Source organism: Hemicordylus capensis, chromosome 5 (assembly GCF_027244095.1).
Source record: "Hemicordylus capensis ecotype Gifberg chromosome 5, rHemCap1.1.pri, whole genome shotgun sequence".
Classification (NCBI taxonomy): Eukaryota; Metazoa; Chordata; class Lepidosauria; order Squamata; family Cordylidae; genus Hemicordylus; species Hemicordylus capensis.
In genome coordinates, this window is record NC_069661.1 from 79,677,339 (window position 1) to 79,749,427 (window position 72,089).

At 42.7% G+C, this 72,089-nt stretch overlaps 1 long non-coding RNA gene across 1 annotated transcript; it reads left to right on the forward strand.

Annotated features, from left to right (window-relative positions):
* The first annotated feature begins 12,684 nt into the window (after nt 1-12,684).
* LOC128326818 (uncharacterized) lies at nt 12,685-23,720 on the forward strand. Its single transcript, XR_008308293.1, has 2 exons — nt 12,685-14,598; nt 23,430-23,720. It is a non-coding gene; the product is annotated as an uncharacterized LOC128326818 (long non-coding RNA).
* Nucleotides 23,721-72,089: the final 48,369 nt, after the last annotated feature.

A 72,089-nucleotide genomic window follows, 5' to 3' on the forward strand; every position in this document is an offset into this window, starting at 1 on the left:
ACTACAATGCTGTACATTACCTTCTTATAATAGTCATAGAAGCAAGAGTCTCTGATCTCTGGCTGGTTGATAGCTACCTGTGTTGGATGGCAACCTGCTGTGGAGAGGCCATCGTTCAGTGGTGGAGCACCTGCTTTGCATTCAGAAGTGCCCGAGCTCAATCCCTGGTCTCAACAGTCAGGGCTAGGAAAGACTTCTGTCTGCAGAGCACTTGTAACTAAACCTGCTTGCTATCCTTACTCTGTATATAGAAAGAAGCAATGGAAATCCTTAATTTACATTTCCATTCCTAAATAGGGAAAGGGGGATGATTTATCAGAAGACATAGGAAAGGGGAGACATTTGAAAGGAAGAGGTGCATGATTTTCATAGAAAGGAAGGGAGTGTCATTTGGTACTCTGCTTCTGGCAGCAACATTTCTTGTGTTGCTCTATCTAAAATCCTGAAGAAATGCTACCATTGGCCAACATTCCCACTAACTGTGAGGCCATGCACCAGGAAAAGTCATTCCTACAGTTGACCATTTCTTTAGCAACACACAATCACATGAGTGAAAGCAATTTATCTTCCCCCAGAAAGTGGCTTACACCGCCTGAAAATATATCCCTGGGGTTGCATAGGCCTCAAGGACATATTTTTGGATGGTGCAAGACACTTCCAGGGCAAAGAGAGATTGGCAAAAAAAACTGCCCCTTGTGTGATCAGTAAGGAAGTAGTCCACTGTGGGGCCACTTCTTCCTGTTGTTATGGCCACACAGTTAGTGGGGATGTCTGCCAGTCTGTGTAGGCAATGCTGAGCTAGATGAACCAATGGTCTGATTCAGTATAAGGCAGCTTCATATATTCCACAAAAATATATGATTTCACAGAGGAAATCTCCCCCCATATTATTTTGAATCAGTTGTGTTACTCATTCTGAAATCAGTTGTTTTAGAAGGGTAGCTAAAGTGTCTGTTCTTCTTTAGCAAATGTTGTTGAAGCAGATTAAATGAAGTGGAGGGTGCCAAAGTGAATTATTTGCATAGAAAGCCTTTGAAGTGTGTGAACTGTGACTTTAGTGTTTGTCAGAGGAAATAAACTCTTGAATTGTTTTAGTAGATTTGAAAAGGATTTGTTTCTTTCTGCACCCTTTTCAAGAACTCATCTTGTTTTCACTTCTAATCCAAATTACTTTCAACACTTGCATGAATGTGAATAGTAGTTATGCTTACACTGACTCAGTCAAGTTACGAATGTTATGCTCACAACATTTTGATATTTGACTGTCTTCAGTTGTAGTCAATGAGACTGAAATGTGCTTAATTTTGGCTGTAATGTGCAAGACGATATATCTCCCTATTTCAGTAATAGCCACTTGGGGTATTTTCCAAATTGAGCTCAGAATTCAACTTGGAATTAACAGCTAAGTCAAATTCCAAGTCAAATGAGTGGGTCATCAAGCTACAGAAAGGTCACCTCTGTATTCATTGTGATGTGTATGCAGATGCGACTGTGATGCAAATGGGCAAATGTCATAGCAAAAAAGATCAAAGTGAGCACAGCATAAGACACCAGATGTACACGAAGCTCTGTCTCAGAGGACTATCTTCTGGTTAATATCCTTATTTGTCTGTTTGTTGTTGAAATGTATAAGTTGCCTTTCCACAATAACAAATGGTCAAGACTTGTATAAAATATAAAACATCTTACATTCCATATTGCAAGATGTTATCAGCAAGCTTTCCAGTCTGATTGTTCCTAGCAGCAATTTGAAAATTTCTTACCAAGAAGAGAGACAATATATCTATCAGGGATTTCATACATAAGATTGTGTGTGTGTGTGTGTGTGTGTGTGTGTGTGTGTGTGTGTGTGTGTATTAGTTACAAACCTTCTTTCCTGCTGCCACTGATACAGTCAGGTGAGTGAGTGGGAAGGTGGAGTTATTTGCTGGTTCAGAGCTGGCTGGAACTATGTGTGATAGGCAAAAATTGTGAGGAAGGTATTAAGAGGTAATAAAAAGAGATGGGAAAGAAAGCAGTGCTAGCATGCTGCAATTTGAAAAAGCACAAGGAAGGTGCTCCCTGTCTTCAAAATGCTGAAAATCACAGAGAGAGTAAACAAATTTCTTCAGAAGGGGATGCAGCCATCTGGAGCTTGCATGAGAGCCCATAATCAACCAGGATGGAAGCTTTAAAAAAGACATACTAGATCAATGTCTGGAAATGCCCTTTGAAGAACCAAACAGATGACCCCTCTGGTGTTGTTACTGTGTGTGTGTGTGTGTGTGTGTGTGTGTGTGTACCATTTTCAATAAAAAGTTCTCAATGTGGTCTACATAGAAAAAGAAATAAGATAATTCTCTGTCTTGAAACACTTCAAGGACTTAAAAAGTAACACAAAGTAGTAACAGACACTGAAAAAATGCTGTGCTGGGGATAGTACAAAGCATTCCCATGTTTAATGCATGTGTATACAATACAATTGCAGCTATCACCCCAGAGGCATATACAGTGCCTCTGTATATTCATGTAGTAACAACAGATCTGATGGAAGGTTTTTTGTCTTTGCATCCTTCTGTTTTAACCAAAAGAGTCACATTTTGACTAGACCAGTAAAATCTTGGCCATCTGGAAGCTTTGCCAGATTTTTGAAGATCTGGAAAAAGAAGATCTGGCAGAAAATCTTTGCCACTCTGGTTCAGCTGTAGTTCTCAGGAGAATGTTGCAGAGGAGGAGATGGTGCTTCTAATGACAGGAGTATAGGAGTGTGAGACTGACTGCTGAAAGATGGATAAGCTCTGAGCCAGGGGTGTAATAAGGTTGGAGTGGGCCCAGAGACAAGATTTTTAAATGGTCCCCTCACTGCCTTCATCTTCTTCTCCTGGCCCGATGTCTCTGCTAACTATCACAACTAGTTACAAGGTGTACATAACAAGGTGTATATAATTCTGCTACTTTTAATGCTGAGAACACACTAGAAACACTAGAGTATTTATGCTGCTTAGCTAGATAGATGCTAAGATATCATGAGCTAGATTGATGTAATTCAAACTCACTCATTTCCTTCTCGCCTTCAACAGTCAAATTCAGCACACTCTTTTCTTCCACAAGTTCAGCAGTTTGTAACATCTCTGCAAGATTAACCCATAGATAAATCACTATCATGGTCCTGAAATTAATATTGGTCTTTAAAGTATTTAAGAGGGTTGGGGTCTTCCAGCCTTAGTAGGATGGCTAGAATGCAGGTTTTAGCTCTTAATTTTACAGATTTGTTTATTTTATTTGTTTTTTTTAAAAAAACACCTTATTCAAATTTTTTTTTAAAAAAATGTATTGGTGCATGATCCAGCCAATGTTAAGCACTTTTACATATCAATTTCAACAGAAGTTAAAGTAAGCCTTTAGCAATTAGCTGAAATAAATGGATTCTGTATGTGCTTAATTTTGAAAAGCTCATGCTTTTTGTTTCAGCAACGTGTGAGAAATATATTTTCCTAAATAATTTCCCAACTTTTGACATTATCTCTGAACACTAAAAAACCAGTATTTAATATACCTGCCATAAAATAAAAATAATGGAGAGGATTGTCTCAGTGTGCTTTCACAGACTGAGGTAAAAACCAGAGGCATAACTATAGGGGGGGCGGGGGGGCACATGCCCCGGGCGCCATCTTTTCTGGTCACGTGGGGGGCGCCGCCATGACCAATTTTTTGTTAATACAAATGTTTCCTGCTCAGTGCAGCAGCGCTGCAGCAGTTCAGGGAGTGTGTCGGTGCCCCCTTCCCCATGAGCAGTCCCTTCCGCGCTGCCTGCGCCCCCCCCATTGCTTTGCTGGCGCCTGGCGGCCAGTCAGTGGCCTGGCTTGGCGGCGGCGGCGGGCGCTTGTGATGAAAAACCTAAGTATAATGTAGTATGTTAGGGGGGCGGTGGGGGGGGGGCGCCATTTCAGTGCTTGCCCCGGGCACCGTTTTCCTTAGTTACGCCTCTGGTAAAAACACATCCTGAACCTACAGTTCAAACATAAAACCTACATTAGTTACATCCCATAATGGCTCTACCACCTTTTAATCAGACATTAATATTCCTACAATAGCATAAAAGAAGCTGAAATCAAGAGAGTCTCTGCATTAAGAATGCGTTTTTGTGTGAATGCATACTTTTCATTGCAGGAGAAGGAGGGTGCTGGGAGAGAAAACTTTCCTTATACAAATAGACCATTAGTAAATATCAAACCATATATTGCTAATTCTAAAAGATATTTCCAACTTAAATCAGTAATATACAACACTAACACAATCAATCCTTTAAAAGCCACCCAACGGCACTGTTCTAAACTCACTTTGCATCCCACTGTAATCTCTACAGTCAGCCAAAATGAGCTTCCTAGCAGCAACTTCCATACACAGAGAGGGGCATTTTTGCAGGTCAACCTCTGGTTTTTCAGCCCCTTTTAAAGTAACACTTAATATTAATTAAATTAATTAATCAATTAAATCAAATTAAAATGAATTTAATTACAAATTAACTTTTATTGGCAGGCTCAGATTAATTTAAAATTAAATTTCATTCTAATAAAATACATAAACACACTAATTAAAATGAAAAACAGCAGAGGCTCCTCCATGGATTCACAGCCTTCTTGATAATTCACAAACAAACTTTGTCAGCTGTACCCTGACAGCCCAAACTAGCTCTGCAAATAAACCAAGTTATTGCTGATTTGTGGGGGAAATTCATTTCCTAACCAGGGGTGAGTGAAAGTTAGTCCACCCATTGCTAGTTGTGTAGCATAGGAGTGGCATGGGTACCCCTCTCCTCCATCAAACAGATTACATTACTTGTGAACTAGGTGCTCCACATGAATGCTAAGTTGTGCATAAGTCTGCTTCACATGATGCTGCCCCTCTATAAAGGGTTGGAATAGTGTGAATGGGCCACCACACAACTGATCATACACTTAGAGCACCCACCTCCCAAGTAACTCTTGCTAGTTTTCATTAACTTCTATAGTGCCACACCACTGAATGTAGTCAACAAAATACTGCCTGCCTAAACATAAGAATTTTCCTTCATGTGACGGATGACCTTTAAAAAGAACACAGACATTCAGATTCAGTTTTCTGGCTTTGTTTGTTTGTTTGTTTAGCCCATTGATACTTGTATAAATCTGAAAGGTTTCTCTAGCAGTACTAGACTCTTCTTGGATCTTTAAGAGTGTCTCAAAGATACAAAATGAAAGGAACAAAGGCATCAGCTTTGAAGTGTTTCCTTTTCTCAAACATCTTATACTGAAGTTAGAATTATTATTATGTTGCTGAAACTTTTCTGCAGACCAGCTGGGAAATCTTCTAACAATTCCATTAGATGATACAAATGAGGTCAAATGTCTTTCAGAAGTATACTTTCTGAATAGGAGATGAAATTTTGCCATTGTGTGCACTGTGCCATTGTGTGCAATATTGTGCACTGAAGCCTCTTCAGGAAAAGTGCATGTATTGTTTGTTTGTTTTGTTAGTTAGTTAGTTAGTTAGTTAAGTTATTTAGTTAAGTTAGTTAGTTAGTTAAGTTATTTAGTTATTTGATTTATTTGATTTATATACCACCCCCTCCAAAATTGGCTCAGGGCAGTTTACAACAAATAAAAACAATTAAAATCAATTAACAGTTAAAATCAAAACAAAATCAATAAAACAATTAAGATCATTAAGATGAAAAACATTTAAAACCAGCATGAAAAATGTAAACCATGAATCTAGTTAAAAGCATGAGTGAATAAAAGTGTCTTCAGTATCTTTTTAAAAGTTGCCAGAGATGGGGAGGGAGCACATTTCAACAGGGAGCACATTCCAAAGTCCAGGTGCAACAACGGAGAAGACCCATTCCCAAGTAGCTGCCAAACGAGTTGGCGGCAACTGCAAGCAACAGGCAGTGGGCTCATGGTGAAGAAGACATTCTCTTAAATACCCAAGGCATAAGCTGTTTAGGGCTTTATAGGTAATAACCAGCACCTTGTGGTTCTGGTCCTACCCCTCAGGCAGATTCCAGATGGTGTCCCTTGGAGACTATTGTTCTTCCAAATCTGAACATTCCTATGGTGTCCCTCAGGGCTCCATATTGTCTCCAATGCTGTTTAACATCTACATGAAATTGCTGGGAGAGATCATCAGGAGATTTGGTGCAGGGTGTTATCAGTATGCTGATGACACCCAAATCTACTTCTCCATGTCAGTATCATCAGGAGATGGCATAACCTCCCTAAATGCCTGCCTGGAGGTGGTGATGGGCTGATAGGCTCGGTAGACAGTGTTGATCTGCCGGTTCTGCATGGGGTCACATTCCCCTGGAAGGAACAGGTACGCAGTCTGGGGGTACTTCTGGGTCTGAACCTCTCCCTGATGTCCCAGGTTGAGATGGTGGCCAGAGGTGCTTTTTATCGGCTTTGGCTGATATGCCAGCTGCTTCCGTTTCTTTAGATGAACAACCTCAAAATGGTGGTGTATATGCTGGTAACCTCTAGGCTAGAGTACTGCAATGCACTCTATGTGGGACTGCCTTTGTACATAGTCCGGAAATTGCAGTTGGTCCAGAATGCGGCGGGCAGGTTGGTCTCTGGGTCATCTAGGAGAGACCATATCACTCCTGTGTCGAAAAAATGATAATGGCTGCCAATACATTTCCACCTTCATGCTGATATATCTATTGCATAAGATAGGAGTGAAAAACATGTATAAGGGGCCATAGCTGGTGGTCTAGATACAGTGTATGGATGTATGCCCTATTTACCCTGATGATACTTAGTTACAAGGACCTACTAGAGGCCTGCAGACAATATTTTTGCAGGTCATCTTTTTCTGCCTCTCCCCTATCCTCTCAAACCTTGATTTGTCTTCTAACTTTCATGTGAGCTGTAAGAAGAACTAAACTTGTGACACTGAGAATTAGATCCGAGATGTAATAACTGAGTGGTTATATTAGTAGATTTTACCCGATCAGGTTCATGGTACATACCAATCTATTTTATGAACTTAAAATGCATGAACGAAAGCAATTTGTCTTTCCGTTGAGAACCTTTGAAATAAAAGTGAACCCTGTAATCTGAATAAGTTCCACTGGAACCATGGATATTGGAACCGTGGATAGTGGGCATTGTGGCAATGAGAAGGGAGAGATTAGGTTCCTGGAGACTTGAAAAATGGGTAAAACAATGGGGGAAATGGAGGGAAATTGTGAAAGAAGTGCCCCACCATGCACCGTGGGTCTCTAGCCTTCCAGGAATGCTCCTCTGCCCAATCCCCAATGGTCATTTGTCCACAGAAAAAATATAGGAAAATGTTTAAACATAAACCAAAACCAATGAGCCACAAAACGGCTTCTTTTCACAAAATGGTGATTGGAAATGACCTCGCAGGTGATTTCTGGCCACCTTGAACCCATGGATACGTGGAATGAACCCTTTGTGAGCCTCCCCACCCCACGGACGCTGAGGATGGGTGTCAATTACCCAGCCACAGATATGCAAAGCCACAGATGTTGGATCTGCAAATGGTAAGGTTTGCCTGTATATTACAACTCCCCAGTCAACAGAGGCAGGGAATCCTATACCAAAATTAAAACTGAGGGACATTTTTAAAAATCAGTTTGCATTAAGGAACATTAAAAAGGTTCACTCTCGAAAACATAATTTGCATCTCTGTGAATATTCAGTTAAGAACATAAGAACATATATTGCTAGTAATAAACCATATACATTTGTTAAGCTAGTAATAAACCATATACATTCTATAATGTTACCAACCATATAAGTTATCATTATGTCCCAGCTGATGTGTATACTTCCACATGATACAATATAGATTGATTAATACTATTTATGATTTATTTATATTGTGCCATGAATTATTATTGTCTAGGGTATGATCCAGCCAAAGTTAGCACTTTTAAGTCCCTTGAATGATTTAATGATGAAAGAATGAATGACTTCATTATAATCTTTGATCGGATTCAAATAAACAACAATAGCACTACATTCTACTGACTACATACAGACATATGTAGCAATACTGTCTACATACAGACAATAGGAATACTGTCCCACATGATTTTAATATGTGATGTGATCATTTCCATGGAAATAAAGAAAATAGGGTTGTGTGTTTCATTTCGGATACAAAACGTTTTGTGCCCCAAACAGGCCATTTCGGCTGTTTTGTAGCCAAAACAAAACACCCAATGCTCAAAACAGAAAATTTTGTAGCTGAAACAAAACATCCCTGTTTCAGATACAAAACGTTTTATTGTTTTGGCTATTTTGGAATTCCATTTTGCAGTTGCGAAAAGTCTTTCTCCTTCAGTCTCCATTTTGAGTTTTGACATCTGTTTGAATGTTCAGGCCCTTCCAGCCTGAAGATTGGCCAGTGAAAGCATGGGCTGATCTGCTGGCAATTGCCTCCTTATTCCTTTTAAGGAAATTTAAGGGTAAAATTTAATCTCATTGGCCAGTGGGACAGTGTGAACACTGCATGGGGCAGTGTGCATTTCATTGTTGTTGTTTCACACTGTTGTGTGTAGATCAATCGCATTTGGGGTGTGTGTGTGTGTGTGTATGTGCATGACCTTTGGAAATCTGCCTGGTTCTTTGCAAAGCTCTGCTGTTGTTGTTGAAGTGCGATGTTGATGTTATTTGGGGTGGATTTGGGGCAGAAAGGGGGCTTTGGGGGCAGAAGAATGGGTCAGGTGGTAGTGCCCCAATGGGTGCCTGCTGCCACCCAGAATCCAAAGGAGTTGGGAAAAGGGCTGATTTTTAAAGAATGTCTGAAGTTTACATGTCTTTGAGGCAGATTCGGGGCAGAAGGGGGCAGAAAGGGGGCCTGAGGGGCAAAACAGTGGGTTGGGTGGCTGTGCCCTAAGGGGTGCCTGCCACCATCTGGATTCCAAAGGAATAGGGCAAAGAGCTGATTTCTTAGGAATTGTTGAAGTTTACGTGTTTTTAAGGTTTTCTCCCCTAGGGAATAATGGAGGTTTCAGCAGACCCATAACTCTACCTGGGGGGCACTGGGGTGGTTGGGAGCGAGTGGTGTTGTAGTTCACATAGGGTGCCAGAGCTCACTCTCAAGTGCTCCTCTTTAGAGAGGAAAGCTGGTCTTTTGGTAGCAAGCATGACTTGTCCCCTTAGCTAAGCAGGATCCACCCTGGTTGCATATGAGAGGGAGACTAGAAGTGTGAACACTGTAAGATATTCCCATTAGGTGATGGAACTGATCTGGGAAGAGCAGAAGGTTCCAAGTTCCCTTCCTGGCTTCTCCAAGATGGGGCTGAAAGAGATTCCTGCCTGCAACCTTGGAGAAGCTGCTGCCAGTCTGTGAAGACAATACTGAGCTAGATAGACCAATGATCTGACTTAGTACAGGGCACCTTCCTATATACCTGTTTCACTACCACACAAGTCAGTTTGGTATCCTAGGAGCTACCCATGGGGAACAATGGGGTATTTTGAGTTTCCCCATTGTTCCCTATGGCCAAAACACTCAAAACATTTTGAGTTCATTCTATCAAAGCAGCTGCGGTCCACCACTGTTTCAGCCAGGGGCGGAGCCACCATTGGGCGAATGGGTTCAAAGAACCTGGGCCGCACCCAATCAGGGGCCATGCTTTGCAGCCCTGACACGCCCCCCACGTCTGACATCAGATGCGGTGGTGCAAGTTTAGCTTGCAACCGGGGGCCGCATGGATCCTTCAGGAGTTAAAAGGCTGATGCTGCTTTCGCAGCACAGCCCAGGTCTTCTGGGAGCCCAGGTCTTCAGCACAGCCCAGGTCTTCTCTTCCCTGCTCCTGGGCTGTGCTGCGAAAGCAGCACCAGCCTTAGTTTAACTGACAAAGGGGCTGCCCAGCCCCTTTGGGAGTTAAAGTGCATTCCCAGTCCCAAACAGACCCTCAAGGCTCCATTCGGGAGCCAGACCACGCCCCCGCATCTGATGTCAGGCGTGGGGGCATGGCTATCCCAGCATCTGACGTCAGGCACGGGGGTGGGGTTAGCAGAGCCGCAGCCGCACACAGGCGGCTGGGGGTCCCGCTCCACCACTGGTTTCAGCAAAATGTTTTGGCCATCTGCATTTTGTTGCAAGCTTGAAACAGAATGCAAAATCCATTTTGCACACATCCCTAGTGTGCGCATGCTTTACGGTGGCTTATAAGCCATGAGCACACCTTTCTCTTTCATGCACCAACGTTTGTGCAGTGTTTAAGCCAGATTGTGTAGAGTCGCAGTCTTAATTGCTAATGTAAGCTGATCATTCCTAAACACAGCCCACTTTCTGTCCTATATGTTGCCAGACATTCTTAACTGCATTTTGCGGTTTAGTATCTAAAATAGACAAAATAGAATGATTGTTGATGCAGTGCAAGATGATGGGCCCCTCAGGTCAGATGGCACTCAACATGCTACTGAGGAAGAGCTGAGGATTTCTGAGAGTACCAATGGTGTTTATGACGCAGTTAGATTAAAGCCTTTTGGGTGCCTAGCGGCTGATGTTGCCATGCGGGAAAAGAAAATCCGAAGCTACAAAGACAGAATTGCAATGGGAACGTGGAACATTAGAAGCATGAAAATGGGAAAGCTCAAGACAGTGAAAGATGAAATGAATTGACTACAGATTGATATCTTGGGCATCAGTGAATTAAAATGGACTGGAATAGGACACTTTTAGTCAGAAAATCATACTGTTTACTACTCAGGACATGAGAAACAAAGAAGGAACAGTGTTGCTTTTACAGTCAGGAAGGATATAGCATTAACAGTACTTGGGTACAATGTGTTCAGTGACCAACTAATATCAATTAGAGTTCATGGACAACCCTTTAACATGACAGTTCTTCAAGTCTATGCCCCAATGACTGATGCAGAAGAAGAGGAAGTTGATGAGTTTTATGCTCAAGTTCAGTCTGAAATTAACAGAACATGCAAGCAAGATGTGCTGCTGGTGGTTGGAGACTGGAATGCCAAAGCTGGAAATGGAAAGAGGAAAACACAATCAGACTGTATGGCCTAGAGAACAGAAATGAAGCAGGACAACGACTTATTCGTTTTTGCCAAGCCAATGATCTCTTCATTGTCAACACATTCTTCATACAACCAAAGCAGCACCCGTACACATGGACTTTACCAGATGAAGTACACAGAAATCAAATTGATTACATTATTGGTGCTAGGAGGTGGAAGAGTTCAGTTAGAATAGCAAAAACATAGACGGGGGCTGATTGTGGAACCGATCACGAAATGATCATGTGCAAGTTCCAAATCAAGCTAAAGCAGAAAAACAAAGCTATCCAGCTTCCACAATATGATATTGAGAATATTCCACCATTTCCAAGGAGAACATCAGAATCCGCTTTGAAGTTCTGAACTTCATTTGATAGGGAACGAGAGAAACTGTGGAATAAAATCAAAGAAGTTGTTAAGGACGAATGTGAAAAGAGACTGCCAAAGATCAAGAAACAGGAGAAAGCAAAATGGATGTCATAACAGATGGTGGAAAATGCCAATAAGAAGAGAGAAGCCAAAGTCAAGAAAAATAAAGACCTCAGGAAGGAACTTAATAGGGAATTTCAGAAAGTTGTTAGAAGAGAGAAGGAGCAGTATTACAATGATATCTGTAAAGACCTTGAGGATAGAAATAGACACGGAAAAACAAAGCAAGTTTTCCAAAAGATCTCTGAACTCAGAACGAGGTTCCATCCTCAAATTGGTATGTTAAGGGACACCAAAGGACAGATAGTAACCGATTCAGAGAAGATCAAACAGAGATGGAGTATACTGAAAATCTGTACAGCAAGGACATCAACAGCCAAGATACTCTAGAAGATACTGTATTCCCTACTTGCAAGAACCTCTAGTATAGGAAGATGAAATTACATTAGATCAGCACTCCAGTCATTACCAAGTCGGAAAGCTACAGTAATTGATGGAATTGATGGAATACAGAAATATGACAGGCAACAGAAGAAGAATTAGTCAAAGCTCTAACTAAACTATGCCAGCAAATCTGGAGAACAACACAGGCCAACAGATTGGAAGAGGTCAGTCTACATATCCATACCAAAGAAAGGAGCAGATTGCACAAACCATTGCACAATATCTTTAATTTTACATGCTATCAAAATAGTTGTGAGGATCATCCAATGCTGATTAGAGCCCTACGTGGAAAGAGAAATGCCGAATGTCCGAGCTGGTTTCAGAAAAGGCCAAGGAACAAGAGACATCATTGCTGATGCATGCTGGATAATTGAGAAAGCCAAATATTACCAGAAAGAAGTCAATATGTGCTTTATTGACTACAGAAAAGCCTTCAATTGTGTCGACCATGTCAAGTTGTGGAATATACTTAGGAAAATGGGTGTCCCAGAACATCTCATTGTTCTCATGAGAAAACTATACACAGGACAGGAAGCCACAGTCCAGATGGAACATGGTGAAACAGACTGGTTCCAGATCAGCAAAGGAGTAAGACGAGGCTGTATACTTTCTCCTTATTTATTCAACCTATATGCTGAGCATATACTGAAAGAAGCTGGATTGGAAGAAGATGAGCATGGTTTTAAAGCTGGAGGAAGAAACATCAATAACTTGCGCTATGCTGATGATGCCACTCTTATAGCTGAGAATGCAGATGATCTGCAAGCTCTATAACAAAATTCAAGGAGCACAGTAAAAAAAAATGGGACTAGGACTAAATGTCAAGAAGATTAAACTAAGGACAATGGGTACAGCAACCAGCCTCAGAATTGACAATGAAGACATTGAAGTGGTGGATAGCTTCTGCCTTTTAGGATTGATCACCAACAGTCAATGATCCAGCAGTCAAGAAATACACTTCAGACTAGCACTTGGTAGGGATGCAATGAAGGAGGCCTTGGAAAGGATATTTAGATGCTGCTACGTGTCTATACCTACAAAGATTAGAATCGTTCAGACAATGGTTTTTCCCATTACACTTTATGGATGCGAAAGCTGGACTTTGAAGAAGCAGGATAGAACAAATATTGATGGTTTTGAACTCTGCTGCTGGAGAAGACTTTTGAGAAAACAAACAAATGGATCATAGTACAAATCAATCCAGAATTTTCACTCAAGGCACAAATGACCAGGCTCAAACTATCATACTTTGGGCACATTATGCAAAGATCCAGCTCCCTTAAGAAGTCCATAATTCTGGAGAAAGTTGAAGGAAAGGAAAGACGAGGGCGAGCAGCAGCAAGGTGGATGGACTCGATTACGACAGCAATGAATGCACCACTGAGAGACCTTAAAGGCCAAGTTGAAGACAGATCATCCTGGAGAGAATCTATCCATGTGGTCGTTAAGAGTTGCCACCGACTTGACAGCACTTAATCAATCAATCTAAAATAGAGCTTCACAACTTTGAACCTCCAGCTTTTGTTGTACTACAAGACCTTTCATCAGTATTTACCGCTGTGGCTAAGGATGATGGGATCTGTAGTCCAACAGCTGGAGAGCCAAAGCTCTCCAATCTAAAAGGAAAAACCTTTAACATGCCTGGGTATTCAAACTCTAGAAAAATAATTTAAAAATAAAAATGTTTGTGGACCAATAGGTTTTGGTGTTCTCTAGTTATTAACATCATTAATACATACTGAAATGTGCTTTATCCCTCTTTCTTTTCCAAGAGCAATCTAAATGTGAATCCAAAAAAAGAACCAGTTTAGAATATGTAAATCTAACTCAGAGTCTTATTGGCATTCAGAAAGAGGTTTTTTCCCCTCCTGCAATACAATAAACTGCTTCATTTTCTCTTGTTTACGTGTTAAAAGACCAGACATTTAATTTAGTTGGAAAATAAAAAGAGCAATATCTAATTTAATTTCTGCCAGTCACATTTTAAAACCAGAAAGCTACAGTATTTGTTTCCGATTCTCCTATACTTGGGTTGATGTGTTTTTTCTTTGCAATTCATGCAAATTGCATAACAAACAAGGATTGATAGTCCTCTTAACGAATTTGTCCATGTACAGTTAAATAATTTACAATGGGAATTATTAATGGTGTTTTCAACATTTAGTACATGGCTTCTTAATAAGGGGTGCTTTCAGATGACAACAAAAAAGCAAATTTCAGGTTTGTATGTATGTATTTTTATTTGCCTTCTGTAGAAGGAACAGCTATGTCACAGAACATTCATCCACCCCTCCTCCTCAGCCAGAGTCTATACAGTCTCATTGCTGTGGTGGCTTGAGAATTACAACCAGCCAGAACTCTCCCTATAAAGAGTGCCAGCCATTGCCATTGCTGCTACTGCTTGGGTGAGGGTGCATTAGTCTGGAAAACAAACTATAAACTTAGTACAACAAGCTCGCATTAGTGCAGTATACTGGTACAAGTGCAGCATTAGTCAAGGTGTTGGCCTTCATATTTTACTTTTTGAAAACAAAATAAACAATGGAACCTGCTGCGGTTTCCAGACAAGGAGGTGAAACTGACAAACCTTCATCAGTTTACAATTTAAAAAAATAATCTGGAAATTGTGGCAGCATTATCGTTTCAGGTTCATGAGCTCCGTGTCGTTGGAATGGTATTTAGAACTGGTGAAGGTCCCCCTATCAGTTAGGTAAAGATATGTTCATGTTTTGAGACCTAAATGTAACTGTGATATCTTACAGACTGTACCAACCGCACTGAACGTTAACTCAGAGGGACTCTAACCCCCGAACCTTGGGGACCTGGCCCATGGCCTCCAAGGTCCAGGGCGCCTCCAAATGGCTGGGGGAGCCTCCTCCATGCCACGCCATGACAAACATCCCTTTTAAAAACAGTTTTCAGCTGCTGCACGGCCGAGGGGTGGTTGCCACGGCGTGAGCCCAGCAATCCCTCTCCCCCACCCCCAGCAGCCGCCGCAGCCACCAGAGCAATTTGGCCCAGAGTCTTTAACTAACTGTGAGGCATGCCTGCACAGTTGTGAGAGATCGTCGCAAGTCCATAACATCACAGGTTTGCGACGATCTTCCACAACTGTGCTGGTGCGGCTCTCACTTAGAGATGCTGGGCTGAATGGCAGGCCCAGCATCTCTCCAGTCTCCACCGTCACCTCAGCCATAATGATATTGTATTATCATTGACACCGACTGAACAGCACTTAATCAATCAATCAATTATATTTAGAACAGGTGGTGGTGGCGGAGAAGCAATCAGATTATGTAGAGAGCAGGTAGGTAATAAGCTATATCATCAAATTAGGTGAGACAATACTGTACCTTAAAATCAGTTCACACACTTGAAAGGACTGTGCTAAAACTGAAACTAAAGCTCTAAAAGAGACCTGCTCAACTTGGGCTGCCCTCAACTGTTTTTGAACTACAGTTCCCATAATCCCCAGCCACAGTGCCAATAGCAAGGGATTATGGGAATTTTAGGCCAACATCTGCAGGAGGCCCAAAGTTGAGCAGTCCTGCTCTAAACATTAATTGACTGGGTAAATATTCAGACTTAATTTCAAAAGATGAAACTAATAAGAAAATGAGGGGGAAAGTTAAAAGGAAGTTGAGCAGGGATGTCAAGAGGGTCAAATTTGTTCAGATTGCTTAAAGATTGTTTAAACCCATGATAATAGACTCTCAGGACCAAACTACATTTGATTTTTAAAACAGTGTTTGCCTTAACCAACCATTTTTCTTTAGTAAACAGCAATCCTAATTGGGGTATGCTGTAGTTTGCGATGATGGTGAGGCAGTTGAGGGCTTCAACCTTACCCCCACTATGTTCTCCTCCCATGGGGATTGCCATATGCTATTTGTCCTGGAAAAAAGCTCCTATTGGTACCAATGGATGTTCAAAATGAGGTGATTCTGTGAAAAACGCATAGACACCATAACATAATAGCTTCCCAAAGATGTCTTTCCCTCTGAACCCTGCTACTTAAAGGCTGACTTCCATCCTGAAGCATAATAAGATTATATATGCTTTAAAATTTTGTCCAAGTGAATGTAATACAGATGGTTTCATTCATATGTATATTTCATCTTGCTTTTGAATCACATTATAACTCTTGGCTTAATGGTCCTTTGGGAAAGTGAGTTACACAGTTCATTATCCATTGCAGAAAAATAATCCATTTTTATTATGCTGATTTTCAATTTCAGTGGTTGTCCTTAACCTTGTACTGCAAAAGAAAGTAAAATACTTGGGAAAACTTTTCTATGGAAAGTGAAATTTTATACGAGTGTTAGCAGTGTTCTTAACATTACTCTTGAGATTTGGTAAATGAAGTATGGTGTGGGCTGCAACCTCTTTCAGAAGCAGTCTTCAGAAAACGGGATTTCCTTTGAAGCAAGGGTTATTCCAGTGTGCAGCTGGACACATTTTGAGCAGTGCAAAAAAAAAAAAAAGTTATTGTGCAGTTGGACCTATGGAATTTAATAAGGAAGGAAGCAGGCTATTTCTTAAAAAGAAATAGAGAAAAAGGAAAAAATGAAATAAATATGAATTCTGTTTTCTTTCAATCTTCATAACTTTATACAAAAAGAAGTATATTAAAGTATTCCAGTTATTCTCTCCCATTCCTTGGAAGATGCATCCCATTTTCTGGTTCCCTGCCTGTCTCTGTCTTCCTTCCTTCCTTCATTCATTTCCCCTCTCTCCCTGTCTATCTCTTTCTACTCATTCTCATTTTCCCTTCCATCTTTTCTGTTAGAAAATTCCATCTTTCCATCTCCTCTTAGGAGTTGTGCATGGATGGCGGAGGGCTGCACCTGCTACTTCTGCAGTAGAAAACAAATCTTAGAATGGACCTTACTTGTTTGAATAGTACTCCAGCTGGTTCCAAATAGATCAGTGCCAGTGTGCCAGGAATACATTACTATCATGCTTTCTACAGTCTTCCTGGCACAATGTAAGGACCAAGCTTTCATGCCATTCTTAAACAGGATAGGCATTGCTTCCTGTTTCTTCTTTCAGTTCCCTTTCTAGGTCTCCTCTTTGTATTTATAGAGATGATTACTCCTCCCAGTCTTTCTCCCTATATAATGGAATGACCTAATTCCTCTCTTTCTTCCAAATCCTCTCTCAGACCATCTTCCTATTTTGCTCTTCCGAGCACAACACCCCTTTGCCTCCAGGTCTTTCTTTTCCCACTCCAGATCTCCATTCTCCATCTTTCTCATTCACACAGAACAGATTTAAAGAGTAAACATTACAGAGAAGAGGAGGAAGGAATGGGGATTTAAAAAAAGCTTCTTCTGAGATTCATAGTCCAAAATAAACACGTTCAAAAAATCAATAAACATATGTGCCCATAATTTGTAGTCCTGCTGATTAAAATAGGTCCTTACCTGTTTTAATCAGTTACAGATGTAATTTATTTTTCTATTGATTTGTCAACATATCGACCTGTTCTATTGATTGACAATTAAAACTTACAGCCTTCATAATGATAGAATATTTGAAACCACTAGCTGATATACTGCCAAAAAAAAAAAATCAACTTATTAACACTGTGCTTGCTCAACTTGCATTACCCAAGAATAAGCCATTATTTCTAATTGACTTACTCTTGTGTAATGCATTTTTCACAAACACAACTTACTAGGCTGACTTCCTCTTGTGTGATATGTCAGCCACTGTATGTATCTCTTCTATATGTCCAGTTCAGTGGTGATTGTGAGAGATTCTTATCTGAATTCATAAGAGACAAATGTGCATGCATTTCCCACTGTACACCTCAGGATTTAGGGGGACCTGAGCAAACTGCCCTCTGTGGGCCCCTTCCTACTTGAATGGGCAAAAAGATGATCACTCCACTACCACCAAGCAAATGTTACAGATACTGTTGAACTCAATGATTGGCCTTGGGCCCTCAATAGCTGCTCAAAGATACTGAGCCCTAATACCCTTCCTGAATTGTAGATGCTGGATTGCAGCCAATGAGTTTCCAGGTCCTCTTATATTTTTCTAGGACTGGTTCTTGTGACCAAAAACTAGGCTAACTCGATGTTTATCCAAGTTAACTTACTTGGTGTGCTCCTGATTTAAATCCTCCAAAAATGATTGTCTGCTGTGCAGAAGGCTCTAGGGGTGTGTGTTTCATTTTGGATACAAAATGTTTTCTGCCCAAAACAGGCCATTTAAGCTGTTTTGTAGCCAAAACAAGACACCCAATGCTCAAAACAAAAAAAATTGCAGCCGAAACAGAACATCCCTGTTTCAGATGCAAAATATTTTGTTGTTTCAGCTGTTTTGGAACTCCATTTTGCAATCACAAAAAGTCTTTTTTCTTCAGTCTCCATTTTGAGTTTTGACATCTGTTTGAATTTACGGCCCTTCCAACCTGCAGATTGGCCAGTGAAAGCATGGGCTAATCTGCTGGCAATTGCCTCTTTATTCGTTTTAAGGAAATTTAAGGGTAAAATTTAACCTCATTGGCCAGTGGGGCAGTGTGAACACTGCATGGGGCAGTGCACATTTCATTGTTGTTGTTTCACACTGTTGTTTGTAGATCAATTGCATTGGGGGTGGGGGGTGGATGTGCATGACCTTTGGAAATCTGCTTGGTTCTTTGCAAAGCTCTGCTGTTGTTGATGATGTGTGATGTTGATGTTATTTGGCGTGGATTTGGGGCAGAAATGGGGCTTTGGGGGCAGAAGAGTGGGTCAGTGGTAGTGCCCCAATGGGTGCCTGCTGCCACCCAGAATCCAAAGGAATTGGGAAAAGGGCTGATTTTTAAAGAATGTCTGAAGTTTACATGTCTTTGAGGCAGATTTGGGGCAGGAAGGTGGCCTGAGGGGCAAAATAGTGGGTTAGGTGGCAGTGCCCCAAAGGGTGCCTGCCACAACCCAGATTCCAAAGGAATAAGGCAAAGGACTGCTTTCTTAGGAATTGTTGAAGTTTACGCATTTTTAAGGTTTTCTCCCCTAGGGAATAATGGAGGTTTCAGCAGACCCATAACTCCACCTGGGGGGCACTGGGTTTGCCAGGAGTGAGTGGTAATTTAGTGCACATAGAGTACCAACCATCCTCATGGGTTGCTAACCCATGGAGTGATGGGTTCTGTGGTTTCTGAGGTGTTCTGAGTGTAGATTCTCTGGTAGCATATAAGATTTTCAACAGCAAACCATGAATCCATTCTCATATGATAACACTCTCACATGCTACCACTCTGAACATCTCAGAATCAGAACCCAGTACCCCATGGGTTAGCAACTCATGGAGGTGTTTGGCACCCTATGTGCTCTACACCACCACTTTCTCTGGGCCATCTTGGTGCATCCCAAGTGCAGTTATGGGGCTGCTGAAACCTCCATCATTCCCTTTGGGGAAGAACTTTAAAGACGCGTAAACTCCATTAAATATTTAAAAAATAAGCCCTCTGCCAAATTCCTTTGAAATAATTCTGGCAGCTTCCTTGCCCCCACTGGGCACTACCACTCACCCTACTCTGCTCTGGGCCACCTCTTTCTCCGCAAGTGAAGCTATACTTTTGCTGAAACCTCCATTCTTCCCTATGGGAAAAATCTTAAACTTCAAAAATTCTCCAAAAATCAGCCTTTGCCCAATTCCTCTGAAATCTGGGTGGTAGCTTCCACCCATTAGGCTCTACCACCTCAACCCACTAGTTTTGCCCCACGGCCATTTTTTTAAATCCAAAACATTTCAGAGTTAGATTTTGCAATTTCAAGGTGTTTCAGATTGGCTGATTTTGAACAAAGAACAAAATGGGGGTGTTTCAGATTCGGGCCAAAAACAAAACGCACAACAAAGAAGGCTCTACTTAACCAGCCCTGATCTGATTCTAGATCAAAAATCCCGGCTAGCCTGCACCAATCACCACAGCACATGATAATTTCCAGCTGGCATTTCTGCTTGCATATGAGCAAACTTTGGGAGCGCATTGGTTGAGTTATCCTGGATAAGCAGTGAGTTAACCACATTCTCGGTTGGTTGAATCACTCCCTAATATTGCTGGTTTTCCTATATCATGGTTAAAATGCACAAATCAACCTACAGTTACATGATGAAGAAAATTACTTAAAGTAGTCCCATTGAAATTAAAAGGACATTAGACAATGCCTGACAACTTTAGTCCCATGGAAATTAAAAGTTGATAAAAGTTGTCAGGCATTGTTAATGTCCTTTTAATTTCAATGGGACTACTTTGAGTAGTTGTCATCACATCAATCATCTTGTTTGACCAGATTGCTGACTGAAAATGGTATGCAATGCATACTTTTTTCTTTGCCTAATTCATTGTAGATAAAGCATTATACTCAATTCCTATTAACTTTAGGGATCAAAAAAGGGCTCTAGCATATAAATAGATCAATGTGGTATTACTCAGCAGAAATCATTCCAATCAAATTCACATAAAAGTGTGAAAGAATAGAAATGTGGAGGAGGAAGCTTTTCAGAACAATCGCTCTTGCTCACTATGAAATAATATGTAAGAGTTGCTGAAGAAAATTATAAGGCAATTAGAAAGGCCAGCTGAAAACATATTAAAGGTACCCAGCCAAAGGAACGGAATATGCTTAAAGGAGACTGCATGAGTTCAAATATGGAAATAAATAAGCCACTGCAGAATTCTTTAGCAGAGACAAACTGAAGCCTGCTGAGATGCTGAAATACACTTGAGTTTGTTGCAAGACTTGTGCCAGAACTCAGTAAAAGCAAGCAGTTGCTTGCTGGGAGGCTAACCGGGCTTGAAGGCACGATCCCTAATTCATTCATTAAGAACTGTGGAACTGTGTAGTGTTCCCCTTGCTGGGTGCAAGGCCGAAACATGAAAGCAACCTTACCCAGGTCCAAAGACTGGTGCAAGTGTATTTCCCTGTATTTTAAATGGAGTGTCCAGAGCATGGAGGTTTGTAGGAGCCAATCAGAAGGAGAACAGAGCAAGCAACACTGAATAGTAGGCTACTGGCCCAGGACCTACTCTTAAACAGAAGATGGAAAGTGTGCTTATGCAAGAAACTCTAAGATTTGAAGTGAGAGTGGCATACTTCCTTCTCATTATGTGGTACACTTAATCAAGAATTAAAAGTTCCAGAATTCTGTACTTTCTCTCAGGGCATTTTCAACACACAGGCAGGAGAAGCCAACTGGTGAGGCATCTGACTGGCACCAGAGGGGAGAGACAAGCCACACAACAGTCAGAACCATTGAGATCTCAGGAACACTGGGACTCCATGCTGCTGATAGGCTTTAAAGACATGGGCAGAAGATGTATTTATTTATTTAGCACATTTGTTTACCACACCAAATTCACGTCTCTGGGTGGTTTACAATAAAACAATACAGATTAAAAAGGAAGTTAAAACACTAAACCAATTTAAAACAATGATAGACTCTATAAGTCTAATTAAAAGCCCGAGTGAAACCTGCGTGTCTTAACAGCCCTTTTAAAAAGCTGTCAGAGATGAGGAGACCCTTATTTCAGCAGGGAGCACATTCTAAAGCCTTAGGGCAGCGATGGAGGAGGCCTGTCCCTGAGTAGCCACCAGATGAGCAGGGGGCAGCTACGGAAAGACCTTCCCAGGTTATCACAATAGGTAGCAGGGCTCAAAATGGAAAAGACATTCTCTTAAATACATGTTAGGCCTCTGGTTTCCAGAGCACGTCGCACAGCACTAGAGGTGTGCACATAACCGGCAGGCCCAGTTTGGTTCGAATTTGAAGTGGATCCAAACTGGACCGGGATAGTTCGGTTCTACCCCCCCCCCCCCCCGTTTGAAGTGTGCGTGTGTGATCCTACATGTAGAAAAAACATTTGTACTCACCGCCTCTGGGGGGCTTCTCCGAGGCCACAGGGGTGGGTCTCCAGAGCTTCCCCCTCCCCCCACAGGCCTCCATTATACTCCAAGTCACCCGGTTTGGGCAGTCTTCACCTTGTTCCTGTCCTCACCCCCATCATGGTGGCCATTTTGGAGGCTGCCGTACATGCCTTACGAGTCGCCGCATGGCCAAGTCATGACCCAGGCCATGTAGAGGCCCATTGGGCATGTGCAGCAGCCTCCAAAATGGCCACTGCGATGGGGGTGAGGCCCAGAATGGGCCGAAGACTGCCTGAACCAGGTGATTTGGAGCAGAATAGAGGCCAGAGTAGGGATGTGCATGATCCGGACTAGTCCAAACCTGCACCAAGGGGGGGTCTCCCTTTAAGGGCAGGGGGGTAGAACTTACCCCTCCCGCCACTTTTCCCCCTCCGGCGCTGTCTTTTTATGCAAAGATTTTTGGGCGGCAGCATTCTTCGCTGCCGCCCCTGCCCCCGTCGTCGCCCGGCAGTCTTCCTCAGGGTAGTACGCATGCACCGCCTACATCACACGCAGCGCGCGTGCATGGCGGCGACAGGCACACGCCGCTGCATGCGCTTGCGTACTACCCTGAGGAAGACTGCCGGGCGGCGATGGGGGCAGGGGCGGCAGCGAAGAACGCTGCCGCCCCAAAATCTTCACATAAAAAGACAGCGCCGGAGGGGGAAAACTGGCGGGAGGGGTAAGTTCTACCCCCCCGCCCTTAAAGGGAGACCCCCCCTCGGTGCCGGACTGCCGGACCGATCCGGTCCAGATCCAAACCAGTCTGGAGGCCTCCAACATGGCCTCCGGACCAGTTAGTGCCCCAGAAACTTGGCAAGCAGATTCAGCACCGGAGGGGGAAGAGTGGTGGGAGGGGTAAGTTCTACCCCCCACCCTTAAAGGGAGACACCCCCCCTCGGTGCCGGTCCGGACCAGTCTGGACCATGCACATCCCTAGGCCAGAGGGGTTAAGGTAACATTTGGAGACACACACCCCACCATGGTCTTGGAGAAGCCCCCTGAAGGGGGTGAGTATAATTTTAAAAAAAAAATCACAGGGAGGGGGGACCCCCGAACAGCCAGGGGAGGTTGTTGGTCCGATAATGAACTGAACCAGGGGGGTTCAGTTCTATATCGGACCATCAAATCAAATAGGTTCAATGTTGAACCTGTTTGACATCAAACCTGTTCGCACATCCCTACAAAGCACAGCTAGGTACATAGGAATCTGCCTTATTGAATCAGACCTGTGGTCCATCAAGCTTAGTACTGTCTACACTGACTGGCAGGAACTGTCCAGGGTTTCAGATAGGCATTTCTGAGCCCTCATGTATAATTTATTTACACATATGTGGCCATATTGCAGGGTCTGGTCTATACATGAAAATAATTTATCGGTCCCTCAAAGGGACCTAAAGAAGCTAGAGAACACCAGTCAATCCACCAGTTTTTCAAAACAGACACAGCCCTTTGTGGAGTGGAGCACAAAGTATTACAGCTTTGTTTGAGGCCCAGAGAAATGATGCTTGGGCACAGGCTAGGGTAGGAGGGTCCTGACATTGAACCATTGTGTTCAGGCAGTGGATCCTTCCTCTTGAAAGAATGTGCTATTCATGTCATGCATTCCAGCACAATAATTGACCTCCTCTTTACTTCTCAGATATCCAATGATAAACATGCCATGGAAGTGAGCATGTGGGATGCCTTTCCTGGGAAAGAAGGGCCGATCATGTGCCAGAGGATCCACAAAACCTGGAGCCAGTCCTAGTATGCTGGTGGCATAAGACAGCAAATGGAGTTTGAGCGCTGAAGGACCATGTTGTGCCATCTATTTTCAGGCTACATTCTCTACCTATTCTACCATAATCTAGCAGGATGTGATGCATCCATACATGGTATATCTTATTTCATTCGGGGTTTGGAAATGAATTAAACATTACGATTCATTGAATTCCCCCCTGCAATGACTTTTTTTTAAGATACCTCTGCATAGATTGTTCTTAGCTTTCATTCTTAAACAACACAGCCTTAAACCAATGAGGAATTCAAGTTCAACTATAATATTAAATCTCACTCTTCTTATGTGAAATAAGATTCTCAGATCATAGGGAAGACAGGGGACTCATCCAAACCCTAACCCTTTTGTTCAGCTAATTAAAACCAGATATGTTTCCCTCATAAGTCACATGGTGCTGTCATCTTCAACAATGCCCACTCTCAAAGGATTACCCACATGGCCTGCTTCTAATAATATGATGAACCTTGTTGGGAAATTTGATCTGGACATTCTCATGATCCCCTTCCTCCCATACAAATCTCTACTCTAGTATGGAGGCCCTTTTCCATGTTCCCCCATTATCAGAAGTGAGTAGGTGAGCATGAGGGACAGGCCCTTTTCCATAGTTATGGGCCAGGTTCCTAGTGGGACACACATGGCCTATCACTGCATGGTTTCAGAAGGTAAAAGTGTGCCGACAAGTCAATTTTGACTCCTGGTGCCCACAGAGTCATGTGGTTTTCTTTGGTAGAATACAGGAGGGGTTTACCATATCCATCTCCGGTGCAGTTTGAGATGAAAAATAGCACGACTATTTTTCCAACAAACTTTTTAGAAAAGCTGCCTCTCACATAAAAATATGTGATTTTTAGTCTGTCCCTAATCTAGAATATTTATATGTATTATATTTTTATGTCTACATTTCATTGTTGGTCACCTTGAATGTATCTTTTGTGCAAAAAGATGGAATATAAATAAACTAACTGCACTAAAACATGGAAACACACAGGGTCCCTCTCTTTGGAATATGCTTCTGGACTATAGAAATCCAATAGAATTTGGAAATAAGAACCTTAAATAATTTAATAGACTTAACTTTTGCTATGTCATTGTTAATCTTTCTCCTATTCTTTACCCTATGCAGAAAATGTAGCTTCCTCTTAGAGACACCTGCTAAAGTAGAACTCCTACATGCATTAGGGATGTACACGGAACCGGGCAGGGGACATTCAAAGATGGGGGGTGGGTTCTTTAAGGGCGGGGAGAGTGCACTTAACCCTCCCTCTGCTTTTTCCCCACTGTCGCTCAGGTTTTTAAAAGTCTGCTGGGACGGCAGCATACCTCCCTGCCGTCCAGTTGCCCCCTTGACCAGAAGTACCCAATGTGCCTGTGCATCACAAGTGTGCGCCTGATGCAAGTGTGCACATTGCAAGTGCCCAGCACATGCAGGATCATTGGGTACTTCCAGGTAATTCTGGTCAAGGGAGCAATGGGGCAGCAGGGAGATACGCTGCCACCCCGATGGACTTTCAAAAAACCGAGCACTAGTGGGGGAAAAGTGGAGGGAGGAGTAAGTGGACCCTCCCTGCCCTGAAAGACAACCCCCTGCCTTCGAACCAGTGGAATGGCAGGTCGTTCAGACCAGTTCAGAGGTCCAGAAATGGTCTCCGAACTGGTTCCATGCACATACCTAACATGCATTGAGCACTTTAACCATCAGATGGATAGATAATATCCATCTAGATATTAGATATTAATATGGATAGATAATATCCATCTATCTTGGATATTATCCAAAATATATCCATCTATATGGATAGATAATATTCATCTAGATATTAGGTAGATAGGCTTGTGGACATGGGATGGTCAGATTGGTACAGAATGGAGGGACAAGAAGGGTGACTGGATTGATCTGCCTCTGGAAGAAAGAATAGCTGCCTTGGAAATGCAAATCTATGACTGCAAACACAGTTCTCCCTTGTGTAGACATCTCCCTTCCTTGGATCCTGGCTCATTACTTTTCATTGTAATTAAGTGCAGGTTTTAGGCATAAATATCTGCATTTGTGCTCATTGCAGGAAGCTTCTTAGAATCTGCCCAGAGCTGTGATTGCATCTCTGTGACTAGCTTTTTCACCTTCTGCCAAACACACTCTGACAGTCTAGTCCATTTTTCTTCATTAGATTTTTATTGGGAGCTTGAAAATATTCCTCCTACCAAGTTTTCAGTGCCCTGACTGATGAGAAGTTAATGTCTTGTTCTTCTTTCTGTGTGTGCAGTGCTATAAAAGGATATTTTTTATTCAAACATCACTTTAACATTCATCATGCCTTATTCTTGTGGCAAAAAAAAAAAAAAGGCATTTGAGAGCCACCATATCAAGTCAGGTGTAACAAGAGGCATCAGCCATGGCATATACTTCCCGGAGACGCTGGAGAAATATCAAATATATATGGTACTATTTATATTGATTTGTAGGTGAGCCTTTCTCAAAAGGCACAGAGTAGGTTATAGTATGGATATCTTGCTGCTTGTCTGGAGCTGCTACAGCTAAAACCAGAAGCCCACTGCTCTGTGCGCAACTTTCCCAGGTACTGAGCCACCTGGGCTACAGGTTGGAGCACCTTTCTAGATAGTAAAATGCTCTGAAGTACTGGAGTGACTCTGCCTACCCAAGCTGTCCTTTGGCTCTCCTCAACAAGAAGTGCTACAAAGGTCTTGTGTCATGACAATAAGGGGCGGAGCTGCACGCAGGGCATATCTAGTGTGGGGCAGGTAGGGCACGTGCCCCGGGTGCCACTTGAAGGGGGGGCGCCATTTTTTAAAATAAAAAAATAAAAAAAATGGCCACCGCGCATGCTCAAATGGCCTCTGTGAGGCCCTAGGCTATGCCAGGCCTTGCAGAGGCCATTTGAGCATGCACGGCAGCCATTTTGTTCTCAGCGGCCATTTTTGGGGGGGGGAAATATTTTGAAAAATGACCACCACACATGCTCAAACAGTCCCTGCGAGGCCCTAGAGGCCAGCGGGGGAACCTTTGCAGACCCGCCCCCCACGGCCTTTAGGAAGCCCCCCAAATATGGCTGCTAATGGTGAGTTTGTCTTTGAATCAGTATGAAATCCTTAGTTTTAAGGCCCACTGGGAGTTTCCTGCTCTCTTTCTCTCATTTTAACTGTCTTTCTGAAATACTAGAATATATTCCAAGCAGTGACACAATTTACTCTGCATATCCTTTAATTATTTTCAGAGTATCTGGGAAAAGTCAAATTCTCCATTTATTTTTAAAACTTATGTAATAGTGATGCTACAGTGCATAGTAGAGAATTAGGGACTTCTGTTTAGTTTTCCAAGTATACCTCCACATAGTTTTGGGGTATTTCATGAGCCCCAGCATTCTGAAATTTGTAGTTTTCCAGCATTTTTTGGTCTGGCTACGTCCACCACTAAATAGTTTTTGAAATATTAAAAGATTAACGAGTTTGACTTGTATTTTTGAGCTGATATTATGGTAAAGTTATCAGAAAGATGGGTGTCAGATGTTTGGACAGGGGGCGCAATTTCAGTGCTTGCCCTAGGCGCTATTTTTCCTAGATACGCCTCTGGCCGCACGGCCCATTTGCGAGCAAAACCATGCCCCCACTACTGATGTCAGATATGAGGGTGTGGCTAAATGTCCCCTACATCTGACGCCAGATGCAGGGGGCAGGGCTAGGGGTGCCACTGGCTTCCAACACAACTGATGACAATGACAGGCTTTAAGGGATGTTGCCTTGGCTCCAGGCTAGTTTCCTATGGTTAGGTTCTAAACACTGTCCCTGAAGGGTCCATGTTCTCAATAATGTTAGACACAAGTGCAAAACAGAGTAGGAAAACTATGAATGCTTACTTTAAATTAAGTTACATCAAGAAGTAAATTAAATTAAATTAAAACAATATAAGTGTAAGGCTCTGCCTTCCAGCACTAAGGCTGTGAGTGTGTGAGGATTTCATTATGTGTGAAGGCCCATGCCAGTGGGTTTTTTCTTCATACACATATGGGAAATTGATACCCATGCATATTGATGGGAAATCACAGGATAGAGCTACAGCAATCCTTGGCATATCCAAGTACATAGCAACTTTCTTACACTAAGAAAGAAACCATTGGTCCATCTAACTACTACTACTACTACTACCACCACTACCACTACCACAAATATTTATGTACCACTTTTCAACAAAAGTTTTCAAAGCAGTTTACATAGAGGAATAATAAATAAATAAGATGGCTCCCTGTCCCCGAAGGGTTCACAATCTTAAAAGAAACAAAGACATCAGCAACAGTCACTGGAAGTACAGTGCTGGGGGTGGATAGGGCCAGTTACTCTCCACCTACTAAATAAAGAGAATCACTATGTTAAAAAGGTGCCTCTTTGCCCAGTTCACAGGGGTCAGTATTGTCTACTCTGATTGGCAGTAGCTTTTCAATATTTCAGACAAGAGTCTTTCCTAGACTCTTGAGAGCCAGTGTGGTGTAGTGGTTAGAGTGCTGGACTAGGACCGGGAAGACCCGAGTTCAAATCTCCATTCAGCCATGAAACTAGCTGGGTGACTCTGGGCCAGTCACTTCTCTCTCAACCTAACCTACTTCTCAGGGTTGTTGTGAAAGAGAAACTCAAGTATGTAGTACAGCACTCTGGGCTTCTTGGAGGAAGAGCGGAATATAAATGTAATAATAATAATAATAATAATAATCCCCCAGTGAGGCACTACCTTGGCGTGGTTGTGGGTCTCGTGTGCTCTGATGAAGGTGAGAGCTATGCCAGAGGTCCAACCATACTGGACAGGTCTCACCAGAGGAGCCAGACAAAGAGTGCCTCTCCCATCAACAATATGGTGAGACGTAACTTTAATAAATCTATACTGGATCGGTCATCGCCCAGGTCAAAAAGGACCGCACCAGATGCTATAGTCCCTGGACATCTGGTGGCAAGTGGGCAGCAGGACTCAGGATCTTCAGTTGAGCAACCAGGGCTGAAGACAGCAAAGTTACTGGAAGAAACGTTGCTTAACCGGAAAAAAAACAACGAAAAATGCCAACAAGGAAATAATGATCTGCTATTACAAGTCTAGTCCAACTAGAAGAGGTTATTTTAAAAGAATGTACCAAATTTGGAAAGAGAAGCATCCAGACACAGAAATAACAGAACAAAGGCTAGCAGACCAGAGAAGATTCATAATAAGAAATAAAGTATTCATAGGAGTTGAGCTGGGAGAACTGCAAAGAGCAACACAGGCTCAAGATATGGAAGAAGAATTATCACCAATTGAAGAAGTTGCTCAGGCGCAGGTAGGAGAGGTGTTGGAAATAGAGGATGCCACTGTTTCTGAACTGTTTCAAAATCAAAACCAGGAAACCTCCCCTTTGCCTTCACCTCAAAAACGCAAATGCCGTTTAACAGAAAAGCAACAAGAACTAAAGCAAAAAATAACTGAGCACATGAACCAAACAACCACCAGGGTTCGACTTCCCGCTCTAAAAACAGTTGCCAAAAAAAAAACTTGCTGAGGCATTAAAAAATGTCAGTGCTGCACTTGCAGAAATAACCAATAATTTGCAAGAAACAAACCAACTAATGTACGGTGCAGCAACAACAACAACACAAGAGCTCGGATATAAGATCAGTGGACCTGTCAAAAAAGAAAGCAGAACATCACCTAAATGGAAGATTAGATTAGAAAATAAAATCTCCAGGCTTAGATAAGATGCTAGTAAATTGAAAGATATGAAAGACAAGAAGCTGAAGAATGAAAACACCAAACAGTATCTGATCCAAAAATACCACCTAGATTCAAGGAAAATTAGAGAAGTCCTGGAAATAATAAAGCAGCAAATAACAGCAGTGTCAAAGAAGATTAGCAGATACGAAGCCAGAATTACACAACACAGGCAGAATCTCCAATTCCAGTCGAATCAGAGACGTTTCTACCAAAGCATAGAAGGAGAAACTGCAAGAAACTTAGAAACAGCAAATAAAGAAGAAACAGTGCAATTCTGGGGGAAATTATGGGACAATCCAATAGATTATAATAAAAGAGCAGGCTGGATGAAAGAGGTCAAAAAATGTAACCAACAAAGGCAAGATCTAATAATAACACCAGAATTAATAAGTGAAAGAGCAAAGAAAATTAAAAATTGGACTGCGCCAGGTGACGATGAACTGCATGGCTTTTGGCTTAAACACCTAACAAGCCTTCATAAACAACTATCAAAACAGTTCAATCACATTATGAAAGGCGGTGATATTGAACAATGGCTAACAACTGGGAAAACTCATCTCATCATGAAAGACCCAGCAAAAGGTGCAGTTCCAAGTAATTATAGACCGATAACCTGCCTGCCAACTATGTTCAAATTATTAACTGGAATAATAGCAGATGAAGTCATGCAACACTTATTAACTAACAAACAGCTTCCAGTTGAACAGAAAGGAAATTGCCCGAACACCAGAGGCACAAAAGACCAGCTGCTGATTGACAAAATGATTTTAGAAAACTGCAAGAGAAGAAAAACAAATCTAAGTGTTGCATGGATTGACTACAAGAAAGCCTTCGATTCATTGCCTCACACATGGATACTAAAATGCTTAGAAACAACTGGTGTCAGCAAAAACATTCAGATATTTATTTAAAAAGCAATGAGCATGTGGAGTACACAGTTAACAATCAATGGTGAGGCACTTAGACAGGTTAGCATTAGAAGAGGCATTTTCCAAGGGGACTCACTATCCCCTCTATTGTTTGTAATCGCCATGACCCCACTTTCACAAATACTAAACAAAACAGGCCTCGGATACCAAACATCTAAAACATCAAGTAAAATCAACCATCTGCTGTACATGGACGATCTGAAGTTGTATGGAAAGTCCCAGTCAGAAATCAAATCACTGCTAAACACTGTCCGTATATTCAGTAGTGATATAGCAATGGAGTTTGGACTAGACAAGTGTGCTGCATTAATAATGAACAGAGGGAAAATAACAAAAAGAGAAGGAATAGAACTGCCCAATGGAAGCAAGATCAAGAACCTGGAAGAGAAAGAACGTTACAAATACTTGGGCATTCTCCAGGCTGATAACGTCGCACACACTGAAGTTTAAAAAAAAATGGAAGTGAATACATCAGGAGAGTTAGAAAAATCCTCAAGTCCAAACTCAATGGCGGGAACACCATACAAGCCATAAACACCTGGGCTATACCTGTTATCAGATACACTGCAGGAATAATAGACTGGACCCAGGCACAGCTAGAGACGCTAGATCGTAAGACCCGGAATATCATAGCCATCAATCATGCTCTGCACCCCCGCAGTGATTTAGATAGGCTCTACCTCCCTCGCAGCTCAGGTGGAAGAGGAATGCTGCAAGTCCATCAAACAGTAGAGGAGGAGAAAAGAGGCCTTGAAGAATATATCAAGGACAGTGAAGAAGATGCACTGAAAATGGTCAAGAATGAGAAACTATTCAACACCAATGAAAGAAAGCAGGCCTACAAGAAAGAACAAGTCAAGAACCGAGCAGAAAAATGGAGAAATAAGCCCCTGCATGGTCAATATTTGCACAATATAAGTGGAAAATCAGACATCACCAAGACCTGGCAATGGCTTAAGAATGGCAACTTGAAGAAAGAAACAGAGGGTTTAATACTGGCTGCACAAGAACAGGCACTAAGAACAAATGCAATAAGAGCAAAAGTAGAAAAATCCACAACAAACAGCAAGTGCCACCTTTGTAAAGAAGCAGATGAAACAGTAGACCACCTGATCAGCTGTTGTAAGAAGATCGCACAGTCTGACTACAAACAAAGGCATGACAAGGTAGCAGGGATGATACACTGGAACATCTGCAAAATATACAAGCTACCTGTAGCCAAAAATTGGTGGGACCATACAATTGAAAAAGTGGTCGAAAATGAAGATGTAAAAATATTATGGGACTTCCGACTACAAACAGACAAAAATCTGCCACACAATACACTAGATATAACTGTAGTCAAGAAGAAAGAAAAACAAGTCAAAATAATCGACATAGCAATACCAGGGGATAGCAGAATAGAAGAAAAAGAAATAGAAAAAAATCACAAAATACAAAGATCTACAAATTGAAATTGAAAGGCTGTGGCAGAAAAAGACCAAAATCATCCCAGTGGTCATTGGCGCCCTGGATGCAGTTCCAAAAGACCTTGAAGAGCACCTCAACACCATAGGGGCCACAGAAATCACCATCAGCCAATTACAAAAAGCAGCTTTACTGGGAACAGCCTATATTTTGTGACGATATCTATAATAACCAACAGTATTGATGATAAAATTCAGCCATCCCAGGTCCTTGGGAAGGACTCGATGTCTGGATAAAACAAACCAGTCAATAACACCTGTCTGACTGTGTAAACAAGAAATAATCATCATCATCATCATCATCATCATCTTACCTGAAGATGCCAGGGATTGGACCTCAGACCTTCTGCATACAAAGTAGCTCCTCTGCTGCTAACCAATAGCCCAATAACTAATAGGACTAGAAAGGATTTCATGTAGATGTTAACAAGCATGGGGGACAAAACTGAACCCTGTGGGACCCCACAGGCCAATGTCCACAGAGCTGAGCAGAAGTCTCCCAGCACCAGCTTCTGGACCCTTCCCCCCAAAACAACCAAAGCCACATCAAAGTAGTGCCTCCAAGGCGGTCCAGAAGGATGCCATGGTCGATAGTATCGAATGCTGCTGAGAGGTCCAGCAGAACCAACAGGAATATACTCCCCCTGTCAAGCTCCCGGCGTAGGTCATCCACTAGAGCAAACGTGGCAGTTTCAGTACCATATCCAGTATGGAAGCCAGATTGAAGGGTCTAGATAATCCATATCATCCAAAACCCTTTGGATTTCCAAATCCTAATCATAGAGGCAATGGTCCAGACCCACCCAAGGATGTGTCTACTCCATCCTTTTGGCACTTCTCACTGGAAGACACTCGGAAAACCAGCTATGCCCTTCTTGTCAGCCATGCAGCTATGACAACATGCCCCATTCCAGCACATACTCTGAATCTCAGGACATACGTTGGATCTGGTTTTTACTGACCAGGAAATAAATGATCAGGAGGTGGGGGAGTTTGAGATAACTCCCTTGTCATGGACAGATCGTCATCTGGTGGAGTTTAGATTGATTGCTTCATCTACCTTCTGCAGGGTTGATAGACCAATTAAAATGGTCCACCCCCAGAAGCTTATGGATCTGCTTTGTTTCCAGACAGCCTTCATGGAGTTTCCAGTGTCCAGAGCTGGTGACTCTGTTGAGGCCCTGGTGAATCTCTGGAACGTGAAGACAGCCCAGGCTATTGATGCTAGGGATGTGCACAGAAATGGTTCGTAGGCCCTTTATGGGCCTCTGTGCCATCATGCGCAGGCATGTCAGAGACTTCTGGTCATATCTGGACAACAGGGGCAATGGGGCAGCAGGGAGGTATGTTGCTGTCCTGATGGGCTTGCAAGTAAACAGACGCCAGACGGGGGAGGGGAGCGGCAGGAGGGGTAAATGTACCCTCCCCCGCTCTTAAAGCTAGACACCCCCGCCATCAAACTGGCGGAACTGATGGTTCTTTGAACTGGTTTGGAGGCCCATAAAGGGCCTCCTAACTGGTTCTGTGCACATCCCTAGTGTCAATAGACTGGGCATGTTGCCATAGCTGCACGGCTAACAGGAGGGGCATGGCTGGTTTTCTGAGTGTCTGCCAGTGAGAAGTGCCAAAAGGATGGAGGAGTTTTAAAAATCAATGGAGAATTTCACTTTTCCCAGATACTCTGAAAATAATTAAAGGATATGCAGAGTAAACTGTGTCACTGCTTGGAATATATTCTAGTATTTCAGAAAGACAGTTAAAATGAGAGAAAGAGAGCAAGAAACTCCTAGTGGGCCTTAATACTTAGGATTTCACACTGATTCAATGACAAACTCACCATTAACAGCCATATTATTAAGACATCACATTTAACTCACTTATCACAAGAAGCAAAGTAAGAGCAAATGAATACAATCCTAGCTCATAAGTTTCAGCCCATTATTCACAAGCCCTGATTCTCTGTACATAGTGCCACACTGAATATGTGTACAGTGACTTATATTATATTAATTTTTATTTAAAAAAAATTACCTGTAGCCCCTTTAGGGGGCTTCCTAGAGGGCGTGGGGGGGGTCTGCAAATATTCCCCCTCCCCCCGCTGGTGTCTAGGGCCTCACAGAGGCCATTTGAGCATGTGCAGTGGCCATTTTTAAAAATAACTTTTTTTAATGGCCACTGAAAACAAAATGGCCACCACGCATGCTCAGATGGCCTCTGCGAGGCCTGGCATGGCCTAGGGCCTCATAGAGGCCATTTGAGCATGTGAAGTGGCCATTTTGTTTTCGCCTGCCATTTAAAAAAAAATTAATTTAAAAAATGGCGGCGCCCTTCAAGTGGCGTCTGGGGCACGTGCCCTGCCTGCCCCACCCTAGATACACCCCTGGTGGTAGAAGCATTCTGGGAAGAAGAAGGAAGTCACTCCCAGGAGGTTCCTGAGTACATTCTACCAATGGAGGGATCATAAAGGCAGAGATAAACATGAAAGAGAAGTGACTGACCTAACTGACTTTCTCTACTTCCAATGCTCCTATGGTCATTAGGGTTACTGGTGCAAAAGGTCGATGCCATCTGGAGCTGGAGCTGTTGAGGGCATACCACTGTGCCAAAGGTCTAGATGCCACCTGCAATGCTAAGCAAGATGGAAGTTGATCTGAACCAACAAAGCAATTTATGTTCTTTTCGTTTGGCATGGTATCCTCAGCTTTCTGCACATTATTACCTAAGAAGTAAGAATGTTATCGAAAATCTATCTTGGCTTCAAAATATAACTTGAATTTCTTTCTATTGATTTCAGACTTCAATCATGAGAACTTTTGTTTGATTAACCAATTTGAAGCAGGTGAAACTCTAGTTTAAGCCAATTATAGCTGTACCATGCTAAGAAGCAAAATCACACTGTTTTAAATCATTAGATGTTCTGATCATATTAAGCAAACAGACACTACGGGGAGAGAGTCATTTATTTTGAGAAAAATTATGGATGCTAGTATTGAGTGTTCATTATCTTTAATAAGATAAAAAGAAAATTCAGCTCACACACAGGCACCTTAGTTCATACACTAAAATTAACATGGGTGGGGGAGTGGGGGTGTGAGGGGGTGGAATTCAACGTAAGCTACTGAACTGCCATGTAAAACAGTCTAGCTTCCAATTAGTGTTTAATTCCTACATTAACAGTGGTGAGAATCACTCATTTTGCATTATCTCATAATTAGGCCTCTAAGGTAGGCTATAACTAACTTGCTATAAAAGACATTACTCTGCACTGCCCTTATTATAGAAAACAGCCCTGTAAATGTTGCTAACAATTCCCATATTTTACAAGGCCAATGATTTGAAGCAGGTAATTTGCTTTGTTTAATATTGCATTGAGAAGCAGAAATGCATGTGCTCTGCACACACATTTCAGAATTATTTTAAATCTTGTTCTAATCTGATGGTGAGAGTGATGGTGATGATAAACCAATGGTGATGGTAAGACGAGTTGGAAATACATTGTGCAGTCTTTGGTCTACCATGAGCAGCACTGCACACATTATTTAAAATGTGATTTACATTTATGCAAAACTAGCATTATCTTATTCAGTGTAACATCTCCTTTGTGTACACTACATCACATGAGTTTACTTAAGCCAAATCAATGAAGAATCATTCTGGATGAAAATGTGGTTCTTTGTGTGTTCACAAGGAACAGACAAAATCATTAGGATCGATCTAATAAAATTATTATTGGTGAATTTTTCATCTTACTGCGTGACTTGAGTTTCCAGTTTGTATCTACATGATGATTCATGCCTGGGACTATGATCTTTAAAGCAATTTCAGTATAAATGAAGAAACTGTGAACTTAGCTAGTTCATTCTTTCAAATGTAAAGGAAGCTCCATGTGTACACAAGCAATACACAAATGGGGAGATGGTTCCCCCACTGAAGTGTAAAAATTTGGCACATGATGGAAATGTAGCAGGCACTGGAATTCCTGAATGTGGAAAGGGTTGTGGGACTGGACAGAGGATATGTACATGGCCCTACATCATTAAGATTGCTTTTATACTACAGGCATATAACTGGCCAAGTTTTAAAAATAGTTGAAGGGAGGAACTACATACTGCCTCAGCAAAGGTCCAAAACTGATGTTTGCTAATGTAAATGCAAAGGTTGCTAATCTAAATGCAGGGGACATTTGTAGGGATGAATCAGTGGGTAAGAGAGGGTGTTAACCCTGCCCACACCTGTTGAGTCTCCCATGCAGATATTCCTGAAGCTGTTTTCTCCCCAGCTGGGCTCACTTCCAGTCTCGGAGCCTGAGAGAAAATGGGAAAAGAATAGGCTGGGAGGCATTTTCAGAGGAGACTAAAAGCCCTCTTCAGACATTATGTTGTTTGTACAGATGTCTGTACACATGCATGGTATCCTTAAGCTCAATATTAAGAGATGAGCTTCAAATAGGAAGTAGGCAGGAATTGCCTAATTTTTAACACTTCCCTCCTATTTGCAGCAAAAAGATGCATTGAGGGTAGTCTCTTCAGGGAGACCTCTGTGGTGGAAAAACATCAATCCCTCGTCTCCACACCCCATAGTCCAAGTCTAGATTAGGCCCCATGTCTTTGCCTTTTGATGAAAGACAGACACATCCTACACTTCCTATTTACTTCCAGTTTTAAAACCATCACTTAATGACATGCTTTATGAATCTTGCAATTGAGTTCCAGCGCTAGCATCAGGGCTGGCCAAATTGGACACTGGCCAATTGCTAAGGGCCTGGGGCCATCAAAAGACCCATGGCTGACACCAGAGACTCATGTACCTAGCATTTTCCATAGCAGTGGCATGATTCTCTTGGCAGTCACTCCGTCTCTGCTTTCTCATATCCTCCACATTTGCAAATGAGACCTTTTCCTCCCATTCATGGATGGGGAAGGTAGGAAAGACAATGAAAAAGTGACTTGCTTCCTGAATAGATTTCTTTCAGAGGCACCTGTGAAATCTCCAAATTATAGGGATTTCTAATTAATCTAATTCTCTCTCTAAATTAGAGAGCAGAGACCTTTGAAAGAAATCCATTCATGTATGGAGAGGACAACTGGAAGCTGCCACCACCTCCAGTTAGGATTTACCAGGGTAAGCAGTAGCAGCCCGAAGCACTTCAATGTGCTAGTGGGAACCATCATTTTAAACAATTGCCTAATTATTGCTCTGGGCTCATGCCCTTGCTTAGCAAAGTTAAAAATCCCAGTATCCGTCTTGACAGTTTCAGTCACTTCCTAGGCATTTATTAGCTAAACAGTACCTCTTTGGTTCCTGCCATTAAAGAAGGTTTGCCTTGATGAGTTGTTCTTTTGGCATTCTTAAATCACTCGACACAACAATGGTATCAGCCAACACTACAGTTTTAAAGCGAAATTTACCTCTCCCATTCAAGTTTCTATGATTTGCAGCCCTTCCAGGATTTGGATTTATCACTATGCAGGGACAGATTTTCAGCAGCACTATAAAGCATCTAGCTTAGAGCACAAAGGGAAAATTGTCATTTAGAGGAATAAAGTGAAGGCAGAGTACTTGAATAAGCAGCATGGTTTCTGTTAAATTAAATACTAAAAGCGACGATTGAAATTAATTGTGCATAATGTAGTATATGAGATGTAGTTTGTGTGTAAAGATTTTCATTCTGCTAAAAGTTTTCATGCAGAAGCTTATATTGCTAACTTTAAAAAGTGAAACAAATATTATTTACAAAACCTACTATCATGAACTGAACAATATGATACATCCCCATTCAGCCATGAAATTCACTAGGTGACTCTGGGCCAATCACATATTTCTCAGCCTAACCTACTCACAGGGTTGTTGTGAGGATAAACATAACAATGTACACTATTCTGGGATCCTTGGAGGAAGGTCAAAGTTATGTGTGCCGTCAAGTCAATTTCTACTCCTGGCGCCCACAGAGCCTTGTGGTTTTCTTTTGGTAGGCAGGGTTTACCATTGCCTCCTCCTGTACAGTATGAGATGATGCCTTTCAGCATCTTCCTATATCGCTGCTGCCCGGCATAGTACCAGCTGGGATTTGAACCAGCAACCTTCTGCTTGTTAGTCAAGCATTTCCCTGCTGTGCCACATAAGGTGGTATAGAGTGGGATAGAAATGTAGAAATAAAATGAAACAAATGAATAGATATTCCGATTCGGCTTATAATATTGGAAAATCATTGTGTACTTTATCTTATCTCTACGTCTGTTTCTCCTTGTTGGAAGTTAAGGACTTTGTGCTGTCTCTTGTCTCAGACAGTGGAGGACAGACTAGTGAGTCAGAGGGCTAGAGGGTCAAGACATTGGTCATCCCTTCTCTACTGCTCTGACACTATCCCTTTTGAAATGTAGATTGGTACTCTTAGGGATTAACTTCCTCCTTCTCTTCCCTACCTATCCTTCTACCTTGCAACATGGCAAGCTTCTCTCCCTGCACCATGTGTGCAGAGAAGATGCAGAATCCATCTGCATCCAGCTAGATAGATAGATTAGAGATCCTAACTCCTCACTTTCCTATCTAGAATGGAGTTCCTTAATAAATGCCTCATATATTGATTTGAAACTATGAATTGGCTCCAAGTTACTTTACTCTCAGCATACACGCATGCCTAAGTAAATTCCGCTGTGTTGTGCCTCTGTGCACTCTGCTATTCTCTTACCACAGAGAATTAACAACACTCCTCGAGTGGGAAAGGTGCAGCGATGGAACCCAGCCAGAATTAAGACAACCCAACTTTTGTTGGATGTGAATCTGGAAAAAGCAGTAGTCCTGTTCAGGTGTTCAAAATCAGAGCAGGTGAAGGTGAGTAAAGCGAAGTGTGCCATCAAGTTGGTGTCAACTCCTGGCACCCACAGAGCCCTGTGGTTGTCCTTGGTAGAATACAGGAGGGGTTTACCATTGCCTCCTCCACACAGTATGAGTACAGAGCCCAAAAAAGGAGCCAGAAATCCCCAGCTTGGTCAATTATTCTTTCACCAGCTCTTTATGCTGTCTGAAGAGCATTTGGGCATTTGTCTGAAGAGGGGAGTGCCCTGAACATGTTCACCCCAATTTCTGTGATCAGCAGGCTGGGGAATGGGGGTGAACAAAGGGCACACACCTCTTCAGACAAGATGAACCCCCTAAGTCTGAAAAGCCAGCAGGTGCATGACTGACAGAGCTGGGGGCAGGATTTCTGGACCCATTTTCAGGCTCCATATTCGCCTTCACCCACTCTGATTTTGAATGCTTGAACAGGGTTTGTAACTTAGGGATGACTGGGAGCATCTAATATGCCTAATTCAGGGTAAAATGACAAGAGAGAGAGAGATAATGAATACAATGAATATTTATATACCGCTTTCCAAAAAAAATTCCCCAAAGTGGTTTACATAGATATAAATAAATAAAAATGGCTGCCTGCCTCCAAAGAGCTCACAATCTAAATGAGAAACATAAAACAAAACAAAACACCAGCAACAGCCACTGAAGGGATGCGGTGCTGGGGATAGATAGTACCAGTTGTTGTCCCCCTGCTAAACAAAGAGAATCACCACTTTTAAAAAGTGCCTCTTTGCTCAGTAGCAGTGTTCCCTCTAACAGGAATTCCCAGATGTTGTTGACTACAACTCCCATAACCCCCAGCGAAAGGCCATTAGAGAATGCTGGGAGTTGTCGTGAACAACAACTGGGAATTCCTGTTAGAAGGAACACTGCTCAGTAGGCGAAAATTTACCACCAAGAATATCACAAAAACATGACAGCATTTACCTGGCAATTACACCCTATTAAATTACACGTAACATTCCATTAGGGGTGTGCATTTTGGAATTTTCTTGTTTTGATTTGTATCCGAATCGGAACACCCCCGTTTTGTACCCAAATTTTCTGAATCCGAATCAGCCCTGTTTTGTTTTGTAGCCGAATTTTCTGAATCCAAAACGATTTGGATTTCTTAAAAGGGTCCCAGGGCAAAAAGAGTGGGTGGTGGTGGTAGTGTCCAATGGGTGGAAGCTACCACCCAAATTTCAAAGAAATTAGGCAAAGGGCTGATTTTTTGTGAATTTTTAAAGTTTACACATCTTTAAGAATTTTCCCATAGGGAATAATGGGGATTCCAGCAAATGTATCGCTTCAAATCAAAGGGAAAGGGATGACCCAGAGCGGAGTGTGGTGGGTGGTAGTGCCCAATGGGGGCAAGGAAACTTCCAGAATTATCTCAAAAGAATTAGGAACATAGGAAACTGCCATATACTGAGTCAGACCATTGGTCTATCTAGCTCAGTATTGTCTTCACAGACTGGCAGCGGCTTCTCCAAGGTTGCAGGCAGGAATCTCTCTCAACCCTATCTTGGAGAAGTCAGGGAGGAAACTTGAAACCATCTGCTCTTCCCAGAGCGGCTTCATCCCCTGAGGGGAATATCTTGCAGTGCTCACAAATCAAGTCTCCCATTCATATGCAACCAGGGCAGATTCTGCTTAGCTATGGAAACAAGTCATGCTCAGCCACAAGACCAGTTCTCCTCTCCATTGGGCAAAGGGCTGATCTTTTGTGAATTGTTGAAGTTTACATGTCTTTTAAGATTTCTCCCATAGGGAATAATGGAGGTTTCAGCAGCCCCATAATTCCACGAGGGGGGCACTGGGGTTTCCCAGAGCGATGGGTTGTGTAGTGCACATAGGGTGCCAACCACCTCCATACCCACAAGCCCTCGGGGTACTGGGTTTTGTGTTTCTGAAGTGTTCATTGTAGATTCTCTGGTAGCATATGAGATTCTTCAGTGAAAAACAAGAATCCACTCTCTTATGCTACCAGAGAATCTACAATGAACACCTCAGAAACAACAGAACCCAGCATTCCATGGGTTAGCAACCCTTCCCCTGGCCAATGTGGGGTCAGTAAAGAGTGGCAAGAAGCAAAAGAGCCAATGGGGAACAAGGAGGGAATTGTCAGCAGGTCAGCCCATGATTTAGGTCACCGATCAGAAGGCTGGAAGGGTGGGAAATTCAAAGAGATGTCAAACACAAAATGGAGACTGACTCAGAGATCACTACAAAATGGAGGTCCGAAGCAACAAAACGTTTTGTAGCTGAAACAGGGACGTTTTGTTTTGTATACAAAACTTTTGGATCTGGAAAATAAGTGTTTTGTTTTGTCTACAAAACACCCGAAACAGGCTGTTTTAGGTACAAAATGTTTTGTATCCGAAACGTTTCGCACATCCCTACATTCCATTGTGTTGTCCAGATCTCATTTCTTACGTTGAGATACTCACCAGAAACCCTTGATTTTGAGATGATGATATCTGGTCTTCTACTGAAAGAAATATTGGGTTCTAGTACTTATAAACTGTTTTACTCACTATCTCAGCTGTAAATAAATAGAGTATAAAATAACTACAACCAGAAAGTTAAAGTATCAGGCTAGTATCTTCAACATATGTACACTGAACACAGTGAGACTTACTTCTGAGAATATGCATAAGTTTACACTTTCAGTGATGGGATGCAAAGACGGTAGTCTTCTCTGAAAAAGCCAAAGGCATTAAAATTAAATGTGTGTGTTAACATTTGATATGCAGTTTTGCCATTTCTGGCAAAGTGTGGTCAAAATTAGATAGAGAAATAGGACAGCATTTTGAGAATCTTCTGGGCAATACTCACGCACACATTAATTTTTATTTGTCTGAGCTACAAAACTGGGAATGGGTGGCATCCAAGGATTTCTTTTGTTTACTGTACTAGAAGAAAATATTATTGTACTAACAGCTTGGCCTGCAATCTCCTGATGTAGGAGTTGTGACAATATTAAATGTGGCGGTTCCTAGCAGCAGCCATGAAAGCAGCGCAGTAACTATGACAACCTCTCAATCTGGTGTTACAGCAGCACATAAACTGCCAGCCATATAATATATCTGATTGTTTGCCTTTCTCGCCTAATATGCATCCTGCTGGCAATTCCCTTTTGAATTGATATTGCCTAAGTTATTTTGTTTCTGCATTTCAGTAGCGATTCCATCACTGGAGAACCTGGGGTGGTGCCTTGTGGGGTGGGGAAGGAAGCAAGTTTGAAGCGGAAGTGCTTTCATCCTGTTTCTCTACATTGTTCAAAGCTGTTAATTAGCCACAGATAGATTCCACATGAAAGCAACCTGGAGGGCACTGAGATAACATGACCATGATCACATGTAAATGCCTAGGGACAAGCTGCTGATCCAATGGCTCAAATTATCTATTCACATTTCAACAGGAGACAGCAAAACAGTTATATTTCTCTGCTGCTGTCTCTTAGTGAAGATCCCAATAAAAGGAGGCTAGGAATTGTTTTTAAATCCTTTAATACATGTATACTCTTCTAGGTGCTGTCTGGGCCTGCATGAGAGATGCACATAAGCGCTTAAAACATTACGGGTCAAAGTACAGGTCACGCCCCCATACTGGGATAGTAGACACTGGGCCCCTTGCTGATCAAAGTTTTTATAGTCTCCTAAAATATGGTCCACAAGTTTTTTAAGTAATATTGCAACATATTCCTCTCCAGGCCTTATTTATTGCATAAAAATAAAATTAACACACAAGTAAAACTTAAAACAAACATTTTGACATAAACGCATCAGCCTCAGTGTTTGATGTTCCGCTGTTTAAACCGCAATATTGCAACAGTCATTCAAATATAGGACTAACAGCTTGTTTCCAGCAAGACTGCTGCTAAACCGCCCAGAGACTCCAGTTGTGGGTGGTAGAAATTATGCTAAATAAATAAATAAATAAAATAAATAATAAATATAAGCGTACACACTGCGTGCACAATGTAACAGACCTGAACGTAGCCTGAATAATAAGCCATGGCCTCAAATTTTGCTTGGCACCAGCTGACTGCCTGCTTGGCAGACACTTGTCAGGGCATCAGTCCTACTTATCACAGGCCATGGTAGTGGGGTGGATGTATATTTGTGCTGCTTTGAAAAAAGGTTTCCTTGCCAAAAAAAACCCAAACCCAAACCCCAGACCAATATCAAACCTCCTGCCTGCTCCACCATGACCTCCGATTGGTGCTGGGCCTCAAGGCCATCATCATCCCAGGTCATGTCAAATGGGTGCTTGCGTGTCTGTGTGTGACTTAGCAGCACTAATGGGCAGACTGTGACACATCTGGTTTGGGGGCTGGCCAGGGTGGGGTGAGCTGCCAGTGGTGTTGCTGTGGATGGGGGTGACCATGAGTCACTCACCCTCTACGTCCAGCTCAGGATAACCCAGCAGGGGAGGTTGGCCTTCAGGAAGACAAGCTGCTCCACCAAATCAGCATCCAAACATGAGCAATGGGGTGTCACCACATTCCCAGCCATGGAAAACACCTTCTCGCTCTGTACACTGCTTGGTGGGCACGGGAGGAATCATCCAGCAACCACCACCAAGTCCAGCCAGACTTAGTGACACTTTGACCAAAATTGGATCAGTCCCAGTTCTAGGTCTGTCACCGGCTCCCACGGGTACTGAAGAACAGACTGCTCAGCACTGCTGCAAGGCTCAGTGGGCTCCTCCCATAGTCTTGGCAAGTTGCCAAGGCACCCCCATTTGAACCACTGGGTAGAACACCCACGCAGAACTGCTGGCTTTGTTGGCATTTCCAGGGACACCACACTGCTGGCCCAGGAAGCGGTGGTGATGCTGCTGCTGGGGTGGAGTGTGCCCTAGAATTAGGTACTCCAGCACCCGCCTCCTGGTTCACACCCAACCTCCTCTCCTTGGCCTGCCTAACCTCTTGAACTAGGAAGTCCTTCCACCTGAGCAGCTCGTCAGGGCTGATGGCATTGCCCTTCATCATTGGGTCACATAGGATGTTGATGAGCTGCTCCACCACTCCAGTCCTCAGATGACCTGCCAGGGCATGTGCTTCCCCAGGGGTCAGCAAGGTCTGGAGGCCACCCATCATCTTCTCCAGGAGAACAGAGGTGGGCAAAACCTGGCTCAATGTTGCTGTCTCGGCACACAAGCTGTTTATGGCAACAAGGAACAACTCAAGTGTCAAGACAACCTCAAAAATCAGCTTCCAGTCTGCAAACTCCCAACTCACACCTCCTTGCCAGGTCATGGATGGCCACCTCTTGCTCCTGCAGGTGCTAGAGCAAGACAAAGGTGGAGTTCCATTGGGTCAGAACATCTTGAGGGATCAGGTGTTCAGCTCATGCTGCCTTTACCTGAACATCTGCCTACCCTTTTCACTTGAGTGGAAGTGAGCTTCTATCTCACAGTACCTCTCAAACAAGAGCAGCCATGGCAGCAGCAGGCCCTTCAGCAGGGAGGTTTTGCCATCGTCTGGCCTTAGCCTCCTTAAGGCCAAGCACATCCGACACAACCAGGTGCACAGTGTGTGCCATGCAACAGATAAACACAAACTGCAGCTGATGGGCTGCTCTCAACATATTGGCACCATTATTGGTAACTAGGAACCGCCGGCGAAGGTTTGGCTGCTGAGACAGCCATTCCTCCACCTGGCGTTGGCAATGGCTGCTGACACCTCATCTGCCATGTGGTCAGTATAAATTGTTCTAATTGCAGCACAGCCCACCTGGCTTTGCTACATGGGAGGAGCTGGCTGCGCCACCAGCAGCAGATGATACCTCACTTTCCTGCCCCCACCAGTGCATTGTGAGGCACAGGAAAGCAGCGTGCATCCCCCTACGGCTGGTACACAGATCCGTAGTGAAGTTTATGCTGCTGTCAGGCCCTGCTATGTCCAGCAGCCGCAATACAACCTTCCTGCATGCCCAGTACAGGGAGGGCACCACCCGCCTGCTGAAAGTGTTGCATGAGGGGATCTTGTAGTCAGGATCAAGCTGTTGGAGCAGCCAGCTGAAGCCAACATTCTTCACCACCTGGAATGGCTGGTCAGCAGGGGAAAGGACACTAAGCATCTTGGGATGTTAGTGATGCTGAGGCACCTGCAACAGCATCATGAGGAGGTCCTTCCTCCTGCTGGCAGCACTCATAGGCCTGGTTGCCTTCAACTAGTGACAGCAAGGCATATGTTCCTGCTCTCAAGCAGGGGACATTGCCAGAGGTGCAGTCAGTAGGCAGTCAGGAGACCTGTGCCCTGCAATGGGTGCAGGAAGCATGTGTAGGGTCACCAGGGCAGAGTGCAAAGTGCTGAGTGCAGAGTGCACTCAGAGTTCTGGCAGCATGGTATACCATGCTGCCAGCGGAGCCGGCAGTCTGGCCCCATTTTGGTGGTGGTGGTCCTACTGGAGCTGCTGATTCCTACCGCTTCTGGGGGCACCCACCACCAGCCTCAGTCTGGGACTGAGAAGGTCCAAGAAACGCGATCTCTTTCTCCTGCTTCTCCTCAGTCTCATACGGGGATGGGGATTATCACACTGATAAGGGGGATTGGGGAGGAGGATGGAAAGAGTGATCTGGCTGGGTAAGCAGCCAATGACATCTCCTCCTCCACTGCCATGTCAGGAAGACATGGGGAACCAACCCCCGCCTCACTTCCACCTCAGTCACCACAGTTGGCTGTGCTGCAGGGTCAGGCAGCATTTTTGGATAGGTGAGACTGAACACAATGACATCTATGGGGATGTCAGCTTGGGGAATAGAACCGGTTTGCCTGGTTCGGTTCAAGTATGGACCGGACTCAAACTGGACCAGGCATGTTCAGTTTTGTGCACCCCCAAACCCCACCCTCAGTTCAGCTTGAGTTTGAGCTGATCCGGAGTTCGAAAAGTTTTAAAAAAAATCAACTCACCAGTGGGCCTGAGTTAACTTTGCTGGCTCCGGAGGGTGCTGCTGCCACGGCCGTGGGACAATCTCTGAAACTTACCCCTTCCCCCACCAGCCTCCCCCCGGTCCTTACAGGGCCGTTCAGCCAGTTTTCAGGGCTTTCCGGCCTTTTTCTGGCTCACAGCAGCCATTTTGAAGGCCACAGTGCATGCGTATGGGCTATTTGCATGCTCAGATGGGCACACAGATGGTCACACAAACAACCCATATGCATGCATGGCAGCCTTCAAAATGGCCACAACAAGCAAGGAGAGGGCCGGAAAGGCCTGGAAATGGGCCGAACCGGCCCCGTAAAGACCTGGGGAGGACAGAAGCAGGGTGGATGCTTCAGAGACCCACCCCCCGTGGCTGTGACAGCACCCCCCAGAGGCAGCAAAGTTACCCTGGGACCAGTGGTGAGTTTTAAAAAACATTTTTTTTTCCTTTTAAAAAAACTTTTTGAACCCTGGCCTAGCTCTGGCCCGGCCCAGGGGGAGGGGTTCAGCCGAAACCTCAAGTCGAACAAGTTCAATGGTGAACTGGCTCAATCCCGAGCTGGTTCGCACATCCTTATGCTGCCGCCCATCACAACCAGAGAATCGCCCCTCCCTCTGCCTGCCACTCTGCTCCTAGCTCTGCTTTACACCCTCCCAAACCTTTTTGGGGTTTTATTAAAGTCCTAGTTCTGTTGGTGGGGAAGCACCTTTGCGGGGGTTGAGACAAGGAATGGTCTATTTATTATATTGTGGGTACCACACAAGGTGCTGTCTATAGCACTGCAGTTTACACACGGAAGCCAGAAAAATTAAATCCCCCCCCAATAAAAAGCAGGCTTTATTTGGTGGAAGGGGGAGGCTTTTGGATGGGGAAGCAATGGGGTAAACCTAAGGGAATTACTGTGGCCTAACCTACCCCTATTACCTACCTACGTAAATCCCTGTCCCCAAACTAGGCCCTATTTAAAACAAAGTACTCTAACCTAACCAAAGGGGTTTGTGAGGGGGCTCACCAATCTGATGTTGTCTTCTTTCGGTGTCTGTAGCTGGAGTTTGACCAGGAGCTCCAGGCAACATACACTGGTGGGAGGGCAGATGGGGGCCAGCAGGTAGGCCACCCTCCCACCCCCAAAATCAGGAAACAACAGAAAAAGCTGGGGATGGGGACCCACAGCAACCAATTAAAGTCACTGGAGTGCTGGTAAACAAAAAGCATTTGGTACTGCAACATAAAAATATCTCTCTCTCTCTCTCTCTCTCTCTCGCTCTCTCCGGTCTCCAGCAGCAGGCCCATCATAACAGCAGTGTCTGCTGTAGTGCAGAGTGATTCAGCTGTAGCTCTCTGAGCAAAATGATTCAGCAAATCAGCAGGGACCAGGGCAGCAACTCCTTCCTCTTCCTCCAGATCCAGAGGCAGGATGTAACCAGGCAGGCAGTGTCTGTCTGGGCTTGAAATACAGTTGAAATTCTCTCCTTTTTGCTAACCCCCTTGCCCCTCCCCTCAAGCCAGTAGGGGCAGAGTTGGCCTGACAACACTTGATTCTGAATTACAACAAGCCAACCAGGACAAAGGAGACTGCAAGCCAATCTAAGGCAGTGGTAGAAAACCAACCAACAAGGGGAAAATAACAGATGACAGCCCTCCAAAATGCTTGCCACCACACCACTTCAACCATCGAACCGGTTTGCTTTGAACCAGTTCCGATTTGGTTTGATCATGGACCAGACCCACTTTCTGAAGGCTGGTCCAGTTCTTGATCAAACCACTCAAACCAGTTCCATTTGCACCAGACCAGTTCACTTCAAACTGTTCATGCATGCCCCTACCCCTGCCCTCTCCTCATTCCCCTGACTTACCTGGAGCTGAGGACAGTAGCAGCATATCCTTTTCTGGGGCTTTCCTGTTCATGAGTCCCCTCATTTTTGAGAAGTTACTCTTCTGAAGTTCAACACATCTCTGTTGTGTATGTACACTGAATTGGATCACACTATGGTCACTATTCCACAATGGTTCTACAACTCTGACATCTCTAACCCAGGTCCTAGGCATCATATGGGATTAAGTCCAAGGTTGCCTTCTCTCTAGTTGGTTCTGCCACCACCTGTTCTACGGCACAGTCATTTAGCATGCCTAGAAATTTGGCCTCTCTGTAAATACGCACACATGAATTTGCTCAGTCTATGTGAGGGTAATTGAAGTCACCCATTATTATAGCTCTACCTCTCTTTGATGCCTCTCTGAATTGCTTTTCCAACCCCAGGTCACTCTCAGCATTTTCATCTGGTGGGTGATAGCACGTCCCTAGTAAGACATTTCCTTTCAGTTCTCATATTGTCACCCATAATGTTTCAGTGGAGGAGTCGGATTCCGGTCCTCCTGAATTTTCTAGCTTGTTGGATTATATCCCTTAATATACAATGCTATTCCACCCCCATTCCTATCCTCCTTCCTTTCTCAAAACTTATTGCTTCACAACTGGGCCCATAACTCAATGCTTTAGAGGAAACCAACTTAAAATCAGAAAACAAGAGTTTGATATGTATTACTAACTAAAACATAGGCTAGGAAAACAATAAACAGGCTAACAGTCTCTTATGCAAAGAGAGGGAGAACCTCTGAGTTTGAAATTCAAGACAGCAAGTAAGGAACAAACTGTGACTCCACCCATAAGTTAGTACATAAACACATTCAAACATAGACAAGCATGCCCCCCACAAAAAACTGAGATGTCCATGGCAAAATCCCCAAAGCCTTGCCTCTTGCTGCAGCTTCTGTTTTAAAAGATACAGTTTCTTCTCTTGAACTTCCTTAGGACCCAGCTGACCAAATGGATTGTGGGAATCCTCATTATTTTAATAGATGCAGCCATGGCTTCCAGAGGCAGAATTAAATCAGCAGAGAATTTGGGATGGGAGGGCGCATTGGAGGGTTTGCTTGATTGTAATGGATTAGTAAGGATTTGTGAGGGAAAGATTTGGAATAATTTGTCATATGGCTCTATGTTTAATACCACCAGCTGTCATTTTACAATTAACTAGTTGCTGACATGACCTTATTTCACTATAATTAGTAGCCGACTTGGATCAGTGAAAACCAACTGCCTGAGGAGAATTCAGCAACTTTGAGCTGCAGTCCATGAGTCAGCACAACTGTTCCCAGGTAACCTCAGCTGTTGTTACACATGTTATGGCCCATGTAGTAAATAATAAAGTAACTTGGAAAGCTGACTCATGTGATTCCATGGGAGTTGTGTCTGCAAAAAGTAAACTTATCAAGTGAATTTATAGCATCCAAAGTTTCTGTGTGTTTGTTCTTCTATGGACAGAGAATCTGCTGCTGTATCAGCAAACCTGGCTCCTAGACTATACACAAACAAGTTATTCTAGTAAGAACTAATCTGCCTACTTTCCATTCACTATCCCTACAACTGGACAAAAATTGGTCCAGATTGGTTCACAAGTTAGCCTCCTTGTGCCTCAAATATTCATGCATCTGCCGTCTTGAATTTGGGTGGATGAACTCATCACAAACTATGTGTTTGAGGTGTCCCTATGTGTTCCTACAACCTTACCAAATTTGGTTCAAATTGCTTCCAACTTGCACACATGAACCACAGATGGCAATTCCTAGAAATTTACATATCAGGAGGTATAAAAATATGATTGATAGATAGATAGGTCTGCCATCTTGAATCAGGATGGATTACATCATTACAAACTACACCCCTGAGCTGTCCCTATGTGTCCCTACACCTGTAGCAAATTTGGTTCAAATGAGTTAGGAGGTTCACAAGTTAGCCCAATTGCTCCTCAAATATTCATGTGTCCACCATCTTGGATCAGAGTGAATGACATCATTACAAACTACACTATTGAGGTGTCCCTATTTGTCATTCACTAAAACTGTACCAAATTTGTCTCAAATCAGTTAGGCAGATGAACTGCCTAACTTGCCTAAGTTAGCCCACTTGCGCCTCAAGCATTTACATGCCCACCATCTTGAATTGGAGTGGATGATATCATCACAAACTATGTCATTGAGGTGTCGCTATGTGTCTCTACAACTGTAACTAATTTGGTTAATATTGGTCCAGGCCTGAGAAGTTGATAGAGGGGGGCACTCACCCCGATGGAAACATGGACAGACACATACACGGAATGCCGGGTGATCTCATAAGCCTACTGGAAAATAGGCTAATGAGTCTGCTTTGACATGACAATATTTTTTAACACTTTTACATGTAAGCAACATTTCATATACCATGCATGTATTACTAAGGCAGTTTGGCCTCAAGAGCTGGTTTAGACATCTCTCAGGAAACTGTGCAACTGTACAGTACTAACTCAGTGGAGGAGTGTTTAAAAGTTTCCCCGCATAAGACTCTCCAAGCCGATGCAAAACTAACGTATCAGGGCAAAGGGTAAGCTCTGGATATTTTCCCATATTCTAGACTGCAACATGCAGGGAGATTTTGAAATGGGAATATTTTCAAAGAAGCAACCATCCATGTGCACGTCTTAGGTGGTAATAAGTTCTGTGCAGAATGTTTGAATCTGCTTTCTTTCCTATGACTAAGCAGCCTTGGGAACATTTTTGTTGCTGCCAGGCAATCACGTAGTCTAAGCTATGATTACTCTTTCTGCTTTTCAAGGGTACTGGAGATGCCGGAAATCCTAGCACAAAACAGCACAAGGAATCTTTACCATCAGGTGTAGATGGTCGTTAGATAAGCAACTTAAAAATGTAGTTCCTTGGTTGGAATTTTTTATGTTCTCATTATTTTCTTATGAAGCTGCCTTATCCCAAGTCAAACCATTCTAGACCAATATTTTCTATTTTTAAAGTAAAACTGCCCCTTATATTAAGAATGGACTTAACACTGAGATGCTTGTTCTTTTTTCCTTATCTAAGCCACAGGCAGATTGGGCCCCATAGATTGGATTGCCAAAACTGGATTGGGCTTTAACTTTCCACCATTGTGGTCACAATCCATATCCGCCACCTCCTCCCACGGCTGCCATTTTCCTTGGGCAGAGATCCCCAGAAAACTTGAAGCCATGAGACAGAGGTGGAGGAGAGCCAGCGGCAGCTGGGGTTCAGCCTGCCACCACGGTCCCCTAACCCCACCCCTGCATCTGACAGCAGACACTAAGCCCCGCCCCATTTACAAGCAAAGTCCCCTGCCAGTGCTGTGTTCACAGTGGAGACTCTGGCCATGCTGTGAATGTAGCGCTGTTTTAGCTCACAAATGGAGCCGCGTGGCCCCATTTGTGAGCAAAATCCCCAGCAGTGCCACTTTTGCAGCGCGGCCAGAAGTGACTCTCCCTACCTTTTTAGGCAGGGAGAGGAGTTCCGGCTATGCTGCAAATGGCACTGGGTGGGGATTTTGCTTGCCAATGGGGGTGCACAGCCCTGTTTGCAAGCAAAGCCACACCCCCTGCACCTGAAGTCAGATGCAGGGGGTGTGGCTGGGGCACGAGAGGCAGCCCTTGAGGAGTGGCGGCCCAGGTTCTTTGAACCCATTTGTTCAATGGTGGCTCCACCCCTGCCATGGGAAACTCTGATCTGGGTTGGGAGTGGACCACCAGAAAGGCAAAAGGTGAAAGTTCCCTCCCTACATGCCAAAGTCCTTACCTGTGGGAAGACCATAATTTAAGTCCATGAAGTTTGAATCCTGCAGCATCCAGGGATCATGGACAGAGTTCATGCGCAGTCCTGCTACCTGCCCCTTTTAACCAGTGATGGTAATGATTGAACTTGGGAGCTTCTACATACCAAGCAATTTATTTGTAGAATATGGTCTGCAACATGGCCCTCCTCCAGTCATCTACAAATATTCATAATAGTAGTATATATCTACACTTCATCCCACTTTTTATCTCTTATATAGTGTTTATGCATCAATCAGTCATTTTAAGAAGGCCTAATGCCCAGCTTCGTAGCACTACTGAATGCTGTTAAAGTTGTCAAGCTTTATGTTTGATCACATCTCAAATTAGGAAAATGCAAATCAACCATCAAATATAAATTTCAGCTTGTGCCTAATGTATGAAAAACCTTTTACAGCATCTATAAGAGTATAAATGAATACTGTCAAAATGTGTGAACAAATCCTTCATTAAAGTCAATTGAAAACATCTTACAATGCAGAATCAGGGACCCTTTAAGAGGAAAATCTTCATATTTTTAAATGAAATTACCATCTTTTGCAGAAAGAGATACTGATGAAGTGTACATGAGAATGAAGCAGGTCCCAGAGAGACTGAGTAATTCTTTAACTGAAATCCCTGGCTTATACTCTTGGAAGTCAATTATACTAGAAAAAGGACAACATGCTTGTAAGTACAGATGTTTAGAATCAGCCTGTCAAGCTGTTAGGCTAAGCATACTTACTTAAAAAAGTAAATTACACTGAAATCAATGAGATTTGGGCCCCCTTTCTCATAAATAGTCCTACCTTTGCCCCATTGGAGCTTATACAGTCTAAATTTCTGAGGGCAGTATTTCAGGTGACTCACTGTATTTCTAATGCTGTATTGCACTTAAAGACACAACTGATTAAAAATGAGGCAAGAGCATGGCTAGCCATTCTTAATTACTCGTTAGGGCTATCCTTTTTTCCTATTGGCCTTGCTCCTTTAAAATGATTGGGTGGATGTCACACCATATGGAAACAGTCCTTGGTGACAAAACACTATATTTTTATCTATCTATCATATTTCTATACCACCTGATATGTGTATCTCTAAGCAGTGTACACAGTTTAAAACACAACAAATATAAAACAGTATAAACAATTAAAACAATTTTACAGAACAAAATGTTAAAACAATTTTATGGGATAAAAACAATTAAACAATTTAAAATTAATTTCAGAAAACAGGTGGGCTTCCCTGCTTACTTGCTCTCTCTAGTTTATGGCCAAATTAAAACACTTCTCGAACAACATATACCGTAGTATGTGCTGAACACCAAACTGATCTTGGCTTGGTTCCAAATTTCATTTCAGAAAAATTAAACCTTATAGCTGCACCTGCTGTTTATCTAACCCAACTAATCATCCCTGGACTAAAGTTAAAGGTAAAGCGTGGTGTCGACTCCAGGTGACCACAGAGCCCTATGGCTGCCTTTGGTAGAATACAGGCAGGGTTTGCCATTGCTTCCTCCCACGCAGTATGAGATTATGCCTTTCAGCATCTTCCCATATCGCTGCTGTCCAATATAGGTGTTTCCCATTGTTTGGGAAACTTACCTGTGGAGATTCAAACCAGCACCCTTTGGCTTGCTAGTCAAGTCATTTCCCTGCTGAGCCATTAAGTGATGTGCAAAACGTTTTGACATCAAAATGTTTCTACTCAAAATGGGCTGTTTTGAGTGTTTCACGCTCAGAACAAAACAAGCCCATTTCATTTGAAATGTTTCGACGTTTCAAGCACCATTTGGGAGGCCTGTTGTTCCCTTACTTATTGGTTTTCTAACACTGGCTTCTGATTGGCTTGCAAGCTCCTTGTTTCTTGGTAGGCTTGTTATATAAATCAAATGTTGTCATAGGCAACTGTGCCACCATTAGATGGGGATGGGGGAGGGGGAGGGGGAGGGGGAGGGGGAGGGGGAGGGGGAACACAAACACAAACACAAATGGAGGGAATTTCAATATGTATTAAAAGGGACTGGGAGGCAGAGAGAGCCCCCAGGCCACCCCTGAAGAAGATACATCAGGAGGGAGGGAGCTTTGATTTTGGGATTTTCTTTTGTCAGCACTGAATATAATATGCTGTGTGATTGTTGCTATAACTATCTGGTTTTGTTGGATCTCAGATTGACAAAGGCAGAACCTGGGTGCCTGGCTTTCTTGAGTTGTGGTTTGGTTTGTGTGTGAGATAGTGTTGTGGTGAGAAATAGACAGTGGAAGGTAGGGGTGTGTGTGTGTGTGTGTGTGTGAGAGAGAGAGAGAGAGAGAGAGAGAGAGAGAGAGAGAGAGAGAGAGAGAGAGATTTCTCAGTGATTGTTGTGTTGAGATCCATATCTGCCCCTGAGACTAACTTGTGCTTCACTCACTGGTCTGTTCTGCTCTGCAATTTGCATTCATTGCAAGGTGTACTCACTCAATCAAAATGCGGCTGAAATTACTCTGAGTTTATGGCTATGCTTGCTTCTAAGGGTGCTGCTGTGGCAGCTGCTGCCGTGCTAGGAACACAAGGAGTCATAACTGTGTGAGAGAGAGCAACTTGTGCCAATGATGTTATTGCCGCTCAGGCACTGTGGTTGGCAGTGAATTTGGGGTCATTGGGTTAGGGTTAGGGTTAGGGCCATTTTTGGACTGTATTTAAAACATGTGTACTGTGTTGGGGGGAACAGATTCCCTTTTACTTTGTGATTCTGCAGTGTTTTCAAGGCAGGGTTCAAATGGAAATGCAAAACTTGTGTGATTGCACTCTGAGAGTACTACTTGCTTGCTAGCTTGTTTGTTACATTTATAAATTGCCCCATCCAAAGGTTCTGGGCGATGTACAAGTTTAAAAGTCATAAAAACAAACACCATTTAAAACACACTGTTCAAAACCCCTGCTAACTAGGAAAAGGGGCACCTTCTTAATGTGGTGATTCTCTTTATTTAGCAGGAGGAGAGTAGCTGGCCCTATCCACCCCCAACACAGTACCTGCAGTGACTGTTGCCTGTGTCTATCTTAAGTTTCTTTTTAGGTTGTGAGCCCTTTGGGGACAGGGATCCATCTTATTTATTTATTATTTCTCTATGTAAACCACTTTGTAAACCTTTGTTGAAAAGTGATATATAAATGATGTTCTTATGTTGAGAGAAAAAAACAATTAAAAAACAATTAGAAATTCCTTAAAACCAATTAAAATACTTTAAAAAACAATTTAAAAACCTTGGAAAGCCAGGCCAGACAAGTAAGTTTTTAGGGCTCTCTTAAAGGCCAACAGCGAGCCTAAACTGCGGATATCTCATCTGCCATATCTGGCCTATTCCATAGGCCAGGAGCAGCTACAGTGGGGACTCAGCAGTTCTGGTGGGGACTCCGCAGTTCTGAATCTCCACCAGATGTACTGATGGTAAGTGGAGATTGATCTTTCCAGGTGATCTCAATGTGCCTCTCCAGATGACCTCAATGTGCGATGGGGATCATACAGAAGAAGGTGCTCTCTAAGGTAGTCTGGACCCAAGCCATTCAGGGCTTTAAAAGTAATAACTAGCACTTTGTATCTTGCCCGGAAACATATTGGCAGGCAGTGCAACTGTTTTGAAATGGGCATAATATGTTCTCTCCAGGTTACCCCAGAGACCAGTCTGGCTGCCACATTTTGAACAAACCAAAGTTTCTGAACTATGTACAAAGGCAGCCCCACATAGATTGCATTGCAATAGTCGAGCCTGGAGGTTACCAGCTGATGCACCACTATTTTGAGATCATTTTCTTCAAGGAATTGATGCAGCTGTCGAATCAGCTGAAGGTGACAGAAAGCACACCTGGCCATAGGCTCCACCTGAGTTACTAGGGTGAGGCCTTGATCCAAGAGTACTCCCAGGCTGTGTACCTGTTCCTGTGTACCTGTAATTTATTCATAAATGATCTAGATGTAGGGGTAAGCAGCAAGGTGGCCAGATTTGCAGATGATACCAAACTCTTTCGGGTAGTGAAATCCAAAACGGAATGTGAGGAGCGCCAAAAGGATCTCTCCAAACTGGGGGAGTGGGCAACAAAATGGAAAGTGCGCTTCAATGTTGGCAAGTGTAAAGTGATGCACATTGGGATGAAAAACCCCAACTTCAAGTATAAGTTGATGGGAACTGAGCTGTCGGTGACTGATCAAGAGAGGGATCTTGGGGTCGTGGTGGACAGCTCATTGAAAGTGTTGACTCAATGTGTGGCAGCTGTGAAAAAGGCCAATTCCATGCTAGGGATCATTAGGAAGGGGACTGAAAATAAAACTGCTAATATTATAATGCCCTTGTACCAAACTATGGTGTGGCCACACCTGGAGTACTGTGTACAATTCTGGCCACCGCATCTAAAAAAGGGCATTGTAGAACTGGGAAAGTTGCAGAAGAGGGCAACCAAGATGATCAGCGGCCTAGAGCACCTTTCTTATGAGGCAAGGCTACAACACCTGGTGATATTTAGTTTAGAAAAAAAGGCAACTGCTGGGAGACATGATAGAGGTCTATAAAATCATGCATGGAGTGGAGAAAGTGGATAAATTCTTCTCCCTCTCACATAACACTAGAACCAGGGGTTTTCCGATGGAATTGATTGCCGGGAAATTTAGGACCAGCAAACAGAAGTATTTTTTCACACAACGTATAATCAACTTGTGGAATTCTCTGCCACAAGATGTGATGAGCCAGTAACCTGGATGGCTTTAAGAGGGGCTTGGATAACCTCATGGAGGTGAGGTATATCAATGGCTACTAGTCAAAGGGCCACCTCCAGCCTCAAATGCAGGATGCCTCTGAGTACCAGCTGCAGGGGAGTAGCAGCAGAAGAGAGGGCATGCCGTCAATTCCTGCTGTAGGCTTCCAGTGGCATCTGGTGGGCCACTGTGTGAAACAGGATGCTGGACTAGATTGGCCTTGGGCCCAATCCAGCAGGGCTGTTCTTATGCTGTGTCCTGTCAATTTCAAGCCAAGTTCTCCTCCACTTGTGCTCCTTTCACCTTCCTTGCTGCTTCAGACCCTGCAACTCCTCTGTATACCAAGGGGCTACTATTAAAGCCGATCGGAAAGGATGCTTAGGAGCGATTGTGTCTACTGACCTGGTGAGTTCACTATTCCAGGTTCCCACCAGGGTATCAACAGAATCACTGGCAGGACTAATGTTAAAACCTTCCAAGGCTTTCTGGAATCCTACTGGGTCCAGTAGCCTTCTCAGGTGGACCATTTTAATAGGTCCTCCACTTCTGCAGGGCTGGATTGTGGCTGTGAAACCAACTTTAACCAGGTAGTGGTCTGTCCATGACAATGGGGAAACCACAGGATTCCCCCACCCACGGAGTACCCCCCTGATCCGAACAAAAGACCAAATCGAGTGTGTGGCCGGCAACATGAGTTGGTCCTGAAACTAGTTCGGATAGGCCCATCATTGTTATGGCCACTATGAACTCCTGACAAGTCACCACACCAGACAAGTCAGCCTCACAATGGATATTGAAGTCTCCCAGCACTAAAAGTCTGGGTGACTCCAACACCAACTCATAGACCAGCTCTGTCAGCTCAGTTAGGGAGTCAATTGAGCAGCGGGATGGATGGTACACCAACAGAATCCCCAATGTATCCCTAGTTGCCAGCCTCAGAAAGACACACTCATTATAAGTCAACTGTCATACAGGGGTCGTGGTAAGAGAGGTGGTATTCTTATGGACCACAGCCACTCCACACACACCCCGCACACTTCCCCTAGCCTGCTCCACAACAGAGTAGCCTGGCGGAAGAAGCTGGGCCCCAACTGGGCCACTAGCCTCCCTCATCCAGGTCTCCATTTGGCAATCGGAAAGAGGCTTTCCTCCTGCAATAGAATAAACTGCTTTGTTTTATCTTTTTTCACATGTTAAAAGGCCAGACATTTAATTAAGTTGAAAAACAAAAACAGCAATATCTCATTTAATTTCTGTCAGTCACATTTTAAAACCAGAAAACTATTTGTTTTCCATTCTCTTAAATTAATGTTGATGCGTTGTTTCTTTGGAATTCATGCAAATGCATAACAAACAAGGATTGATAGCCCTTTGAATGAATTCATCTATGTACAGTTCAAAAGTTTACACTGGGAATTATAAATCTTATTTATTGAATGAATGAATGAATGAATGAATGAATGAATGAATGATCCTATAGGGGTTTTGGAGAAAGTTTAAAAATCACCTGCTTGCCCATTTCTTTTGTGGGTTGGTCCATAGGTTGGGCACCATGCCCTACCACGCAACCCACTTTGGTGTCCCAGGGAGTTATCCATGGGAAACAATGGGGTGTTTTGAGTTCCCCCATTGTTCCCTGTGGCCAAAACGCTCAAAATGTTGCGAGCTGTGTCATCAAAGGTTAGACTGCTGTTTTGTTGAAACATTTCAGCCATTTTGTGTTTCATTTCAAGCTTGAAACAAAACACACAATCCATTTTGTGCACATCCCTACCCTAGATATAGGAGGGCTTTCACACTGGCTTGCTGGAGTACACTGTCCTCAGAAGTGTTGGACAGAATATACAAGAACATTTCTCTTCCAGAATGTTTAAGAACATAAGAACAGCCCTGCTGGTTCAGGCTCAACGCCCATCTAGTCCAGCATCCTGTTTCACACAGTGACCTACCAGTTGCCACTGGAAGCCTACAGGCAGGAGTTGAGGGCATGACCTCTCTTTTGCTGTTATTCCCCTGCAACTGGTATTCAGAGGCATCCTGCCTGTGTTTGTGCCCCTGTGGTTTGGGGGCAGTAGAAACAAAGGGGCACATTCTCCTAAATTGTCAGTTTTATAGGGATATCATAATGATTTTATTTCTCCAATTTTAATCACGTTTCCAGGATGAGCTGACTAATTTCATGTTTCTTTATTTCTTTATAAACAGTTTTATGTTTCTTTATTCTTCTTTATTCTTTATTGCTCTCTGATCCAAACCCTTTCATTACATATAACGTTGCTAGGTACTGTGATGAATTTTGTAAATTACATCGTGAGCTGACTGCCAACTAACTCTAATTTGATTATTGACATATAGTACATTATTTAGGGTTAGTTAAGGAGTTGATTTAGTGCCATAGTTCAAGCTGCTTAGTATTTTTTTAATATTTTAACCTTCTAATGCTTCAATATTACTAAGTAAAAGCTCGGGGGCCACGCAGCCCCCAGATGCCCCAGTATGCCCTGCGCGAGTGTGCAGGGCATACTGGGGAGACCCCCGAGCTGGGAGGCGGCTTTTCACCTCCCGGCCGGGGGTCTACTCACGAATAGCCACGGTGCCGCAGCTACTCACGAGCAAATAGCCCGGGTTTGCGGAGTCCTCGCTCCGCAAACCCAGGCTAAGGGGTGGGCTACAGGAGCGGGTTAGCTGCTCCTGAACCACCGGGCTCGGCTGCGAGCCTGGTGGTTCTTATGCTCACAAAAATCGGGCTAAGGATTTTCCTAGCCCGATTTTTGTGATCGTAAGAATAGCCCCTTAAAGTATGTGTAAATTTGTTGTACTTTATGCTGGTCAAAGACCAAAATAAATCATATCTAACTATCCATAAATAGCAGATGAGATAGCTAACCTCTTTGTGAACTGTACCATTTAAGCTGTACAATTTAAGCTGTACCGTTTAAGATTTCTGCTGTTCCACTTTACCTGTCACTAGTCAGACATCATCTGGAGAATTGTGTCCATTTCTGGTTGCTGCACTTTAAGAAAGCAAATTTGAATTAGAGGAGAGCATGAAGATGGTCAGGGGTCTGAAAAACAAGTCACATGAGGAAATGTTGAAGGGAATTGGGTGTGTTTGGCCTCCAGAAAGGAAGACTGAGGTGGGGCAGACATGATAGCACTCTATGGGAGTGTTATAGGAGCACTCTATAGGAGTGCATGAACCGTGGTTTGAACCATGATTCAAGCACCATCTGGGAGCGGGAGAAAGAGGAGACCATGCAGCTTCTTGCTGGGGCGGTGAGCATGTATTCCCGCATGGCACCAGCACGGACATGGCATCTGTGCATGCGGGCACCATGTGTATGCTGGAATCGTGTGGGGTTACTTGGGACACATGCCACCCCAGCAGGAAGCTGCATGGGGAGGCGGAGAGCATGTAAGGACCGGCTGTCCTCTTTCTTAAAGTTCCCACTCCCTGCTCCCAAATGGTGCTCAAACCATGGTTTGTGCACACCCCCAGCACTCTATAAATATTGTAAGGGCTGCCACACAGAAGATGGCAAACATTTGTTCTCTGCTGCCCCAGAAGATCTAATGCATTTGAATTGCATTAGAAAAGAATAGGAATATAGACTTTGGCTGAACATTAGGAGAAACATTTTTACTGGAAAGAACAGCTCAACTACTGAACCAGTTCAAGGCAGCTTCACACTTAACACTGAACCTGAAGTTCAGTGGAGCTGCCAGAGACCTGGGAACATGCACACACCCAATTCTGGTGTTGGGAAGACCTATCCACATCAATGTCGGTATAGTCTTCCCAACACTCGAAGTCATGCACATGTGCATGTTCCTGGAGCTGCTTTGGTTCTGCTGAACATCAGGTCTTGTTTTGCTTGAAACCCCCCCCCCCAACTCACCAATTTAGGCTATTAATCCTGAAGGATTAATACTGGAGCACTGGAACTCTTCAAGCGGAAGCTAAATATATGATCCTTTGACTGAATGATCCTCTATACAAAAATAAAAATAAAAATCCCCACCCATAAAAGAACTGATAAATCAGGACAAGGTTGGGCTAGAGCCCTTTTCTCTGACTTCTAGTTTTCAGTATGCAAATTGGAGGGGTTTTGCATGTGAAAAGGCATTTAGTCACATCAGCCTCAAATTGTAAATTTACCATGTTGTCTGTCAGAAGCCAGCCCAAGCCTCAGTGCTAGTTCATATACAGAACATACTTTCCTGGAAAACATACACAATAGGATAGTTGGTGGTACAAATATTCATCATCCAAATGACATGAGGTGACATGAGGCAAAAGCACATATCTCTGAAGGCCTTCAACCTCAGAAAAGAGGTCTGAACTGAGACTGTGCTCCAGGACACATACATTTCCCCATAGCTGTACTTTGCAGAGAAAGGTAAGTAATGATGGGTAAGCTACATTTTGGGGAAATTTCATCACCAGTACTGATCATCATCTCATCAAGGATCCTCCTTACCAATTTCCAGAGAATCCAAGATTCCTGAGATGACATTTTAAAACCACTTGTATATAATATATGCTTATATATGATTAATACAGTATTTAATATTTGACAATATTTGATCATTAATATGATGTTGGTATTTGTTAGATAGCATACAACAGTAATTATTATTTGACAGGTACTGATACATTTCATGCAATTTTAATATCTAATAGTGGAGATCTTAATGGCATTTAATCTTTGAAGTTTTTATTGTGGCAAGTTACCAAGGGATCACAATAAGTCTAAAGCATTTGAATTTTGAGATTAAATGTCTGCACTCCAACTGCAAATTTGAATTTTTGATTAGGAATGTCTTGTTCCAAATTTGAGTGATAAAATTGTCCAAATGTACTATTTGTTTTAGCTCTAGTTTTGACCTACCAAGCATGCAACCAATTGTACTAAACTCAATTGGATAAGTTAAGTTACATCAGTGGGATATCCCAGCTTCATCAGGAGTAACAAGCAGACAACTTGTCCAAAAACCTTATAGACGAGTTTCTTCACTCTAACTTTCTACCAAGGTATTTTTCCTCCATTTTGAATCACTGGCCTACAAAATTGTAAACAGAAACTTTTATGGGCAAAGATGTAGGGTCCCTGTGGTTTCATATAATATACATAGTATGGCAACATATTTATTTTGTCTCCTTTTAAACTCTCCTAGTACCGACTGTGATTTTATTAGGGAGAACATATTTTTCCATCACGACATTTATACCTTGCTTCTAGACTTGCTGCACTTCTAACATACATACACTCTTAAATCTGGGTCGGCAGGGGTTGATCAACAGAAAACACTAGCAAAGCTTCATGCTGGTATTGGGGCACTGCAATAATGTCTTCACTATGCACTGAAAATATTTAAAACTAGCTGGGCCGCGCGCAGAGCATCTGCACCTCCTGCCCCCCCCCAATGCCGGCATGCCCAGCTTATTGGCTGTTCCCCCACTCCCCGCTGCCTGCTTCCCCCTCCACTTGCTTTCTGGCGGGCCAGCTGGCCGGCCTGCTTCTTCTCCCCCCCAACCCGTGCTTTCTGGCTTGTGGGCCAGCCAGAAAGCCGGCCTGCCACCTCCTCCCGCCCACTCTTGGTAGCAGCTGTCCCACCACAACCGCTGCTGATGCCGCCTCCTGCCGGCCAGCCCAGCCCACCGCCGCATCCTGTTCCTGCCATCCAGGCCAGGCCAGCCCACCACCACCTCCTATTCTGGCCAGCCAGGCCATCCCACCACTGCCTCCAATTCCCGCCAGCTGGGCTGGCCCACTGACACCTCCTCCAGCCAACCGGCTGCTACCACCATTGTCTCCCCATCCCCATAATTATCCCCCAGGCAGCTGCTCTCACGAGAACTGTCATGCATGGGATTAGCGATGAGTATGTTTAGGAGAATTATATAGAGAGATAGCTAAAAAGTATAATCTTTGTAGGAAGACATGCCAAAGAAAAACACTTGGATTGTATTAAGCATTTATTTGGTATTTGTGGGAGGAATCTGTTAGGCCATCCTAATGGAGTAATTAGTAATTTAAAGTTGCAGTCTCTAAAGCAAATGTATTAATGATTTTGTTGATTATGTCCTGATTACTGATAGAACATTAGGATGAGATTGTGAGATGTTATGTGTGCATGTGGAACAAAAGGTATTAATTCAATGTAGAAGCAAGGTTATTGCAGATTAATGTAGTATATCAATGAAATGCATAGTGTTTGAAAGCCTCAATAAAGGGATTTTTTTTCCCTTAAGGCATGAAGGGTATTCTAAAGCATGAAAGAAATTCTGCAACAAATGCCTTTATCCTCTAGCTTTTTGTAGTGTACAAAGCAAGTGTTCCCTGGTAATTTAATTCTACCCTCATATGCAAAAAAACATGTTGGCATATTATTCATTCATTCATTCATTCATTCGATTTCTATACCGCCGTTCCAAAAATGGCTCAGGGTGGTTTACACAGAGAAATAATAAATAAATAAAATGGATCCCTGTCCCCACAGGGCTCACAATCTAAAAAAAAACACAAGACAGACACCAGCAACAGTCACTGGAGGTACTATGCTGGGGGTGGATAGGGCCAGTTACTCTCCCCCTGCTAAATAAAGAGGATCACCACATTAAAAGGAGCCTCTTTGCCAAGTTAACATGAGGCTGGTATTTGGTGCATTCCTTAGTTTATTATGAGTTCTAGGAAGCATAATCAATTTTAAGAATTGTCAGAAATGGCCAGATGTACCATTGTCCAGATGGGATGGCTCTAGCATGGACTAATTCTAAGGTATCTTTGGTACTGCAAAAAATTTCATTTTTGCCATTTGTGGAAATGCAATGTTACTAGGCTGACATACTCTTGCAGTAAAGCAGCCTGTATTTTTTAGGGACCCTAGTTTTTTACTCTCGTGGTCCTAAATGCCATAAGACTCTTTCCTAGGTTTTGCATCATCATTCTTTTGTTTTTGAAGCTTGTATAAATTTCTACTTTTTGCTACCATTATCCTTGCCATAGCAATTAAGATCCTAAGTAGTTCCAGATGTCAGATAAAAATGAGCTCTGGACTTTACTTACTGATGAAGACAAGAGAGTTCTTCCCACTCCATATCCACGTGTCTCTAAAAAACGTGCTCCAAAATTACCTAGGTGCAACTCTGGTAGTAGGTAATACCCGTGATGCTCTACCACCCAACCCAATTTGGTGTCACTAGGAGCTATCCATGGAGAACAATGGGGTATTTTGAGTTCCCCATTGTTTTTTATGGCCGAAACACTTGAAACATTTCCAGTTTGTTCCATTGAAACAGCTAGCTTGACCACCATTTTGACTGAATGTTTTGACCATTTTGTGTTTCATTTCAAGCTCAAAACACAACACAAACTCCATTTCATGCACATCCCTACAGAGTATTATAAACACCTCTGTTAATCTGCTTTAATTTGTACACTAGCCTGTGTACTACTACAGAAGAACAAAATAAAATGGCTATAAGATTTTTTTTAAGTAAATTAAAAATAACTCACCTACAAACTTTCTATTACCCTCATTCACACCCTCTACATGGATTCCCATATGCCACAGTGATGTATCATGGGTGCTGTTAGAGAACCTGGTTAGGTGACAGAATCCAGTACCTCTCCTCCTCCCTTTTATTGTGGTGTATGAATCCCAGCGTTGCCTCATGTTGCCTTCATCTCTCCCCCACTCCCAGACTCCATCATATTCTTTTTATTTTGGAGAAAAGGTGCCTGATGTGCTCAATAGGACCATTATTGGCACAAGATATGTGTGGCAGCTGCTGAAAGCCCCCAACTTGATGCCTGCCCTCATGCCCTGGAGAGATTGTGCCCAGTCAGAAATCTGTTGCCTCCAGTTACCATGGTGGTAGACACGATTTTCTTGTATTCTTGCCATGCCAGCAGCAGCAATGATAGGGTTCAAGCAGCAGTTGTAGCCACCATGTTTCCCCTCTCCCATATAGCATAATGCAGAGAACATGGAAGGCTGTAGCCACTAGCTAGAAAATTGTTGCTGCTGCTCCTAGCCTGCTGAGAATGTGTCCACTGCTACATTAAGGGTGATGGGCACCTAGATTGGAGGGGGCTCACCTTGTTGAGGCCTCCACCCCTCTCTCAGTCTAAAGTGGTGCCATAATGTAGCTAGAAATCTTAGCAACCCTTAGCAACTAATACTGTATAGTCAACAGATTGGAGAACCAAGGAAGCCATGGAGAGTGTTGCATAACTGCAAGGTTATGCTTGCCACACTTTTCCATTATTTTTCCACCATGCAAGAGGCTCCAAGGTTTTTTTGGAATTGTCTACCATTTCTGTAGGACCTATTTTCCCATTCCCTATTTTCCCCTTCACCTGAATAGGAGGCAGATATGCAGTAAGTGTCCACACTGTGCAGATAGCATTCCAAATCACAGGGACAACCTCTTCCTGGGTCCACTGTTTCCTTTTGCAGATAAATAATGTGCCCAGTGAAAAGAGACATGGCTCTTCTCACTGAGCACAGGAGAATGGGAGGTGTGGCTAGATGGCATTCTCTGTACCCTGGTTCAATAATGACTGAACAGGACATCCTTCATATATGATTCAGCACTATCACCATCACCTCTGGCTTCACCATTGTCTACCTGGCCTACAGTCATTCACCTTTTCATTCTCATTTTTCCCAAATGTATAGAGCCCTGCGTATTCCTAGTCTGAATAAAGTCCCTTTTATCATTGCCCCTTCCATTCCACAATCGATGTCTTTTACACCTAAATTGTCCGTTTCTACCCATCTTTTCATCAGGCCACTGCTTCTCATTCTACTTGCCTCCTCTTCCTTCAGAATCCCATCTCTAGGCTCCTTGTCTCACATCTGCCCTAATTCAATATTCCTGCTTCTAAATTGGATGAATGCAATCAACATTTATTGAGTTAGATCCATAGCGCTCTCACTAGGCTCAGCTATTTATTAAAAATAACAGACACATCTCTGTACCTCAAGGACTTGTAATTAATCTATATTCCTGGTATACAGATACAAGTGAGGTCAAATGAAACTCAGGAGACAACCCTAAGTTATCACAATGACCATTAATCAACAGACAGTAAGAACAGACCATACATACAGCCATACATAGATTTTCAACAGCCATACATTTTCAGCATCCATTGCTACTAAAAAGATTGAAAACTATGTGACTGAAAAATAAGAAGTTAAGTACCATTAAAACACTTGACATAACCCACATTAATTGAATTGCTGTCACCTTTAAATGTCAGCCATCCTTACTAGGTATAATTGGGCTTAGGTGGATTCTTTTGAAGATGTCATCATTAAGTAAATTTCCTAATAAAGTACAATTCCAAGTGTGCACAGTTGCACTTTAAAATTCTCACCCTGAAAAACAAAGCAAGTTGCATATTTCATACATTTACAAAATGCATCCTGTGCTTAAACCTGATGAGATTACATAAAAACTGACAATGATCCCCTTTGGGCTTTTATACAATATCTTCTGTCTGAGGTTTATAGGCCTCTAGAGTTTTCATACACTTCAACTGTCGAGGTGGATTCATTTATGACTTGATAATCTAGATAGGAACCAGTTGGTCTTAGTGAGTAAGATGACAAATCAAATGTGTATTTTGATGCAATCCATCATGTATTACTGCTGAACAACCTCCATTTGTTTTAATAGATGGAGTTTGATTCCACAGAAACATAACTGATTTATTTGATTCTCTTTCACAGTTTCCACTACTAATGAAGTTGCCATTATTCATATTTATACTGCTAGAGGGTTTTGTTTTTTTGTTTTTTTGCCCCTAGAACACTGAAACAATTGCATGGGTAAAGACTGTGATGTTGGTCCTCAGGTGTGCAAAAGAATTATATTCTAGTACCTCTAATGTTCAAATTAGCAAATTTGCATACATGCATTTCAGGCATTATCTGGACAAACGTAAACACTTCCTATCCCATTTATTATGTGGGAGAGTTAGGCACATGCTTAAATCTCACCCATTGAAATGAATGGGATTTTAAAGTGCTTAACTTTGCTTTGTGTATTTATTTAATCACAGTGAATTAACTGTGCAGTTTTTTCCTTAAGCAGAACCAAGCCTCCATATTCCCCCTCCCCTCACTTCCCTTGTCCTAGGAGAAACTGCTGCAGGTTTGTGTCAGAAGCCCTGCCAGGAAGTTATACAGAACCCTATTAATCCAATCAGTTAAGGGCTAAACAAGATGAGGTAGATCTATTAATTGCCCCACAGGCAATTCACAGTCTGTGTGGGATGGGGGTGGGGGTACATTGGATTTGGAAAATAGCCCAGGGGCAAAGGATTAATACCCCATCCCATACCACAGCCCTGTTCCAAAGCCTTGTTCCAAAGATGCAGCTATTTCAAAAGTACAGAGGCCCTCTTAAAGCCACCCAGGCTGTTGGCTGTCACCACATCTTTTAGCAGAGAATTCCATAGGTTAATTATGCATTGTGTGAAAAAGTATTTCCTTTTGACAGTCCTAAATTTCTTGTTTCCACACCATGCATGATTTTATAGACCTCTATCATGTCTCCGATCAGTCATCTTTCTTCTAAACTAAAAAGCCTCAGGTGTTGCAGCCTTGCCTGGTGAGGAAGGTGCTCTAGGCCCCTGATCATCTTGGTTGCCCTCTTCTGCACCTTTTACAGATCTGCAATGTCCCTTTTAAGATACGGTGACCAGAACTGTACACACAGTACTGTGGCACACCATCATTTTTGTATAAGGGCATTATAATATTAGTATCTTCTTCCTAATTATTCCAAGCATGGAATTGGCCTTTTTCACAGCTGCCACACATTGAGTTGACACTTTCAGTGAGGTGTCCACCATGACTCCTAGATCTCTCTCCTGGTCAGTCACTGACAGCTCAGACCCCATCAGCGTATATGTGAAGTTGGGTTCCCTATGCCATATGCTTCACTTTACACTTGCTAACAATGAACCGCATTTGCTTCTACTATTTCACCCAGTTTAGCCTCAAGTTACCAATACTTGTAGATTAGTTTGGACCCTACCATCTGCCAGGCTTACTCCCCACATTTATGTATGTATGTATGTATTTATTTATTTATTTATTTGATTTGATTTTTAAACCGCCCTTCCAAAAATGACTCAGGGCAAACTAGGATTTGTACATTCCAAACCCTCAGCGCGATGTTCCATTCTGCATGCTCACATGAGTATGGAACATCTGAGCTGCACTAAAAAAATCCTGATATTTCACTGACCCCATGTGGGTATGTGTGCAGGTGAACAGGAAGTGGGGTGTACATGGCCTTATCTTTTAATTCCATGGTGAGCAGGTCCAACAGATAGTATCATCTGAACCAGCCCTGTGTGGAACCAGGATCTGATAATCAAAATTCAGCAGAAAACACTGTTGCATTGTTACCACATTTTGTGTATCCTGTTTCTACTCATCATGGAAATGGGCCATTTTCTATGCAAAGCACTGAAATGCCATCATCCTGTGGAAATGCCATTGCAATGTTTGTTGAGATCTTCTCTCAAAGATTACAACAAATATTGCCTACACAAATCCAAGTCTGTCTTCAACGCTATAAGGCTAGAAACCTGCTGTCTTGTTTTTTAAAAAATGACAGCTGAAATTTTCAAGATGCTGTACTTTCCTTGAACCCAGTATGACATTCTGCATTTTCCAGTACTTTTAGAGAATTATGGAATACACACAGCTATGTCTATAACACATTTTAGCCCAACTAACATCTTATCAAGCTTGGCTTACTGAAATAAGACTAACCATGCTATATTATACAACACCAGGAGCTCCCTTCATTTCCCACCCCCCTCTTTAAATCAGGGAATATTACTTAGCTTTTAAATGCTCATCTTCAAAATAACTAATTTTAAGAGATTATTGAAGGAACTAAATATCAGAAAGTGAAAGATAAAAGTTGAATAGCATATAGATGAACAAAAGAGAACTTCATTATTTTCAGATTGTCATGGGAAATGTACTTGATATTATTAACTAGCTAGTATTATCATGGAATTCATTCAGCTATGGAGAGTGCATGAACAGAACTGCTAAGATATGTCTAACACTATAAACTATTGTTTTATTCTATCTATAGTGCTCCAGTTTAGGGATATACAAATTGATTCAGGTACAAATCATTTTATACACAAATCTAGCTGATTTGGGTGATTTGGAGACAAAACAAATCACCCCTTTGGTCCATTGGCTAGATTTGGGTACAAACTGAATCATGCGTGATTTGATTTGAATCGATTCAAGATTCGGATCCCTCCTATTAATTCCCCCAGATTCCCAGCTTTCATTTAAAAAGAAAAGCTAAGCTGTAGCCCTTCTAGAAGTGGAGTTATGGAGCAAAATGTGTGGTCACTATTTTTCAAGTGTTTGGATTCTTCGGTGTATAACTTTCCCTCAATGAATCTCTATGAGGATTCACTACACACCTTCATTTCTTCTATTCATTTTGACTGTCTTTTCAACAGTGCCAACTGTCAACTGCCATGTGCCAACTACACCCCACTCCCACCCACAAGGCAATGGGGTACTACTCAGTTTAAGTTCTAGGGTTTTCTTCAAGTGTTTAGGTTCTTTGGTGTCTAATAACCTTTCCTCATAATGAATCCCTATGAGGATTCATTCCACACCAAAGAGTCTAAACACCTCAAAAAATCATCCGGCTTGTGGGTTGCGGGGTAGTTGGAACATGGGATGCCACTAATTCCTCACACACACACACCTGCAAAGCAGTGGGGCCAAAATGAACAGAAGAAATGAAGGTGTGTAATGAAGACACCAAAAGAAGCTAAACACTTCTAAAATACCTTTAAAATAAACTGAGTATCCCAGTGTGTGGGGGGGGGAGTGTAGTTGACACATGGAAGCTGACAGTTGGCACTGTCCAATGATATTCAAAATGAACAGAAGAAGTGAAGGCATATAAAGAATCCTCATAGGGATTCATTATGAGGGAAAGTTATTAGACACAAAGAATCTAAGTATTTCAATATTCCTAAAAATTAAAACGAGTAACCCACTGCCTTGCAGGTGGGTGAGGGGTAGAGTTGGCACATGGAAGTTGACAGTTGGCACTGTCCAGTGACAGTCAAAATGAACAGAAGAAATGAAGGTGTGCAATGAAGCCTCATAGGGATTCATTGTGAGAAAATGTTGTTAGACACCACATAATCCAAACACTTGGCAAAATAATGACTGCACATTTTGCTCTATAACTCCACTTCTACAAGGGCTAGAGCTTATCTCCTTTTAAAAAATGAAAGTTGGGCATCCGTGTTAGTGTTAGGATATGGCAACTTCAAATTCCCATTGTTTCCTATGGTGGAAATGTTCAAAATCAGTAAAAACAAAAATAATAATAAATATTAAATAAATATTAAGAGCCCCTGGCGGCGCAGTGGTAAAACTGCCGCCCTGTAACCAGAAGGTTACAAGTTCGATCCTGACCAGGGGCTCAAGGTTGACTCAGCCTTCCATCCTTCCAAGGTCGGTAAAATGAGTACCCAGAATGTTGGGGGCAATATGCTAAAATCATTGTAAACCGCTTAGAGAGCTCTGGCTATAAAGCGGTATATAAATGTAATTACTATTGCTATTGCTATTGCTATTGCTAATCGAGTGTCCCACTGCCTTGCAATTTGAGTGGTAGGGGGCACCCATGGGGACCTAACCACCATCCAAATTTGCTGCCCCTAGGACCATCTGAAGTGGTCTGGTAATGAATTAACAAGACATCATCTAATTTGGGTGTAATCCTGTCTGGCCTGCATACATAGTATATAATGTGATTTAATGGCATGAAAGATATGTTTTTGGCAGATCTGCGGAAAACACACAAGTTTGAATCAGTTGCTGCCCTGGTGCATGGGGGGCTTTTTTGTTGTCTGATTGCAATGTGAAAGTGACATATACTATAGAAGTGTTTATATTTGGCCTATCAACAAGAAAAATCAGAAGTAAATATGTGGGGACCTAGTGGGGGGAATCCAATTTTTTAATTTGTACCTTTAATTTGGCATGTGCACTGTTGCTGGATTTGTTCCATATTTGTGTCCTTTTCATATATGTTCTTTACTTTTTGTCATGGTCTTTGGTTTATACAATAAAATGTTTGATGATGAGTATACAATGTGCCATTTCTCCAAGGTATAACCAGGCATACAGCAGTGCCCAGAAGCCTGAAAAGTGCAAGGTTCTCAGTGCAACTGGCAGCAGCAGGAGCAGCAGGCAGAGGCGGCAAGGAGAGCAAGTGAGCTGCTGGGCAGCCATCAGAGATGGGAAGCGCCCACTCGCTCACCCACCTGCTCACTCACTCTGGTGATGGGGAGGTGTGCGTGCCTGCCACGGGCGTGAGGTCACCCATGACCCAGGCCATTGGCACTCCTCCCAGCTTGGCACCCTAGGCAACTGCCTACTTCATCTAGTGGACAGGCCAGACCTGCACGCGCACACACCAGACCTTTTTAATCTCCACTGCTCTCCCATGCAAGGGTCCTCCTCTTTCCTCGGTGGATGTCAAGCAATGACACTCCAGTTTCTTAGCAAATACTATTGCAGAGTGTGTTCTGTCTGCATGCATTACAGAGCAAACACCAGTGAAAAGTTTTTAAAATAACTTTACTTGGGAAACAAAGGCATTAAGAGGTCAGTACTAAACTTGCTGACTCATACACAAAGGAACAGGAACAAACAAGAAGGAGAATAGATACTCCTAGCCTGCCTAAACAATACAGAGGAAATGATAGTGCCCCCTCTGGCTTTGTAATAGATTACATGCAAACTATACAGCAAGTCAAGCTGCAGCTGTTCCCTATCTCAATAAATACTACCTCAAAGGCTGCTATCAGCTATCATATAAATAGAAAAATCCAAATAAACCAGAATGGAATTCCTCACCAAGGCGTATGGAAGCCTTTATCTTGTGCATCATCTGAAGTAATTACTCAGCCAGTGTTTCCAGCATTCTTTACATTCCTTTTGCAATTCATCATGGTCAAGTTAGCCTGTAAATGTAAAGTAATGGATGCCACTGAATAAAGGCAGAAGTTTAATTACACAATAAAACAGACTAACGATCAATGAACCTTTCTAAAGTGATGGCCTAAGCCAATTAATCGGAGTCCCTGGTTATGTATTTAACACAAGAACTGCTATTGAGCAATCTGCATGACTGCCAATAAATCACTGTGTTGTACTGGAGTGGGATAAACACATAATCAATGCAGTTATTCGGCTGGCATTAAGTCATGGGCTTTGACCCAGCAAGCCCACTGATGTGAACTACAAGCAATGCACACTGAGCTTATTCTAAATCTTTTGAATTGCTTACAGCATAACAAACACCTGTCTGCATACAAATATTTGACACACACTATTCTGGCGTACCTTTCTGGAGTATAGGTGGGGAAGGGATTATGTAGGAAAGGCATTTAGTATATTCCCCCCCTTTGAACTCTTTGCAGACTATCAACAGTGTTCAATTTTGGGTTCTTGCTTGTTTTGGTTATAGAATTTGAGCCCTTGTTTATTACAAATTGTATTTCAAAAACTTTGACCACATTGCTATTTTTAATCTTTGTATTTATGTAAATTACATTTTTCCCCTCCCGTTATTAACTTTGGAACATGCCTCCCCATCTCTGCTGATTTTTAAGAAACACTGAGGACATACCTTTTTAATTAGGCCTTTTAGCTAACAAGTTTAAAGTTTATATTAACATTTAAATTGTTTTACTCATTGTAATGTTTTATTAATGTGAGTTGTATTAAATTGGTTTTAGTGGCAGACAGATAGATAAATAAATAAATAAGGGAGTATAAAAATACACAATAAATAAATAAATAAATGTGTTATCTCTGGTGGTTCACTCTCTTTTGGCCTTATAAGGATCTGAATAGTGGCCATTAAGTGTTTCCTTACTTTGCTACATCTCTGGCATCTAACGAAATGACCTCCTTCCTTTTAAAGATATAGGAACATAGGAAGCTGCAGACTACTGAGTAGAGATCTGCACGAAATAAATGTTTCAATTCATTTCAAATTCAAATCAAATTCTGAAAATACATTCCGAATTTGAATCAAATTTGAACCTCATCTGGAAATTCAATTCAAATTTGAATAAAATTCAAATTGATTCAACAATGTTTTAGTGTCTTTTTTAACCAATCAGGGTGCCTGAAGGTTTTT